The sequence below is a fragment of the Myotis myotis genome, unplaced genomic scaffold (assembly GCF_014108235.1).
Source record: "Myotis myotis isolate mMyoMyo1 unplaced genomic scaffold, mMyoMyo1.p scaffold_m19_p_11, whole genome shotgun sequence".
Taxonomy (NCBI): Eukaryota; Metazoa; Chordata; class Mammalia; order Chiroptera; family Vespertilionidae; genus Myotis; species Myotis myotis.
In genome coordinates, this window is record NW_023416315.1 from 12,697,135 (window position 1) to 12,769,223 (window position 72,089).

At 39.6% G+C, this 72,089-nt stretch overlaps 1 protein-coding gene and 1 long non-coding RNA gene across 2 annotated transcripts; both read left to right on the plus strand.

The window, feature by feature from the left end:
- Nucleotides 1-13,385: 13,385 nt before the first annotated feature.
- On the plus strand, nucleotides 13,386-17,726 carry CCDC71L (coiled-coil domain containing 71 like). Its single transcript, XM_036327543.1, has one exon. The coding sequence runs from the start codon at nucleotides 13,686-13,688 to the stop codon at nucleotides 14,379-14,381; it is 696 nt and encodes a 231-aa protein (XP_036183436.1). The 5' UTR covers nucleotides 13,386-13,685; the 3' UTR covers nucleotides 14,382-17,726.
- Nucleotides 17,727-24,675: 6,949 nt separating this feature from the next.
- LOC118665672 lies at nucleotides 24,676-27,827 on the plus strand. Its single transcript, XR_004970731.1, has 3 exons — nucleotides 24,676-24,836; nucleotides 26,196-26,376; nucleotides 27,648-27,827. It is a non-coding gene; the product is annotated as an uncharacterized LOC118665672 (long non-coding RNA).
- Nucleotides 27,828-72,089: the final 44,262 nt, after the last annotated feature.

Below are 72,089 nucleotides of genomic sequence, written 5' to 3' on the forward strand. Positions count from 1 at the left end.
CTACTCTGCTTTTAATTCTTACATTTCATATATTACAAATGAAGACTGAACTCCTAATGCTATAAAGATTAGACTATCTCTGATTAGAGAATGGGTGTAGCTGCAAAGCAAAGATTTATGGGAAGCCTGCCTGGTATACATTGAACCTAAGATATAATTTTAGCTGACTTACTCTTTTGTCACCTGTAAATTTTCTTGAAGCTTATGCAGAGGAAAAACACTGATCACAAATTTTTAAGCATTTTTCTTAAAGTAAGCACACATTCACAGACATGTATTATAAGGTTGTCAAGCATTCTAATGGCTTTCTGTTTTTCCTTTTCAAGGTTGTGGAAATAGTACATATTTTGTATGTTTCCAAATAAAGCATACATCAAAGGGAAATTTTTCTTTTCCCATGAACAATTTAAAATCCCTTTAAAAAAACATCAGATAATCCTAAATTTTCATGGAACATATCACAAAAACTGCTGGTTTAAAGGAAAGCATATGGGAGACTTATTTAAAAACAAAAGGGTTATAGCTACATGTCTGTGCCTGTATTGCATAGAAACCGGGTTACGACCAAAGAAAGAATCTTAAAAAACATATGGAGATCTGCAAAGTGAGAGGAAAAGATCACCAGTGGATTGCTGCCATTGAAAGGGTGCATAATACAGCATAATTTAGTCTCTAGTGAAATGTTTCTCCAAGTATTATCTGTGGGCTAGTTTCATCAGAATCACTTGAAGTGCTTGTTACAATTGGAGGTTAACCCTGGCCTTACTGAATTAGAACGTCTAGGAGTATGGTACACGAATGTATAGTAAACAAGTTCCTCAGCTGATCCTGATGAACACTGAGAGGAAGAACCACTGCTCTGATGATGGGAGCATGGCCACAGACTGGTCCTTGTTACAAATGCAGCCAGCATAGTTCCCTCCTGATCACTGCTATATAATAGGTAGACAAAGTAGCAGGAAAATGCTGGTGGCACAGCAAGAAATAGTGTCGGCCTGCTAAATAGGAGATCCAGGTGACCTGGCTTGTGAAAAGCAGCTTTCTATTTCTGCAAGCCATTTAAACGGAATTGTGGACAAAGACAATAGGGGGTTGAAGGCTGGGGCTGGGGGCAAGGGTGGGCTAGAAGGGGTCAATGGGGAAAAAAGTGGACATATGTAATACTTTCAACAATAAGTATTTATAAAAAAATAAAAATAAATAAAGGTAATTGTGCTGGAGTTTCAGAGTGACATGATTTCACTTACATGTAGGATATAAAACTGAAAGCAACAAATGAACAAGAAAAACAAACCAAGACTCTTAGTACGGTGGTTACCAGAGGAAAGGTGGGTTGGGAGGAGTAGTTAATGGGGCCAAATATATGGCAATGGAAGATGATTTGGGTGGTGGGCACACAATGCAATGTACAAATGATGTATCATAGAATTGTACACTCAAAACCTATATAATCTTATTAACCAACTAGAGGCCTGGTGCATGAATTCGTGCATGGGTGGGGTCCCTTGGCCTGGCCAGCAGTTGGGGCCAATCTGGCTGTCCTGATTGGGGCCAGCCAGGGGAGGGACCACGGGAGGTTGGCCAGCCACAGGAGGTTGACTGTGAGAATGCACTGACCACCAAAGGGCAGCTCCTGCATTGAGCGTCTGCCCCCTGGTGGTTAGTGCACATCATAGTGACCGGTCGATCGGTTGTTCAGTCGACCAGTCATAACGGTCGCTTAGGCTTTTATATATATAGATGTCACCCAATAAATTTAATACAAAATAAAGCAAGGTAAGAAAATTCATCTTTTACTATAATTCTACTTATTTCAGGCGGATACTAATGCTTAATTTTCTCTTTATCATTTAAAACACATTAAAGAACAACCTCTACCCATTAGTCTTCAGACTGTTCCCTGCAGACATCCAGACTTCAGGGGTGGACAAGAGGCATCAACACACTGTGGAGTTTCAAAGTCAGGCCTGGGTGTCTTTAACATTTTTAAATTTTATTTTAAATATCTTTATTTGGGTATAGTTGACATACAATCAACTGCAAATATATGAAGTGTACAATTTCATAAGTTTTAGTATATGTATACATATATGCAACCATCACCACAGTTAAGAGAATGTGTAAAAATATATTTATTACCCTCAAAAAGATTCTGAGTGTTCCTTTGTAATCATTCCCACTTCTTTCTCCTTCCCACCCGACCCCATGGCCCCCAAGCATACTGATCTGCTTCCTATCACTAGAGATCAATTTGCTTTGTCTACAGCTTTATAAAAATGAAATCATACAGTATGAACATTTTTACAACATGCTGAATAGTACAATATAGTTATGAAGTGATCACCCTGATCAATCTAGTACCCATCTGACACTACCCATAGTTATTACAATTTTATCAACTCTATTCCCCATGCTGTACTTTACATGCCTGTGACTATTTTTAACTACAATTTGTACTTCTTAATCCCTTCACTATTTTTATGTATTCTCCCCAATACCCCTCCCATCTGGCAGTTGTAAAAAATGTTCTCTGTATCTATGAGTTTGTTTCCATTGTGTGTGTGTGTGTGTTTGTGTGTGTGTGTGTGTTTAGAGTCCACATTTAAGTGAAATCATATGGCATTTGTCTTTCTCTGTCTAACTTATTTCACTTTGGGTGGTGGGCACACAATGTACAGATGATGTTTTTTCACCGAGCCCAATACCCTCCAGGTCCATCCATGTTGTTGCAGATGGCACGATTTCATTCCTTTTTATGGCTGCATCCTATTTCATTGTATGTATGCACCTCTTCTTTATCCAATCATCTTCTGTTGACAGGCACTTACGTCACTTCTATATCTTGGCTATTGCAAATAATGTTGCAATAAACATATGGATGCATATGTCCCTTTGAATTCATGTTTTGGGTTTCTTTGGATAAATATGCAAAAGTGGGGTTGCTGGGTCCTTCTCATTATAGCTTTTATTTTAAAGTCTGTTTTTTCTGATGTAATATTGCTACCTCATCTATTCTTTGTTTGTCTTCATTTTCATGAAATATCTTTTTTTTCATCTCTTTATTTACAGTCTCTTTGTGTCTTTCTATCTGAAATGAGTCTCCTGTAGGCAGCATATGTAAGGGTATTGTTTTGTTATCCATTTAGCCACTATATGTTTTTTGATTGGAGCATTTAATTAATTGCATTTAAAGTGATTGTTGATACATATGTAGTTATTGTCATTTAATTATTCATATTCTTGAACTTTTTCTCCTCCTCCTCCTTCTTTTCCTTCTCCTCCTTCTCCTCCTCCTTCCTCTTCATTTTCAAGAAGTCCCTGTAACATTTCTTATAATACTGGTTTGGTCGTGATGAACTGCTTTAGCTTTTCCTTGTCTGGGAAACTCTATATCTCTCCTTTGATTGAAAATGATAGCTTTGCTAGGTAGAGGTCTTTGCCTTTCATCACATTGAATATTTGGTGCCAATCCCTTTTGGCCTGCAAAGTTTCTATTGACAAATTAGCTGACAGTCCCTTGTAAGTAATTGCTTTTCTCTTGCTGCTTTTAAAATTCTCTCTATGAACTAGAGCAGGGGTGGGCAACCCCTGGCACATGTGCCAAACATGGCACGCCAGTAACTTTTGCTGGCACGCAAAACCCTCTCTTATAATCTTCCATTTAAAATTTTTGTGAACATTTGAATGACTTAAATGTTAAATTATAAGGAACTGGCAAGACACTTGATGTTATGTTTGGTTACATAAAGGCTTTTGAAAAGAAACTGGAAGTCCTGCCCTGGCCCGTTTGACTCAGTGGATAGAGTGTTGGCCTGCGGACTCAAGGGTCCCGGGTTCGATTCCTGTCAAGGGCATGTACCTTGATTGCGGGCACATACCCAGTAGGGAGTGTGCAGGAGGCAGCTGATCAATATTTCTCTCTCTTCGATGTTTCTAACTCTCTATCCCTCTCCCTTCCCTCTGCAAAAATCAATAAAATATATTTTTTAAAAAAGAAAGAAACTGGAAGTCTTTAAGAGAGATGTGGATGGTGAGAGATTTAGATATTTCCCAAATCTCAAGAGGCGCATCAAAGACCTCCCAAAAGATGACAGAACAGACTGTCAAAGCCTTCAAAAGCTGTTTTTAAACATCATCGAGTCAACTATTGAGCAGTTCTTCTCAAGATTTGCAAAATTCAGAGAACTGGAAGAGATAGCAAAATTCATGAGGTTTCCAGACAGCATGAAACTGGAGGAACTAAACTTACAAATGTTTTCATGGATAGACATGGCTGACTTTGAAATGCAGTTGATTGAATTTCAGAGTAGCTTAATTTGGAAGCAGAAATTTATTGACCTTAGAGTTGACTTGGAAAACATTGAAAAAAAGCGATTAGAGACAGGAGTACCAGAGAGAAGTGTCGAAAACGAACTATTGAGGACTTGGAATGCCATTCCAGAAAATTTTTTCTGTTTAAAAAACTTTGCAACAGCATTACTCTCCAAGTTTTCATCCACATACGCTTGTGAATCTTTGTTCTCTGTGATGAATTTTGTTAAGTCTCGTAATAGGAGTAGCCTGACGGATGAAAGTAGTAGCTCGTGCATATCTCTGAAGGTCACGAAATATAAACCTGATGTAAAATCTCTGTCATCAGTGATGCAGCAGCAAAAGTCCCACTGATATTATCAAACAGAGTCATAAAGTTTTCTGTCAGACTATCAGTGTACATGTATACATTAAAACATAAATGTATTTTTTTATCATCATATACTGTGTTTTTGTCGCTCGAATGAATTTTATTTCTTTAAGGTTCTTCACATATGTACACCTTAAGAGATATCAAGTAGGCGTAACGTGTTCTCAAAAAATTAGGGTTGGCACGCAGAAGGATTTTGAGTCAGAGATTTTGCTGGTTTTGGCACGCACTCACAAAAAAAGGTTGCCCACCCTTGACCTAGAGATTAGGTATTTTTGTAGTCCCTTTTTTCTTTGGAATATAAGGACACCAGGGATGAGCAACCGAGGTACTATGTCTAGTACAGAACAGAATAACTCAAGTAACTTTGAACATAATCCTTAGTGAGATATATTCTAAGGTCAAAAGGAACTGCAAAGAAATCTTGATATTAACTTGATACAGAGATTCATTTTCTTCTTTTTACATTCAATTTAAGGGTCTGCTTTTTTTAAAAAAAAAATCCTCACCTGAGGATATTTTTGCATTGATTTTTAGAGAGAGTGAAAGGGAGGGGGAGAGACAGAGAGAGAGAAACATCGATGTGGGAGAGACACATTGATTGATTGCCTCTCACATGTGCCCCAACCAGGACCAGAGCCCACAACCGAGGTATGTGCCCTTGACCGGTATCAAACCCGCGACTTAGTCCAAGGGCCAATGCTCTGTCTACTGAGCCAAACCTGCTACAGCATAAGGGTCTGCTTTTAAAAATCTTTTTATTTTATTTTGAATGAATTACTTTTACTTGGTTCAAAACTCAGAACAATATAAAAAGATATATTGAAGGAAGTACCACTCCCATTCCTTCTACTCTTTCCCACCACCTCCATAAGCAGGTATTTTTGTTAGTGTCTGTTTTATCATTCCTGTTACTTTGTTGTTGTTTTTTAAAAATAAGCAAACATATTCTTATTTTACCTTTTTTACGTGGTATTGTGCTAAATGCATGTTACTTTTTCACTTAATAATGCATCCTGGAAGTCACTCCATGTCAGTCTATAAAATTTTTCGTATATTTTTAAAATTATGACTCCATCACGTAGCTGTACTACAGTTTGATTTATTAGTGGCTATTTGGATTATTCCATTATGTTATTATTATAAATCATATGGTAATGAACCACTGGCTGGTGTAGCTCAGTTGGTTGGGACATGTCCAGTGCATCAAAAGGTTGCTGGTTAGAATCCCAGTCAAGGCACATGCCCTAGTTGTGGCTGGACCCCCAGTAGGGGCATGCAGGAGGCAGCCCATTGATGTTTCTCTCCCTCTCCCTTCCTCTCTGTAAAGTCAATAAAAAACATATTAAAATCTATTGTAATAAAGATCATCGTACATGAATTCTTTTATATTTGTGGCAGTTTACTTTCAAGGTAATTTCCTAGAAGTGGTTTTCCTGGGAAAGTACGTAATTGTTATTGTTAGATATTACCTAGTTTCCTTCACCAGGGGCTGCAGCATCCTGCACTCCCATGGACATCGCGTGATAGTGCTTATTTCTTCACAATCTTGCAATAAAGTGTGCAAGCCAAGCTTTTAAATGATTGTAGATCTGCTAGGTGAGAAATGATATCTCTGTATCATTTTAATGTGCATTTATCTTATTTTGAGTAAATTTTAGCATCTTTTTACATTAAAAAGATATAGTTTTTTAAATATACTTCTACAGTTTAATTGTTGGGCCCCAGGTTTAGGCTTTATACTTATTTCTATGAAATTATATTTTTAAAGAATTGGTTCATTGTTTTAGGAAGTTCAAAAGGTGGTATTAGGTGTCTCTTATTACTCCATAGGATTCATGAGTTTGATAAGCCTAACACTGGTTATCTTAACTAAATCATAGATCAAAATGTTGAAAATGATAAAAGCCAGAGCATAGGAAATTGCTTGTTCACAACCTAAACAGAAACCTATAATTTAAAGAAGGTATGTGCCTATATAAGTGCAATAATAAGAAACTAACCTTTAAAGAAAATATCACCTCTGTAGATCTAAATTCTGAATTTCAGTAGAAATTTTATTAACTTTTATAATATATATATACACAGTGATATGTAATAAAAAGTTAATATTTCAATAGCATACTAAACCAATATATTTTCTTTTAAATGTTTATCACAAAAATAATCAATTGTGAGAGATCATGAAGGGACAACTCAAATAACAAAAATAGAAGTTAAGAAATATAAAATAAAATGTTTTTTCTCACTAGTAATAGAAGAAAATAACAATATTTGAATATCCTGATGAAAGAAATACTATAATGAAGAACTGGAAGTATTAAGATTATATAAAAATATGGAGAAATGTTTATATGTTAAGTGGCAAAAAACTACATGACAATATAAATTTGGACAGAACTAAGGAAACATAATAAATATTTGAATATTGATACATAAAGTGAATATTTTATTCAAAAAATTTAAATCAATGTTACTGTAATATTGTTTTCACAACAAATATATTTTATATTAAAATTTCCTAACATATAAAATACATCCTACTGTCTCATTAGTTAGAAGAATCATTGGTGGGAGCAATGCAATAAAAGCTGGTAAATGGCTTGGGAGAGGGGATCCTTGATCTTTTTCAGTACAGAAAGGAAGAGTCAAGTGGAAAAGGGTTGAGGTAGTGGAAATGTTTTCCTGGCCACAATTTGGGGAAAACATTTCTAGTTAGTCTAGCCACAAATCTTCAAAAATAAGAGTTAAGAATTTTATTTTTTATTTTTTTTAATTATATTTTATTGATTTCTTACAGAGAGGAAGGGAGAGAGATAGAGAATTAGAAACATCAATGAGAGAGAAACATCGATCAGCTGCCTCCTGCACACCCCCTAGGGATGTGCCCGCAACCCAGGTACATGCCCTTGACCAGAATCGAACCTGGGACCTTTCAGTCTGCAGGCCGACGCTCTATCCACTGAGCCAAACTGGTTTCGGCAAGAATTTTAAATTGACATATTTTTAAAATGATATACCTTGTGGTCTTTTTTGGCCTTTTCTTCTCCAACATATTTTCTAAATTAATCATGTATTTATTGAGACAGCGACTATTTTGAGTTTCTACCTGAATGTGGAGGGATTTCTAAAGAGGGTAATTGTCTTAATGGGTTATCTAGCTCACATTACTCAAGGCTAAAATTAGAACAAAATGAGAATGGAAAGGGTGAAGTTATATAGATTCTATAATATTTAACATTAAAAGATGCTTCAAAGTAATTGTTGAGTGTTCTTCCTATGAGCAAGGAGAAACACTACCAAAAGGAATACTGGTATTCACATCAGAAAACTGGTTCAGGGTTGAGCTTTATCATTTTAACCTTGAACACATCACTTAACCTTATTGGGCTTCAGTTTCCTTATCCATAAACTGAGTATAATATTTTTTCTTGTTTTCCTTACCTGTTTTTTTGAGGATCCAATCTCTTATTTTTAAACTATAAAGTACTATATTCAGAGAAACATATTAAAACACTATTTCTATATACCTGACAAGTAAATGATGAATTGGAAGCTGCGTAAGACATCTTTTCCTGTTTCTCTCTTTTAATGTGTCTCACTGTGAAGTTTATAATTTAGATAGTTCATATTCGTTCTTCTGTCCCAACACAACTGAGATATAATGACACATCCTGTCAGTAACTGTGCATAAGGATAAGATGACGTATGGATAGAGGTGGGGAAGCATGTTACTAGGGAGATAAAAGAAAAATGATACACTTTTTACAGGAGGAAGAAAGCACATAGGGGATCAAAAGGCTTTGGTGAGGAGCCTACAAGGATGGATAAGATTCGGAAAGAGGAAGATGGAGGAAATGAGCAAGGAAACATAACTAGTACAGTCTGTTGATCTGTATAATGGGGTGTGTAGAATAATATTTGCCTCATGGGACTGTTGTAAAGATTAAATGAAGTGATCCATGTGAACTGGTTAGCATGGAGTCTGGCACAGAATGTGAATATTCAGTATGTTAAATCTGCATTATTAATGGTTAAACCTATAACTCTGTAGACAGAATAATGGTCCCCCAAAGATGTTCACGTCCTAACATCTGGAACATGCAAGAATGTTAGGTAAAATGGAAAAGAGAAATTATGTTTGCAGATGGAATTAAGGTTGCTAATCAGTTGACTTTAAAAGAGGATAAACGGGCATAAATGGTGATGGAAGGAGGCTTGAGTTAGGATGGCAAACACAATACAAAAGAGAGATGATGTATTGTAGAATTGTATACCAGAAATTTACATAATTTTATTAACCAATGGCACCCCCAATAAATTCAATTAAAATTAATAGGGAGATTATTCTTGTGGGCCCAATGTAATCACAAGTTTCCTTTAAGATTCAAGAAAGAAGCAGAAGAGTCAGAGGGAGATGGGATATTGAAGAATGGTCAGAGGGATTTAACATTCTGCCTTTGAAGATGGAGGATGAGTTCGTAAGATAAGGAGAGTCAGTGGCTTCTAGAAGATAAAAGGCAAGGAAATGGATTCACCCCCAGAGCCTTCAGGAAAGAACATAGTCCTGCTGACAACTCGATTTTAGCCTAGTAAGTCCAGTGTCAAACTGCAGACCTCCAGAACTATAGGGTACTACATTTATGTTGCTTTAAGCGACCAAGTTTGTGATGATTTGTGACAGCAGAAGTAAGAAACTAATAATACAAGCCTATGAGGATCATGTAGCAGATTCCTGTTACAGTTCTGCACACTGTTTATTCCCCCTCACTCAGTTTGGTATATAGTAGACTCTCAATAAATTATTTGAATGACTGAGTGAATAGACATTTTAGGAATACATTGTGGTGAAGTTTGGCAGGAAATTTTGCTTCAGACTAGGCATATATATTAATATTCTTATTTGATACAATTGGTCTCAAACTGCTTATTTTTATATGTAACTGCACTTGAGCTCCAAATTATTAAGGAGGATAGGATGAGTGGGGTCTACAATTGAGATCAAACAGTGTAAACTTATTTAAAAAATTATGTGATGGCTTCATTTCTTTTTTGATAAGGATACCAGGTTCAGTAGGTTAGGGAAAGGCCTACAGACAGTATATATATTTTTAATCTTCACCTGAGGTTATGTTTAGAGGGAGAGAGAGAAACATTGATCATTTGCTTCCCATACGTGCCCCAACGTGGAATCAAATCAGCAACCTAGGTATGTGCTCTGATAGGGAATTGAACCTGCAACATTTTGGTGTATGGGATGACACTCCAACCAAGCCACCCAGCCAGGTCAACAGTATATTTTGATAGCAACAAAAATGTGACAAAGTTTTTTATAATATCTTCCTGAATAAGAAAGTGTGAGTTTGATGATAATATAAGCCAGGCTTGAGGCTAATGGATGAACCATACCCCAAAAGTGGATGTGTATCAGCATGTACAAGTATTCAGTAGAATGACATAGGTCTTTGTCATTAAGTCTGTGCTAACTGGTTGTGGCGCTGATGACTTGGTTTAAGGTGGAAGGATGCTTGCTTAATTTACTGAAAGGATTAAAATCAGACATGACAGAATCCAGATTCAAAAGTATCACAATAGATAGGAATGTTGGACTGAAACTAAAATGATGAAGTTTAATAAAGATAAATGTAAAATCTCCCATGTACAGTAAGTGCAAGGCATACATAATTTGGGAAAAGTTCCTGTGGGAAAAAATTTAGGGTTTTTATTAGGCTTTAAATTTGAGTTAACAGGATGAAGTTGCTTACTTTGAAGATCTGACTATCTAAAACAGTTTTTACAATGGTTTTATGAAGTTCTAGAAGACGGACAATGGATAAAAGACAAAATGGAAATAGATTTTGATTAAACGTAAGGGAAATCTTTTAAGTAGACCAGAAGAACAAAGAATTTTGGTTAATTCAGATCTTGCTAATTTCAAGTCTGGTCAATTGCTTCGTTCACTTACCATCTGGGAAATTTCTGATCTGATCAATAAGCATTAGTATGCAGTGTTATGTTGATAGATTTATTCTCTCATTTTGTTTTCTGTCTGTTCTGTATTTTTCGTTTATTTTTTTCCTGCCTTCTGTTCTGTTACTTAAACATTTTCATTTTCTCCTTATCAATTTATTACTATTTTTTAAATCTTGCACTGTACTATAGAAATATGTTGGCTAAACTAAATAAAATCCTCATAATTAGATAAGACAAATAAGAATAGTCATTATTTATTGGATGCTTACTGTGATCAAAATACTGTAGCAAATATTTTACTGATGCTATCTCATACAATCCTCAAAACAATCTTTTGAAGTAGAAGTTATATGCCCATTTCATAGTTGAGAAAACTGAGGCTCAGAAAGATTTTAAAAAGTGCTCAAGGATATTTGCTGTAAAGATCTATTTGATTCCAGAGTTGATACTCACAATCACTCACATATACTTTTTATTTTTATTTTTGGCCACTTTCCAAGAAGTAAATTATTTTCATAGAAGTGGGATCTTAAAGGTTCTGGATAGCTAAGAGATATATTTTATTTTTAATTTCTCCAATCACTTATTCTGCTTGGATTCATTTTTACACAAATTCAGAAATATACATAGCTAGATTTTTTAATTTTTATTACCCATCATTTATCAGAAAAAGGAAGCATCATTTCCCTTGAGAAGTAAAGGAATAAACTGAGGATTTAAACTATTATTCTTCAAGAACAAAAATTTAATTTGTCAACTTCCATAAACTTTATAGTGTCTCAGGAAAGTCCCAGAAACAAGAAGAAACATGTCATTATTCTGTGTAAATTTTACTTACTTCGGAGAATAGGTGAGGAGCCATTTTTTAAGACTGAGGCAAGCAAAGTAGAAGTTAAAGAAAAAATGTAGAAATTAAGAAATTAAAAAAAAATAGAGAAATAGAGAGGTCAAATACCAAATTTAAAAGTATATAATAATTTAAGCACTTTAACATGATACTAAAAATATTTCATAAAAATATTGTTTGGTTTTAAGTAAATTAAATGAGTATGTATTATAAAAATGAACTATTAAATACTCAGCCATTTGTTGAGATCTTGTTTTATGAAAATAAAAATTATGTTGAAAAAGATTCATCCTCTTAATTGAAATCAATTCTGTAAGTTTGTGAGGATTCCTGGTATATATTTATGAGGCAAAAGACCCTAAGTACTTATAATATTATTAACATGAGAGGAGGAAAACAATATGAGAAACCAGGAGTACATAAATCCTTCTTTTACCCCTTTCTTCCATTATGAAGTCCCCTAAAAGTTCCACTGGCTTAATATGTGAGATTTTTCTATGTCAATATGTAGGGGCATTCCAATGGGAGTTATTCAAATTTTATATTACTCTGTGTTCCCAGACTCACCAAGAACTATGATGACAACAGTTACGATCTCATTTTTACATGAGGATTTAGGAAGCTGGTAATTGCTCTCTAACCTTGTTCTGAGAACAGGGTGTGCTTTTCTAGGAAAATGATTTTCTCTTCATAAGGTTACCATGATTTTGGTAGGTAGAGAACTGTTTTCTTGTAGGAAGTTTTGCTATTATTATTGAAACTAACCAACAAAGTGTTATCTGGTTCAAATAACATGTTATCAGTAAGTCCAATATAAGACACATAAAAACAGTTTAATTCTGGGTAATGTGGAAGTAGAAATAAGGGTACAGCTCTGTCCCTTGGTTATTCCATGTATGCATAATTTTCTGTTGAACCTTTTAGAGTCCGGACAGCACAACTAGAAAAAATCCTCTAAAATCTATATAGGTCATTAGATTAGGAATCTAAAGACCTACAGTCCCAGGCCTATCAGCAAGGTGTATTAACGAACCTCTAAGGGTCCCAATTTCCTCATCTGTGACATAAAGAGATTGAACTAGGCATCTTTCAGCTAAAATATTTGAAGGAACCATTAGCAACGAGATGCAAATCACAAAATCTGTGCTTTCTCAGCTCTCTACTGCAAATTAAGATGCTCACGAAAGGTGAAATTTTCATGCCTACCTCAAAATTCTGGGTATTGGATTTTTTTTTAACCTTAAAAATTTAAGGGCATTCAAGAGAAAATCACAATATAAATGTAAATTATAACATTATCCTGTTCCAAACAATTTCATTGTCATTGATCTTGGATCAACTTGAGCAACTATTTAGTATGACAGGAGTATCTTCACTATGAAGATGGTCCACCGTCTAGAAGGGGGTCGGTCATCTCACGGACGCCCCCGCTCTTCCCTGAGTGGCTCTGGATGCCCAGGGGTCGCTTGGAAGGGATTGGGGCGCAAAGAGGGAAGAGTTGGATGAAGTTGCCCGAAGAGGCCGTTGAGGGTTCAGGGGGTATTGGGAAAGGCCTATTCCTTCTTGATTTCGACCTAAAGCTCCCTGTGATGCGAGCCACAGCCGACCAGTAGAGCCCCCAGCTCCAACTCCACATGGAGGGAGACCCACGCACCCTGAGATGCCCCCCCACCCCAAGGGGGAGCTGACGGCCACCCTCCCCCCGCCCATGGCTCCCCGCCCAGTCCCCACCCAACAGTGGCCTCGGGCTCCAGGGCCACCACCGCCAGCCACCCCGGCACCATCTTCCCGGAACTGGCCTCTACCCCACTGGCCCCGCCCCTCTTCGGAGAGCACCCAATGGGCGGAGCCGAGGCCGCGGTGGGCGGGGCCGGCGGCGGGCGCCTTTAAAGAAAGGCAGAGGGTGAAAGGAAGCGGGAGAGGAGAAGAAAGAGAAGCCGGGCGGCGAGGCGCCGTCCAATGACAAAGCCCAGGGGTGGGCGCCGGCCGCCATCTTGCACCGGCGGCGGGATCGCCCGCGTCCTCCGCCCTCGGAGGGGGAGGGGCGGCGGCCGAGGCGAGAAAAGTAGCGACAGGCGCGCCGGGCGGTAGGCGCCTTCAGCGGCCGCCGCCGCGGAGCCGGCCGGGCGCGGGGGGAGGCGGCGGCGGGGCCCGGCGGGCGCAGGCGGCCCCGAGCGGCCTCCGATGCGGCGCTCCGGGAAGAGGCGGCGGCCCCCGGCGGCCCCGGCCTCGGCCTTCCGGGGCGGCGGCGGGAGGGCCGGGGCCGGGCTGGCGGCGCAGGAGGAGAAGGTGGTGCACTCGCGCTCGCAGCTGTCGCTGGCCGACACCACCAAGGCGCTGGGCGAAGCCTTCAAGCTGTTCATGCCCCGCAGCACGGAGTTCATGAGCTCGGACGCGGAGCTCTGGGGCTTCCTGTGCAGCCTCAAGCACCAGTTCTCCCCGCACATCCTGCGCAGCAAGGACGTCTACGGCTACGCCTCCTGCCGGGCCCTGGTGCCCGACCCCCCAGCGCCCCGGGCGCGCAGGCCGGCGCGGGGCCGCGCGGCCCGGAGGGCGGCCCGGAGGAGGCGCCGCGGAGTCCGGGCGGCCGCCGCCCGCAGGAGGAAGAAGCCGCCGCCGCCCCCGCCGCCCCCGCCGGCGCCCGGGGAGACCCGCGCCGCGGAGCCCGGGCCCCTCGGCGCCTGCTTCGGCGGCCGCACCCTGGAGGAGATCTGGAGGGCGGCCACCCCGACGCTGACCAGCTTCCCCACCATCCGCGTCGGCGGCGACGTGTGGGGCGAGCGCAGCCTGGCGGCCGTGCGGCGCCGGGCGCGCCAGGTCCTGCGCGTGAACCTGGAGCCCGTGGTGAGGCTCCGCCGCTTCCCGGTGCCTCGGGCGTGAGCGGCAGCCGCCCGCCCCCGGACGGAGCCCCGCCGGGAGGGACGAACAGGTGTCAGTCGAGTGTTTACAGATGCGGCCGGACTCGGGCCCCTTGTGCACTTTACGGGCGAAGCAGCCGCCGGAGGTGCGCCCTGGACGCGGCGCCGCCGTCTGGGACCCCGGGCTGTGCGCCCTCCGCTGCCCCTCGGCGCCCGGTCTGCGGGGGGAGGAGGCCGCTGGACCCTCCGAAGGGCCCCCCTTCCTTCTCCCCCCGACGGGGACGTCCCCGGGACCGCGGGGCAGGCCCCTCCTCTCCCCTTCGGACTCTACCTCACCGGTCTGGAAGCCCTCCGAAGAGTCATTCTTTTTCCAAAGGAATTTGGTTCCGCGCTCGTGTCATAAGTCAGAACCCACTTGCTTTGGACACCCCTCCTCCTCCTCCTCGATACCTCCCCCCCTTTCCGTTTTGCCTGCCACCCCTCTCTCCGGACGACCGGTCGGCCGTGTTTCGTGGTGGTGCACTCGCTCGTGCTCAGGGTATTCCGACTCCCGCTCGGTTCCCGGTGTGGACTGGATTCCAGCGCTCTGACCAAGGATGTTTTCCAAGCGACACCAGCTTGTGACGGACTCTTCCTCGTGCAAGGATTTGTACGGCTTTGATGGCACGCAAAGAGATGCAAAATGCAACTGTGTTGGTTATTTTAAGGTGTTTCTAAAGATTTTTCTATTGACAAAGTTTATATTTACTGAGCTTCTAAAGAAAATGGTAGAAACTCAAAAGTTTTGTTTAGGGAAAGTTGACTTGTTAAAAATTGAATAAAAATTAAAGTGCACTGAAACCATATGGCTTGTGATTTAAAAAAAAAAAGAATGCATTATAAAAAAAACAACAACACACGTGTTGGTTAAAGAAATGGATGGAATCCAATTAGAAATGATTTGGCCTTGTACTGGTCCAACATACAAGTCCAGGAATATTTCGAGGGCAATATATTTTGAAATGGGAGTCCAATCGGAGAAATGAATGATACCTTTTGTGGCTAAAATGATAAACAGAATACTCATTAGAATCCTCAGAATTATACATGGTCTAGAAGAGGGGGGCATCTCTTGGTCTAAGTAACTGGTTGAAGTTACTTGGGGCAAAATAGCTCATGGTCTTTCTTTTTGTTGTTGTTGGATAATAAGACGTGTCCAGACTAATGTCACCACTTTCATAAACGTGTTAGTTGACGTTTTTGCTCCACCAGTTTCCTTTTTTATCTTGTTTCCCTTTAAGTTCATGTTTGCAGTTACGGGTCTTTGATAGCTGAAGACCACAAGCAAGCCGCAGAGTGCTGACCCTGCTTTTACACTTTAATAATACGTAGTGTTTATACCACATGGCCCAGTGTTACTTTAGATTATTCAAGTGCCTTTGGTCATTGGTGGCAGCAAGACTTAATGGTTTTTAGCCAGTGGTGCCACAGCCAGATTTTACTGTAATGTCTAAAGGGTCAAGTAGAGTTTTTGTACCACTATCATTTCAAATTTGGGTGTTCTGCGGTGGAGCGATCTGTCCTGGGCTGGAACTTGACATATGTAATACTCAATATTAAGGTCTATCTCTGCTTGGTAGCTTCTTAGGAGAATAATGAGCTGCAGTTTTGACTCTTGTGTTCTTAGAATTTAAATGGCATAGCTTTCTGAAATGATTTTTTTTTCCCCAAGCTTAATAGTCCATTGTAGGAGCTTTGTGACTTTAATTTCAGTGTTTTTGTTAAAAAGAATATTTTATATATACACATATATATATGACTTTATACCACTTTCCCAGTAAAGCATCATATTCTTTTAGTCACTAGTCAACGGTAATGCATTGTTACAAACACTCACATGAATAAATAAAAGTGAATAATTGGAAGATGGAGAGTGTTCACTTATATTTGTGTGATAGGAAGCTTATCTATATTCTTCTGGTTATTAGCTTCCACTGCCAATTATATTTCACTTATATAGGGTTTCTCCTCATCCGTTTCCCCTCTCCCCCCTCTATTAACTTAGGCTAACTAGCACCTGAGGGGAAAAATTTTGTATTTGTACCACTTCACTTTGTATATAGTTTTATAATAATTAAGAAATCTAATGGCCATATTAGAATGTAATTTCAGCATACAGCTTATCTAGATAGTTTCCCAGAGGATTTTGAAATCAGACTTAGCTGGGAGGATAACTTTCCTCGGCACAAAACTGAAAACATATTCACGGACACCATGCATTTATTGTAACTGAGATGCTTAATATTTTTTCTCTCATGCCTTGTTGCTTTAGTACACTTGAACTCACATAAATGCTTCTTTGGATTACCTGGGCAGTCTGACTTCAGTTTGGATCTAATTGCCCTTCCTGAATACAATGTTTTTTATCGGATTGACTGAAAAATTCATGCCATTTCTAGTTTGTAAAAATGATGTAAATCATTATTTTTGCCAAGTTTAGCATATGTTACAACTTCTAAAATGTGAAGAAACAACTAATATAGTTGATTAGCATATTAATAGGAAAGTGGAAGTATTTTATGGGTACTTTGGGGCAGAATGTGAAAATGAACTTGGCATGGTGGCCTTTATGGTGAGGCAACCGTTTACTGTCCTCTAAAGTGAGTCTGTAGCTTAGCTTGTAGATAGTTTTTGTAAGAAATCCTGTGATCGTTATTCATTCTTTTACCTTCTCATATCTCAAATGGCACAAGTAGAGAGGGGAAGCCAGAAGGAAGTGTATCACCTTGCTATGCTTCCAATGAATTTTTAACTCTTGAGTGCCTAAACGTGGTGACTGGCACCTCAAATAACCTTTTGAAATTCCCGATGTCATTTTTTATCCTTCCTGTCAACCAGCAACTTATTTTTATGTTATGATTGTTGAGGGCAAGCTTCATTGTTGATAGTGCAAAGTGTCGTTGGGGTGTGTATTTATTTTGTCCAAGTTTGAGTACCCTATTGGGCAAGTGTAACTTAAGCCAGTGGCTGACACCTATTGATTTGCTATGTGCAAATCTGAAAACTCTTTAATAAAAAAATAAAAAAAAAATTAAAAATATTTGAATACAAAAAACTGAGCAATTTTGAACTCAAAGTTTTTTGTTGTTTTAAGGGTTGCCACAGCACCCTTTAAATTGTGTTTTTTAATGGACATATATTCATAATATTTTATCTGTGTGTAAAATATTTCTTGATGGACTGTTATGTCTTAAGTGCATTATAAGGCAATTATTTGTAATGGAAGTGAATTCTTTTGGACAGTTTGATGTGCATATGAGTAAGATTTACAATCTGGTTGTACTTTGCTTTTTAATTTATTAACTGTAAATAAATTTTAGAGAATACAGTGTCTGTGTTTTCTAACGATGTTAAAAGTTTTTGAAATGGGATTTTACGTTTACATGTGAATTGGAAAGCATTTTAATATGCTATGGGATAAACTTTGACTTTTTTGTGAACTTCAAACTCCTGGAGGTTTTGAGATACGTGTTTTGTGCTATCTTGGGAATCTATGTTACATCAGTTCTCTACTGATCTAGTGAGTCTCCAGGACAGTGCCTCATGCTGAAGCCCAAGCCATTACCCAGTTTGTCAGCAATAAAGACTTAAAAAATGCATCACAATTTAGTTTTGAGTCCTGACTCCAAGTCCCCCTTGGTAGTGGTGGAAATTCTAAAGCTCACATTCTTCCAAATTCTGAAAGAAAAGAATGTTCCATATAAGGAGCATCAGTAAGGGTTTTTCACAGAATAAGAACAGAGCTAGACTTTTCATTGCAGTCTAGAAGGTAGAAGTGGAATATTAGCAGGGGCAGGATTCACAGCTCTGTGTGGCCTGATTTTGTCTTTGTACCTGAGTTGCATCAAAAATGGAGTCGGCATAATGTAACAGCTGTGAATCACAGTGCCTGGGATAGAATAAAGTCTTTTTCGTTTGCATTAGAACTCTTAGATAAGTTACATAGACTTTCTGTGCCGTTGCTTCCTGGAGACCAATGTGGTGAGTAAAAGAATGGATTACTGAAAGGATAAAAGTGCATATTAATGGTGGCCACATAGGAACTAATAAATGCTATTAATTGGAGTCATGGGTGCTGAGAATAAGTTTAGATGCTGAGAGTGGTCCTTTGGGAGTTTAGCATCCTGAGAACAGAGTGTGGTCTGTCTGGGATAGCTAAAAGACAAGAGAAGCTAATTTGTGGTTGAATTAAAGATAAATCTTTTTTTTTTTTTTTTTTAGCCTGCTGACAAACTATACAGCAGGAGGTTGGATTAAGTTGACTTATTAGACAGTTTTCATTATTGGGAGGTTTTTAGGCAGTCTTAAAAATTTGGGGTCTTCTTTTATCACCCTGATACCTTTAAAAGATGTTTAAAATGAGCTGCTTATGTGTTTTAAACTATCTGAGAATTTATAAAAGTAATTGATTAAAGTTACTGACCTAAGAACTTGCTAAATTTCCACACTAAGTTTTCACTTGGAGTAAATTCATACGGATTGCTTAAGTACCATGTTACTCTACATGTACAGAACTAAATCGGAATTAAATGTGTGTGAGGTTTGTACGTCCTATGTTAAAGGAAACAAATGAGTACAATAATTATGTTTGAAGCAACAAAAATTATTACTAAAAGCAAAAAAGATCATAGTTGAAGCACTGATACTGATTTTTAGATTTAGGCTCTAAAGCTTTTAATTCAGCTCTAGTTCCTCATGACACAAAGAATAACAGAGCATAGTCTGCCTAGATGAGCAAGCCAAAGTTCTGTGGTGTCTGAAGGTGACACAAAGGAATTTTCTTAGATGGAAGTTACCCAGTAGTAGGAAGCTGAAAACTGCCTGATTTCAGATTTCACAAGAACAATGACTTCTCATTGTCCGCATTCATTTGTTTTGGTACATGTCACCCCAAACCTTCACCTATAACATTATAAACATATCCAGAGCCCACATGGAAGGTAACAATCACAACTTCAAACACAATTGTTTGAATAAATATTCTACTGAACACAAAACTAGACTTCTTTTGCTTCTGAAACTATTCATAGAAATGTTGCATTGAGATTCTTCCAAGTATTGAAATTAACTGTAAAGTGTATGTATGTGTGTGTGTGTGTGTGTGTAAATATATACACACACACACACACACATATATATATATATATATATACATATATACACACACCCACACACACACACACACACATATATATATATACACACACTTTAGGATTTTTTAAGTACATGTTCTTTAAATGTTTATTAGAACATAGAAAAAAGGGTGTGACTTAGGGTTCTAAAGTCTAGGTTAAAATATTATTGAAGCATATTAAAAATTAATATATTAAAAGAATTATTAACACAGCTGCATAAAATTTCCTAAGTTCAATATTCTCATGGAACCAACACGCAGGTTAAAAAACAACGTCAGAGCATTACCAGTGCCCTAAGGACGCCTTGTACCCCTTCCAGTCACCATCTCCCCTCCAAGATAACAGTTATCCTGACTTCTTACAGCGTGGGTAACTTTTGCCTGTTTTGGGATTTTATATACATAGAATTATGTATCGTGTGCCTAATTTATTCACTCAAAATTATGTTTGTGAGATTTATGTAAGTGCATGTAGTTGTAAATTGTTTATTCTCACTGGTGTATAGAATTCCATTGTGTAAATATTCTACAGTGTTTCTGCCACTCATGATGGGTATTTAGGTATATTCCAATGTAGAGCAACTGTGATTAAAATGTTAATAAACATTAGAATACATGCCCTTTGGTGAAATTTTGGTGGGAGGGATGGGGTAGCATTTACCTAGGAGTGAATTTGCTTGGTCACATGTTATTCAAATGATCAGCTTTGGTAGATACTGACAGTTTTCCCCAGTGGTTATACCAATTTACATGAGCTTTTAGGGCAGTGTATGAGAGTTCTGGATATTTTACATCCTTGCCAAAAGGTGGTATCTTTGGTCTTTTTTATTTTAGCCATCCTGATATGTAAACAGACTTTTATAAAAATTAAAGACATTTAAACCAAGTAATGTATACACATGGTGTAACCTCCCCCCACCCACACACATCTTAAATAGCATATAAGAACTTACTGTAATAATAATAAAAATATCCCTACCTCAACAACAAACACCCCTTTCCTAGTGGCAACACTTTTTATAAGTAAGATTTTTTGTTTTTATATTTTTAATGAACAATTTTAAGGGCAGTTTTAGGTTTAGAGACAAATTGCACAGAAAGTACAGAATACCCCATGATCCCCCAGCCTCCAATTATTAATATCTTGCATTAATATGGATACATTTATTATAACTGATAGGTTATATGTTATTCAAATGATCAGCTTTGGTAGATACTGTCAGTTTTCCTAAGTGGTTATACCAGTTTACATGAACTTTTAGGAGTGTATGAGAGTTCTGGACATTATTGACATATTATTAACTAATATTAGAGTTTGTTCTTTATATTGTACAGTGTCATAAGTTTTGTTTGTGTTTTTTTTGTTAATCCTCATCGAGTATATTTTTTCCCATTGATTTTTACAGAAAGTGGAAGGGAGGGAGGGAGGGAGGGAAGCAGAGAGAGATGGGGTGGAGAGAGAGAGAGAGAGAGAGAGAGAGAGAGAAGAGAGAGAGAGGTGAGAGAGACACATCTATTCATTGCCTGCCACACGAGTCCTGACCGGGGCCAAAGGTTGAGCCTGCAACCTAGGTATGTGCCCTTGACCAGAAATCGAACCCATGACCCTTCAGTGCATGGGCCGACACTCTAACTGCTCAGCAACACTGGTCAGTTTCACAGATTTTGACAAATGCATTATGTCAAGTATCCACCATTACAGTATCACACTGAGTAGTTTCACTACCCTAACAATGCCCTGTGCTCCACTTAGTCATCACTTCCTCTCTTCCTCTGAACCCCCGGCAACCAGTGGTCTTTTTACTGACTATAGTTTTGTCTTCTTCAGAATGTCATATAGTTGGAATCATAAAGTACACAGCTTTTTCAGAGTGGCTTCTTCTACTTAGCAATACGTATTTAAGTTTCCTCCATGTCTTTTACCTCCCTCACTCCCTCCCTTCCTTCATTTCTTTCTCTTGTTAATGAAGTTTATTTTTTAAAACAGTTTTAGGTTTACAGAAAAATTGACCAGAAAGTGTAAAGAATTCTTTACTAATATGCTTCTTGTTTTGCTGGAGTACATCCTCAGATAACTCCCTAATAAAGAGTGAATATAGTCAAATGTTCTGAGGCTTTGCATGTCTCAGAATATTTTTATTCTGTTCTCACATTTAATTGACAGTTTTGATAAGTTTGGAATTCTAGGTTGTGATGACTCATTGCCCCTTCCCTAAGTGGACCCAGACTATACCACTGTTGGAATTATCATGTCTACTTTTTATAGTGTTTCTGACTCATACTGTCATTTTTATCTTATTCTATTCTTTTGAAATGATTCACAAAGTCCAGCCCACACTCAAGGCAAAGGGAATGAGGCGCTACCTTTTGAATGGCCTTAAAAAGAATCTTTGAACATATTTTCAACTACCACTCTGCCCTCTGGGCTTAATTATTTACATTCATCTCACATGCAAAACAACCTTACCCTGTCCGCTCAAAGTCCAGTACCCTAAAGGACTCCTTATACCCCTTCCAGTCACTATCTATCTTCTCTCCAAGATAATAATTATGCTGACTTTTTTTTACAGCATAGGTAACTTTTGCCTGTTTTGGATTTTATATACATAGAATTATGTATCATGTGTCTAACTTATTTCACGCAAATGTTTGTGAGATTCATTCATATAATTGCATATAGTTGTAATACAGGTCCTTAAGTACACTTTCTCTCAATCTGAAGACCTGTGAATTAAAGATATAACTAACAGTCCATGGTTGCACAGGCATAGGATAACCAGAATAGACACTACTGTTCAAAAAGAGGGGAAAAAGGAGATTCACAAAAATCACTGGTCCATAGTAATTCTAAAATTCAGCTGGGCACAGGTGACAATTCCTTTTAGGACTCAAAGCCTGGAAATAAGTTTCTATGGCTCCAGCTTTACCCTCTGGGTTTCTTATTTTTTTTCTTTCTTTTTTTTTTTTATTAAATCTTTATTGTTCAGATTATTACATTTTTTCCTCTTTTTTCCCCCCATAACTCCCCTCCTCCCAGTTCCCGCCCCACCCTCTGCCCTCACTCCCCACCCACTGTCCTCATCCATAGGTGCACGATTTTTGTCCAGTCTCTTCCCGCATCTCCCACACCCCTTTTCTCCCCAAGAATAGTCAGTCCATTCCCTTTCTATGTCCCTGATCCTATTACAATCACCAGTTCATTCTGTTCATCAGATTATTTATTCACTTGATTCTTAGATTCACTTGTTGATAGATGCATATTTGTTGTTCATAAATTGTATCTTTACCTTTTTCTTCTTCCTCTTCTTAAAGGATACCTTTCAGCATTTCATATAATCCTGGTTTGGTGGTGATGAACTCCTTTAGCTTTTCCTTATCTGTGAAGCTCTTTATCTGACCTTCAATTCTGAATGATAGCTTTGCTGGATAAAGTAATCTTGGTTGTAGGTTCTTGGTATGCATCACTTTGAATATTTCTTGCCACTCCCTTCTGGCCTGCAAAGTTTCTGTTGAGAAATCAGCTGACAGTCGTATGGGTATTCCCTTGTAGGTAACTGAGTTTCTTTCTCTTGCTGCTTTTAAAATTCTCTCTTTGTCTTTTGCTCTTGGCATTTTAATTATGATGTGTCTTGGTGTGGTCCTCTTTGGATTCCTTTTGTTTGGGGTTCTCTGGGCTTCTTGGACCTGTAAGTCTATTTCTTTCACCAGGTGGGGGAAGTTTTCTGTCATTATTTCTTCAAATAGGTTTTCAATATCTTGCTCTCTCTCATCTTCTGGCACCCCTATAATTCTGATGTTGGTACGCTTGAAGCTGTCCCAGAGGCTCCTTACACTATCTTCGTATTTTCGGATTCTTTTTTCATTTTGCTTTTCCGGTTGGGTGTTTTTTGCTTCTTTGCATTTCAAATCTTTGACTTGATTCTTGCACTCCTCTGGTCTGCTGTTGGGAGTCTGTATAATATTCTTTATTTCAGTCAGTGTATGCTTAATTTCTAGTTGGTTCTTTATCACAACATCGAGGGTCTCATTAGATTTCTTGAGGATCTCATTAATTTTATCAGCGGCTTCTAGACAGTTCTTGAGAGACCTTAAAAGTGTGGTTTTCAGCTCTATATCCTCCATTTCTGTCATTTCTGTCCTGTTTCTTTGTCTCGGCATTTTTTATGCTTTCTTGGTGCACCCCCTTGTGGTCTTTGTGCGCAGTCTTGTTGTAGTTAAGCCTTGATTGTTGTAGGTATTACTGGGGGGGATTTGACCTCCAGGCCAACTGGCTGTGAGATTCAGCTGTGTCTGCAGTGAGAGAACTTCTATCCTCTGGGGAGGTGATAATCTAGCCTTTGCCTGAGGCTATCCAGCAAATGCCTCTGTGCAGGGCTGGGGCGGGGCGGGTCGCACGGGATCAACAGGGCGGGCGGAGCGAGCAGTTATGGCTGCTCTCAGTCCCATCGCCAGAGGCTCTGCCTCTCAGAGTCCCAGCAACCACAGCAAACCTCGAAGAGAAAGCTGCCCTCGAGTTCCGACCGATGCCAGACAGTCCCACTTCTCCCGTTTGAGTCTGGGTTCCTAGAGACTCGCCCAGAACTGGAGCTCAGAGCCTGAGGCTCCCTCCTGATTGAAAACTACAACTGCACCCTCAGCCACCAGCCTGCTCCGCGCGCACCTCCGCACCTTTGTATTTTCCGCACTGCGCCTTCTCTGAGTCTCGGTATGCTGTTCTCTTTCCTTCTAGTTGAAGAATTTCCCCTCAGCCAGCCTTCCTGTGGTTCTGGGTGATGTCCGTTCCGTCTTTTAGTTGTATTTTTGAAGTGGTTGTGCGCGGCAGCAAACTCGGGTGTTTACCTATGCTGCCATCTTGGTTCCCCTCCTGGGTTTCTTATTTCATCCTTTGAGTCATTCCTCCTTTTTCATAAAAGGTAGCCTGTGTTTGCAGCTGCATATTTTTCATAACCTACATATTGATTCTAGAAGTTTGTGGGTTCAAAGCTGTCTTTCATTGCACTGCCTCCATTCTTTTAAGCAAACCTCAAAAGAACAGAGATAGTTAATAGGCAATTTTTAAGGGCAGTTTTAGGTTTAGAGACAAACTGCTACTTTGGGCTTGTGCTGAGGAACAACATTTTCTTTCAAGATCTAATTGGCAGCATCCCTTCTAGAAGCTTCCAGTTATGGAAACAGCCCAAGACCCATCAGTAGATGAGTGGATAAAAAAAATGTGGCACATTTACCCAATGGAATAATTTTACACAATGGAAAAATTTTCTGGCATCGTTTCTCAAATATCATCTGTTCAGCTTCATTTTTAAGGTAATAATTTAACCTTTGATAAGGGCTGCATCATTAATGTTATTTGTGTCAATAAAATGTGAAACTATATTTAAACATATGACTAAATGTAAGTAGTATCTATCAGGAATGCATTCAGCTGCAAGTAACAGAAAACCTGCCACCAGTAGCTTAAACAGAGACTTACAAAACAGGGTTCAAGCTATACTACCTTAAGGCAGTCATGTCAGCCAAAACACCTACTTCAAAATATTGGAAGACATGTTAGCAATAATTAATACTAATAATGCCAATATTCATTCATTACTTACCGCTTGCCCTTTTCAAAGTGCATTACATGTAACAGCATTTCAGGCGCACAACAAACCTGTGAGGTGGAATGGTGATGTCTTTTGAAAGTCATTCCTTTTCTTCTCCAGGTCACAGACTAGCTGCAGTATTTCTAGGGCACGTGGCATCATCCAATGGCTCCAAGGTTTGTTTTGCTAATCAATGCATAAGCAAGCATAAGAATTCTAGACTCTAATGCTTTTGACTTATGCAGAAACCAGCCCGACCTTTTCAAATCACGTTAAAGTCCCATGATGTTTAATAGCCTTTTGGGATGAACCTTTCAGAAGGTGCTCCTGTGGGTGAATTGGCTTTGTGCTTCTGTTTACAAGAACCTTGTCTCCCAGAAGGCACTGCAACTTTTATATCCATTATAAATTATCAATTAAAATGAAAACCAATACTTTCACTTCGTCTTTTTGCTGACATTTTCTAGCATATGCTAAGTTAACAAGTTTCATTTTATTTAATTCTTGTCATCATATAACTACATTCATATCATCACAGAGCAGTGGTGTCCGCAGGTGTAGTATCAGCTCTGGAAACTTCAGATGTGGCAGTGATGGGAGCTAGGGTGGGAATAATGGATGATTCCAGTGAATGAACCTTTGAATGTATCTGTTATCTTGGTGAATCCTACATATCTTTTCAAAAACTAGTTTACTCTTGAGCTATATATTTTAAACAAAGCAAAAACAAAAAAACAAAACAAAACAAAACAAAAAACAGAAGGGGCTCATTAAAATTGTATGTCCTAAAAGTGTGACAAACATCCAGTGGCTTTTTGCAGAAGCATTTGGCCAAGGGGCAAAGTTCTTGGGTAAGTCTCCAAACCTGGAACCATTGCAGACTTGGTTGTATGAGTATGGAGCTGAGTATGGAGCGTGATCCATGAAAGAGTGTCCTTCCAGGAGTGGGGAACCGTTTTTCTGCCAAGGGCCATTTGGATATTTATAACATCATTTGTGGGCTACACAAAATTATCCACTTAAAAATTAGCTGCTGTGTTTGGTCAAACGTTTAATGAATTCACCCCTAATGCTTTGGCAGGGCTAGACCCAGTGATTTGGCTGGCCTGATATGGCCCACTTGGCCGGAAGCAGGAGGTGCCACGGGTGTACCTGTTGACGTGCAGCAACCACTGCACCTGAAGTGACTTCGTCGCTCCTGGACTCTGATGCTTGAGGACTCTTTATGCTGATGAAAATGCAACCATCCTGGACCTTGAAAGGTATGGCGCCACTTCTAGAAACAGCCCATCCCAGTCCCCTCAATTTATTGTTTCAGCCCAGAGAGCCATAGGGCCCTGCCTGGCTTGTCAGCTAGTGAGTGGTAGGGCTGGAATGAGAATCCTTATCATCCAATTCTGTTCAGAGTTTTTTCTGCCCATCCATTTCCCCAGGATGGCTTAGCCCTTCTTGGACTTTTATTGTAGGAATCAAACAAAAGGTAGGTTTCTCAGGTAGCTGAGTTGGGGAAAGGGACTGTGACAGCAGGGTGGGTCAGAGGCAGGGAGACCTGGAAGGAGAGAGGACACTGAAATGCTAGGAGAGGGGGCTTGGGGGACTCTCTGCCTTCTTTCATTTTCAAAAAATATTTTTTTATTGATACCTGAGAGGAAGGAAGAGGGAGAGAAATAGAAACATCAATGAAGGGAGAGAATCATTGATTGGCTGCCTCCTGCACGCCCCCCACCACGGATTGAGCATGCAACCTGGGCATGTCCCCTGACAGAATCAAACCATGACCTCCTCCTGTTCATAGCAGCCGGGTGCCTTCTTACATTTTGATCAGCTCTGGCCTTAATAAAGAAGACTGGGCAGTCTAGTTCTGAACACTGGTGGAGTTTCAAGCATTGACGAGGCCTGGGGTAAGGGGCACATTGGGTAGGTTTTGGGAAGTCTGTGGGAAATAGGTATATGGATAGGGGTGTGTGTGTGTGTGTGTGTGTGTGTGTGTGTGTGTGTGTGTGTGTGAGAGAGAGAGAGAGAGAGAGAGAGAGAGAGAATGAGAGTGGAGGAATGTGATATTTATTTTGATTGCCTATTCACATTATTTGCAAATGATTCAAATCATGGGGTATTTTTCTTAAAAAAGCAAGTTCTAAAGAATAATAACAATAATAATAAATAAGGTTAGTTCTAGAAATTGATGTGCATTATTAAAAATGTTTTCTCCTGGACCTAGATGGTTTGGCTCAGTGGATAGAGCTTCAGCCTGCGGACCAAAGGGTCCCAGATTCGATTCCAGTCAAGAGCACATGCCCAGGTTGCAGGTTCGATCCCCAGTAGGGGGTGTGTGGGAGGCAACCGATCAACGATTCTCTCTCATCATTGATGTTTCTCTCTCTCTCTCTCTCTCTCTCTCTCTCTCTCTCTCTCTCTCTCTCTCTCTCTCTCTCTCCCTCTCTCCCTCTCTCCCTCTCTCCCTCTCCCTTCCTCTCTGAAATCAATAAAAATATATTTTAAAAAATGTTTTTTCTTGAAATCTTTTTTATTTTAGAAGTTGGCTTTGGTTTCCTCTGAATCCTAAAAGATACAATGGGATATTAAAAATGATTGGAACAGAACCTTCATTGGAGTGATTTTTAATTCATATCACAGATCAAGCATTCTGGCAGGAGCAACCGAAAATGTACAGAGAAATGAGTTTCCCAGCCAGTGTGGAGCAGAGGGCAAGGTGAAATGGGTGAGTACAAAGATCACAAGGTTTGAAAGCTGAGCTCACAATCAGCACAGCTACCAACCTGCTGTGAGGATTTGGGCAAATCAGGGTTCTTTCTATTTCAAAGTTTCATGATGCAGGTTAAAGTTCTACATGAATTCTGAACAATCAAAATTCATGCCTGCATTAATGATTCAGAAAAGAGGGCATTAGATGGAGATATTTTGACAGACATTGTAAATCTTTCAAGTTAGTGATAGAAAATGATGATCAGAACTCCAGGATCATATGGCTGAGGTTCAGGAATTTTATTCAATCACCAACGAAGACATTTTAAAACTGAATTTAACCTTGTCCAGGTTTTGTTCTTCTATTATGGTCACTTTTTAGTTAAAATGTTAGAGCAGCGATATGTTTATCTTAGTTACAACAGAGCTAATGTCTGAATAGGGACATTATTAGAAAATTAACGAATAAGGCGTTCCTGTTTCTATTGTAAAGGAAAGTAATCGATTAGCATAAAGTATGTCTCAAATATAGTGACCAGCATATGAAAAACTATTACAGGATTTGTTATGTTGAAAGACTATTATGAAATTTCCAACATACTTACTCATTGACACTGATGCTTAAAAAGAGAGGAATATCGGCCTGGCTAGGTAGCTTAGTTGATTAGAACATCATCCTGATACCGAAAGGTTGTGGGTTTGCTCCTGGTCAGGGCCATACAAAAATCAACCAATGTGATGGAAGGAGACTCAGGCTGAAGTGGTAAACAGACAATACAATATACAGGTGATGTATTATAGAATGGTATACCTGAATCCTATATAATTTTATTAACAAATGTCGTTCAATTCAATCAAATGTCAATAAATTGAATGAATTAAAACAAGAATCAATCAATGAATACATAAATAAGTGGAGCAACAAATCAATTTCTCTCTCTTTCCCTTCTCTCTCTAAAATTAATCAATAAAAAAATTAGTTGAAATGATTGCTCTTGAAAATAGAAGTATAAATAGAATTCTGATGAATTATTTTCCTAGTTCTTCATTATTCAAAATAATGCATTATGAATTGCAAAACTAATCTCTCCTCTTAAGGAAGATATTATTTGAGAAAACTTTGATCATAAAGGGCCCCTGTAAATGTCACAGAAAATCATCTTTCCTGTAAATTTTTTGTTCATTTTCTCTATCCTTTTTATATTCTCACCATTTCGTAGATCCTTTTCTGATGTTGAGTTTGGTGTGCTTGTAAGCTTTTCTTGTGTGATTACTTCATGTTATTAAATATAAGATTTCTATTATACACCCACTCATATAATGAGAGGTATGTAAGCTGTTTCCACCTTTTCTGGAGAGTTGATTTGCAATAAATATCCAGAACCTTGAACTGCTGTCCATACCCTTTGGCTCTGTAATTTCACATCTAGAATTTTATTCTAATGATGATCAGAGATGAAAAACTAAATTGGTAGACATAGCTGTTCATATGTATGTAAGAATATATGTAAAAAAACAGAAATAAACAATGTCCAGTAAGGAACAATAATTATGTGACAATATATTAACACACTGAAATTTTATGTAGTTATTAAAGTATGTTTTTATAGTACAATTAGTGCTCTGAAGAGAAATGAAAAAGAGAAGCAGTATATAATGTAGAAGATAGATTTCCAATTAAATTTTTTAAATCAAATAGCTCAAAATATTTTTAGGTATAATTTATATGGAGTAGAATTTTTCCTTTTAATATGTATACTTCAATTAGTTTTTTAAAATGTGTACTGTCATGTGATCACCACCACAGTCAAGGTTTTACCACCCCCAAAAGTTTCCTTTTACCCCTTTGTAGTCAATATTCACCCTCTACTCCATTCCTTGGCAAACTATAGTTTTTCATATTCCAGAATGTCAGGTAAATGGAATCATACAGTATTTTACCTTTTGCATCTGGCTTCTTTCACTGCTGAGATTCATTTTATGTTGTGTGTATCAGCACTTCACTCCTCTTCTTGCCAAGCACCATTACTCTGTATGAACATATCACACTTTCTTCATTCACCAGTCCATAGAAATTTTGGGTTGTTTCCAGTTTCTGCTAATTATGAACCATTTGTATATAGGACATAATATTTTTATTTATCTTGGTAAACACCTTAGAAGAAGGATTACTGGGCCATGTGGTAAGTGCATGTTCAAGAAATTGCCAAGCTCGTTTTTGAAGCATCCCTACCAACAATGTCATTTTGCATCCCTTCCAACAATGAGAGTTCTAATTACTTTGCACCCTCCAAGCTCATGGTGTGGTCTATTAAAACATTTCAGCCATTCTAATAGGAGTGTAGTGATAGCTCGTTTTTCTAGCGACTAATGACAAGCATCTTTTCATGTGCTTATAAGCCATCCAGATATCTTCTCTAGTAAAATGTCTACATCTTTTAAAATTGGAGTTGTTTTCTTATTATTGTTTTGAGAATTCTTTACATATGCTGTATATAATTCCTTTGTCAGATACATGATTTGCAAATATTTTTCCCAGTTTATGCCTTGTCTTTTCATTTTATAATGATGTCTTTTAAAGGGAAAAAAGTTTAGTTTTATCAACTTAACCATGTTTAATTTTATTCATGCTTTTTTTAATAATAAAATATTTAGTTTAGAATAATTTTAGATGTATAAAATATTGCAAAAATAGCACAGAGAATTCCCATACCCCCACACTCAACTCTTTCTCTCATGAATGTTAGTTGATTCATTTGTCACAACCATTGAATATGGTTTGTTTTTTGTACCCTAAGAAACATTTGCCTGCCCCAAAGTCACAATGTTTTTTCTGTGTGTTTTTTTTGTTTGTTCTTTAGAAATTTTATATTTTTAGCTTTATTAGGTCTATGATACATTTTTAGTTAATTTATGTGTATAACCTGAGGTAATGTGAAGGTGTTTTTTTTTTTCCTTTATGGACATTCAGTTGTTCCAGTGCTATTTGCTGAATAGATATTTTAATTTATATATAATTATTATATTTATATATAATATATAATAATTATGTCTCTACAGTTAGCACAAGTAAGCAAAAATTTTGAGTGAGCAGACACAACATAGTGAATATATATATATTTTAATAGTGAAGGAGGGATGAGCAGATTATGTCACTGAGGGTGATGGATACCTTAGCCACCCATGTGTCAATTTCTGACCTACATTGCAGAGCCTGGGAGGCCTGGCTCTGTGGTGGGTCCTCTTTTTCTATGTGGTCTTATCCAGCAGTTAAGGATCCTTTAATTTTTTTTTAAAATATATTTTATTGATTTTTTACAGAGAGGAAGGGAGAGAGATAGAGAGTTAGAAACATCGATGAGAGAGAAACATTGATCAGCTGCCTCCTGCACATCTCCTACTGGAGATGTGCCCGCAACCCAGGTACATGCCCTTGACCGGAATCGAACCTGGCACCTTTCAGTCCGCAAGCCGACGCTCTATCCACTGGGCCAAACCGGTTTCGGCGGATCCTTTAATTTTTACTTCCACATCAACCTTTACAATAAACCCCCGTTATTTAAGTTGAGTGGCTGATTATTGCCACTCCTGCAACCCCAGCAAAAACTACGTGTGCACAAAGCAGGCTCCTCTTTATGGGTGAGGATGAATGACTAAAGAAAAACACCTGCTGGTCCCAATACCTCTCCAGAGTTTGTCCTTCATGTGCAAAATTAGAGCTACACATTTTATTATGAAATTATGTTTCTGATAGCTATAAATATATTGCTAAGATCAAGGGGTAATATATTTACCATTTACTTACTTTAAAATTTATTTTTCATATTATTCCAACTCAGAGACCAAAGTTCTGAAATCAAGTAAGTTCTGATTTAGGGTGGAGAGAGAATGTTAAAAGTAGACAATTTCTACTTGGACATTATCCAAGACTTGTGCTGATGACATTGGTATCAAAGATGGCCAAAGTGTCACAAAGCTCTATTTTGCATACTTGAGACATAGTTAAGATCCTGGGCTGGGTTTACAGGCCATTTCCATGACTTTCTTAGCTGCATGACTTTGAGCAGATTACAAAGTCTCCGCCAGCCTCAGTTCCTTCTTCTGCAAACAGGGGTGATTGGGAGGCTTTGATGAAGTCATGTGACTGGCACAGAGGAAGTGCTCACTAACTGTCAGCTCTTCACACTGCGCCCTAATATTCCCCCCGCACTCACGCCAGGGGGTCTGGAGGCCTTGTGTGCATGCCCGAATTTTCAGGCTAATTGTTCACTTTGAGATGAAGGCCTCCCGTTGCACTGAGCCCTTGATCCACCCCATCTGTTCAGCTGTCTCTGTCTCCCGATGTGGGTTCCCTCCTCATATTTAAGACTCTTAATTAGTTTGGGGTAATAACATGATCAGCACCACCTGAGCATCAGTTATTAGCAATAAATGTGGCTCCTCTGAGCAGCTATGGCATACTAATTATTTCCACATAAATGTAGCTTTTTGTAGCTCTGATTACCTGCTAAGTGATACCAGTGCATATTTTACACAATTTTTACTGTTTATTTTGGAATCACTTGCCTCAGGTTCATCTCATCAATCCAGAAACATCTGCAATAACATTGGGATAAAATTCGTTTTATTTTTTTTTTCAATTTTTAACTCCAGGGCAATTTTTTTTTTTTTTTTTTTTTTTTTTTTTTTTAGCATCCCAGTGGGAAGTTCTCCTTCTTTTATTTTCTGCCTCATGTTTCCTAAATAGCCAATTAATTGTTTAATAGATGCTATCTCTGGGAGGGTGTTGCTCTTTGCCAGGCATTAATACTAGTATTGTCATGCCAGTCCTAGCATGGTAATTCTCTCACTGATTTTCAGGGCCACATGATAAAGGCAACAGGCCAAAGAAGCTACTGAATTGAAACAGCTAGAAATTCATTTCAACTAGGATCAGGTTAGCACCTGCTAGCGGCAGTGAGCATGGTGGTTAGGGTAGGAGATATGGAAATAAGCCACAAATGAGCAGAATGGGCTGGGTATAAGAAAAAAGTTTTCCAACACTGTAATTAAGCTTTGTTTTTGTTAAACTATGGTATACGTGTGTAAAATAATACAAACACATATTCTTTTAAATGCTTATTGTAATGTTCACACTGGTCTTTCTTGCCTTTTTTCTTTTCTTAATCCCTTTACCCTTCTCATGCAGTGCTGGGAGCCGGTCCATCCTTGCTGTTTCAAGGGACCTGGCATATATGGCATACTGTTCTTAATATGTTTGCTCACCTTCTTGGCACTATGTGTTTTAACCAAGGTCATCTCTCTGAGAAAGGTTGTTTCCCCAGGTAGGGATTTTCCCCTGAAGTTAGGGAGGGAATGGAACCCCTTAACTAAGTGCCAGGTGGGTAATTAATCACTTTAACTATGAACAATCATGCTTAAGCTACATAATCTTTACTCCCTGGAATGGAGATAAGAAACGCCCTAACCTTTGGAATAGATATTAATAGGATTGGAATCAACTGGTATAAATACAGATGTAACAAGACAACAGGACACAGAACCTAGACACAGAACCTAGACACAGAACCTAGAGACAGAACATGGCAAAAGATCCTGGACAGAAACTGGCCACAGAACCTAGAGACAGAACCTAGCAAGAGAACCTGGCTGAAGATCCTAGAGACAGAACCTGGCTACAGAACCTGGATAGAACATGGCAAGAGAACCTGACTAGAACCTGGTGACTGAACCTGGCTGGAGAACCTGGACAGAACCTGGCTGGAGAACCTAGCGAGGGAAAATGGCTACAGAACCTGGCTGGAGAACCTGGAGAACCTGGCTGGAGAACCTAGCAAGAGAACATGGACATAGAACCTAGCTGGAGATCCTGACCAGAACTTGGCTAGAGATCCTGGCTAGGCTGCTGATCAACTGAACGCTGTCTCCGTGTCATTCCTTCTTCGCCAACTCCGTCCACACCTTTGGGGACCCCTGGACCTGCTGGGGTTGGACCCCAGCAATGCAGTCACCAGTATGGTGACTGCCAGAGGGAAGGAAGGGTGGGGGGTGAAGGTGTAGTAGCAGATATAGGAGGGATAAATGGTGATGGAAGGAGATTTGACTTGGGATGATAAATACACAATACTATATACTACAGATGATGTATTGTAGAATTGTATACCCTAAACCTGTGTAATTTTATTAACCAATGTCACCCCAACAAATTCAATTTGAAAAAGCATAGAAGGAAATAAATTCACTCTGGGTCTCAGTGTTGGGATCCTGTTGGGATTGATCTGCGTGCTCAATTTAACAGGGGTAGAGCTCTTTAGATCTGATTTTTTTCTTTACAACATTCTGTACAGCAGAAATAGTTCATAATTAATTCATAGCAAATAGACTTAAGGATTTTAATTGGGAGGAAATCTGGTCAGGAGTCATTGCAGTAGTCCAGAAGAAGTGGAAGTACAGGGAGGGATTAGAGTAGGGGCAGCAAAAGGAGAGATGAGGACAGATTTGGGATTTTTTTAAATGCTTTTTTTTGCTTAATTAGCATACTGTAAAAATAATTTTTTGGTGTATATGCTGAATTTTAACAAATGAATAGAGTCATGAAAACACCCCCCATCCTAATATAGAACAGGTCCACCTCCTCAGAATTCTGTCATGTAGTCAACACCTCCCAAGCCCCAAGCCCTGACAACCACCCATAATGCCTTTGAGAAACACCCATATTGCTCAAATATCAATATTCATTTTTTTCTGAGTATCATTCCATTCACCTCCTGAAGGATATTTCTGTTACTCCCAGTTTTTGTCAATTATGAGTAAAACTGCTGTAAATATTTGTATACAGGTTTTGTGTGAACGTAAATTTTCACTTCTCTAGAATAAATTCCTAGGAATGGGATTAATGGGTCATATGATAAGTGGATGTTTAACTTTATAAGAAACTGGCAAGCTATTTTTCCAAAGTGGATGTGCCATTTTGCATTCCTACCAGTGATGCATTCCTACCAGTTGCAGTTGCTCTGCCTCCTTGCAAGTATTTGGTATTGTCTTTAAAAAAATCATTTTAATACGTGTGTAACAGTATCGAATTGTGGTTTGAATTTGCATTTCCCTAAAGCCTATTGTTACTGAACATCCTTTCCTGTATTTAAATATATAACATTCTGGATAGGAGACCATTGCTGGATACATGATTTGCAAATATTTTCTCCTACTATGTAGTTTCTAACAGTGTCGTTGACACAACAAAAGTATTAATTTTATAGACTTTTTTCTTTTTAAATACAATAATTTATGAAGCTAAAACTTCAGAGGTAGGATTTGTGCTCTTAGTGGGCATGCGTTTGTTACTATATGCCGGCATCAGCATGTTTTCAGGTTGTGCACTGCAGAATTCTGGGTGGCATGATTGTATGGACTACCATGTGAATGGCAACCCCAAGAGCTGTGACGTGTACAACTTGTACAACTATACATTACCTCCTCTCTCTGGGGTCTTTTTTACTGCCCGGATTTCTGTTGTTGCTGGGGCTCTGTTTTACTTCCTCTGCCACCTGTTTGTTATTATGTGAAGTCGATATTGAAGCTACAATTAAGAAGCTTGTGTAGATGAACCATCTAAAGCTAACTTGACTCTTCAGCAAGCTGACTGCCTATCCTTGGGATTCCAGCAGCATCATGTTTTACTCTTTCCTTTAACTGGTATTTATGGGAGTTGGAAACTCCGCCAATTTTAGCTGTCTAGACAGGCATGGTTTTGAAACTTGCATTCTAAACAAATGACCAAAAACAAGATTTGTAGCATCATGCATTATGAAACTCTGGACTCGCATAGAAAAACCAACACAGAATATAAAGACAGAAATGCCACTTGCAGACAATATTTTGACTATGAGTAATACGTTATTAACTCTGAGGTGGCTCACAACTTTCCTCTGACAATATGAAAAACTATTCAGTGCTTGAGATTTTTATATTCTGTATACTTGGCTGGTTGTACTTTCTTGCTGGGATCGCAAGCTGTTCATCGGTCAACAGTTGTGTCAGAGCAGAACCAGAAAAGCTTCAACAGAACAGAATTGTTCTTGGTGTGCTGCTATGTCATCGTCTTTATCCATTAGCACGGGCTCTGGAATGGGGCACTGTGAGACAGGGAAGGAGGAACAAGTGTCCTATTTACGAGTTGTTTTTATTAAAGTAAAGACTGACTAATTTTTATGTAGGAAGGCACAGAATCTGATTGTATCTTGGGAATGCCTATAACTTAAATGGGGAAACTGTTAAGGTGGGCATCTTGGGAGGTATGGGCTTTGAAGGCTAAAGGTTTGGGAGGAGTGGGTGTGTAATATCACAGGAACAAAGATCCTTTAAGAAGGAATCACTGCTTGGAAAGTTCAAAGAAATGGTTCGAGGGATGCGGGAAGGAAATGATTCATTTGAGGGGCTACTGATCCCACCCTAAGAAATGATGACAACAGGCCCTGACTAAGTAGCTCAGTTGGTTAGAGCATCATCCTGATACCCCAAAGTTATAGGTTTAATCTCCAGTCAGGATGCATAAAAGAAGCAACCAAAGAATGCATAAATAGGAGAACAAACAAAAATAAATAAATGTTTCTCCCTCTCTAAAATCAATCAGTAAATAAAAAGTTTTTAAAAAGTGATGGCAGCAAAGGGGTAGAACCAAGAGGTGATTTTTGTTTTGTAAGTAAGCCTGTGAAGGTATTATAGGGAAGGTGATCTTCTCTAGTGTCTTCCACCTGCCTAGCTTCTTTCAGAAAGCATGCAGTTTTTCACCATTAAATATGATGTTAGCTGTGGAGGTTTTTAAAAAAATTTTTATAGCTATTCTTTATCAAGTTAAGTCTCCTTTTATTCCCAATTTGCTAAGAGGTTTTTTATATGAATGGAGGTTGGATTTTGCCAAATGCTTTTTTGCATCTATTGTTAAGATCATACGATTTTTTTCCTTTAGCCTATTGATGTGATGGATTATATTAATTGATCTTCAAATGTCGAAACAGTCTTGCATACCTGCAATAAATCCCACGTAGCCATGGTGTATAATTCTTTTTATACATTGTTGGATTTGATTTACTAACATTTTATTGAGAATTTTTTCAACTATATAAATAAAAGATATTAGTCTGTAGTTTCCTTTTCATATAATGTCTTTATTTCACTTTTTATTAGCTGGTTTTGTTAATTCTGACCTCATAGAATGAGTTAGGAAGTGTTCCTTCTGTTTAATTTTCAGGAACAGTGTATAGAGAACTAGCATCTTTTTTTCCTTTAAATGTTCAGTAGAATTCACCAGTGAAACCATTTGGGCCTGTTGCTTTCCTTTTTTGGAAGACTAATAATTCTTTTCTTTTTTTTTTAAATTTGAACTTTTTTTAAAAAAAAAAAAGCACAAAATCCTACATACTAAAATTGTACACATCAAGTATTGATCCAATCTTATATCAATCTATTTACAATTAAACAGCACCATAGTTTTCTCACCTAAGTTAAACATGCCCAGTATTTGTTATTCAAAGTATATGTTTCTTTAAAATAAACTCTTGAGAGCTTAAATCTTCAACAAACAAAAAAGACAATCTACAAACCATAGATTATTAATGATATTACCAAATTTACTTAAGAAAAATAGGTTTGAACACTTTTTTTCCAATTGACAAACTTTGAGAGATGTTGCTAATTCAATGTGGCACACAAATGAATGAAAACTATTTGATGATGGGGCATTCACATACCTCCAACTCCATATATAAAGACTCCTTTGGAATTAATGCTGCTGTATCCTGTTGGATTTAGATTCAATTATCAGCAAACTCAAATTAAATGTAGCCACAATCATTGAAATAATTTCATTAAAAAGGGAAGTAGTTAAAGCTCTCAGAAACACATGTTACAATGATAAATATTATATTAGAGGACCAGTGCACGAATTTGGGCACCAGTGGGGTCCCTCGGGCAGGCCTGCAGGATCGCGCAGAAACCAGCTCTCCGACATCCCGAGGGGTCCCAGATTGTGAGAGGGCACAGGCCAGGTCAAGGGACACCACCGGTGCATGATTGGGGCCGGGGAGGGACGCAGGAGGGCTTCAGGACATGTCCAGCCTGTCTTGCTCAGTCCTGATTGGCTAGACCCCAGCAGCAAGCTAACCTACCAGTTGGAGCGTCTGCCCCCTGGTGGTCAGTGCATGTCATAGCGAGTGGTTGAGTGGCCTTAGCATATCATTAGCATATTATGCTTTGATCGGTTGAACAGCCAACAGGTCAACTGGACACTTAGCATATTAGGCTTTTATTATATAGGATCTAGCAGGCTATAGGAAGTTTAATACCACTTTGAACATTACCTTTAGACTAATTTCAGTTTCATTTTGCCACTGAAATTAATTATGGTGCTTCACATCCAAATAGGTGTGGAGGTTTGATTTTTTCCCTGCTACAAACAGCATAAGTGCCTTCGGAAGGCTATTAATTCTTGATTATATTTGCTTAATAAATATGGGCCTATCCAGAAAATCTGTTTTTCCTTGTATGAGTGTTAGTAGTTTGTATCTTTTAAAGAAATGGTTTATTTTATCTAAGTTACCAAATTTAGGGGCATAGAGTTGTTTATGACATTCTTTTATTATCCTTTTGATGTCCATGGACTCAGTAGTGGTTTCCCCTCTTCCATTTCTGATATTAACAGTGTGTGCCTTCTTTTTTTTTTTCTTGGATAGCCTCGCTAGAGGTTTACCAGTTTTACGGCTCTTTTAAAGAACCAGCTTATGGTCTTTCTATTGGTTTTCTCTATGGATTTTCTATTTTTTATTTCCTTTCTTCTGCTTTAGTTTTCATTTGTACTTCTTCCTCTACTTTCCTGAGGTGAAAGTTTACACTACTAATTTCAGATCTTTTTTCTGTGCGTTCAGTGCTATAGTTTCAGTGCTTTCATTGCAACCCCCCTTCCCCCAAAACAAACACATTTTGATAGGTTGTGTTTTCATTTCGTTCAGTTCAAAATACTTTTAAATTTCTCTTGAGACTTCTTCACTGACCCATGTGTTATTTAAAAGTATGTTGTTTAATCTCCAAATATTTGGGGAATTTCCCCAGCTATCTTTCTGTTATTCATTTCTAGTTTAAATTCTAGTGTGGCCTAAGAGAATACTTTGTATGATTTCTATCCTTTTAAACTTCTATTCTTTTAAATTTTTTACATTGGGAGGGGGAAACATTAAATAGATAAACAAAAAGATAAGTCACTTTTAAATATACATATATATGTTTTATTGATTTCAGAGAGAAGAAGGAAGAGGGAGAGAAAGAGAGGAATATCAATGATGAGAGAGAATTATGGATTGATCAGCTACCTCCTAAGGCCCCCCACTGGGGATGGAGCCTGCAACCCGGGCATGTGCCCTGATGGGAAACTGTGACCTCCTGGGTCATAGGTTGATGCTCAACCACTGAGCAACACCGGCCGGGCTTCTTAGCATTTTTTTCTCCCCTTATATGAGACAGGAGGCTAGAGAGGGCTGAAGTTGTCTAATGGTTCTCCCACTAGCTTGGCTGAGCCTCTGATAAAGTAGTAGTCTCCAGGCCTTTGTACAGGAAAACTCTTAAGTGTAGTTCAAAATAATTACTTTTCCCTTTTCTCTGCCAGGAGCACAAGGGGATTTTATTTTCTAATCTTCACTTAGAGAACCTGTTTCTGGAGGTAAAACCCATGAAGGTGTGGCGACTCCCCTAAAACTGGGGCCTCCAGGGCTTGAATAAAACTAAAAAAAAAAGACCGTACCCTTTTATGTAATGATGTTTACTTTGAATTTATATTAGTTCACACAAACACTCCATCCATGCTTTTGTTCTGGCCCTCAGGTCCAGTTTAAGAACCCACTGTGGCCCTCGAGTCAAAAACTTTGCCCACCCCTGCCCTATGCTGATCTCAGCCTTCACTCCCTGTTTTCTCCAGTCTCTATGAATTTTGGGGTGGCAGTTTGCCATGTGACCTCCATTTTCTGATGGATCTAAAAAAAGTCATTGATTGTCAGTTTGTTCAGTTTTTATCTTGTGAGGATGAGAGTGATGACTTCCAAATTCTTTGCATGTTGGAGCTGAAACCAAAAGTTCTCATTGTATTTTATTTTTGTGACTCACTTTTGAAATGTACATGCAGTATAACTCTCTCTTCTGGTATAAAGCTCTGTTTTGACAAATGTGAAGAAGCACGTAGCCGTCACTACAGTCAACATAGAGAGGGTCCCTTACCAACAAGATTCCCTTATGTTATTGCATGTGATCGGCCTCTCTCCCACTCCCACACCTGACAACTACTGATCTATTTTATAATTTTGTTTTTAAGTCTTCTGTGGGATTGAGAACCCTCTGGGACTATCAGAGGATGTATATTTTGGGCCATTAATAGGTCAAAAAAGAAACCTTGTTTGTGTAGATCCCAGGTAACATAATGCACTATGGTTCCCAATTTTGTGCTTTGTGCCACTTAAAAAAAAAAAGTCAACAACTAGCAAATGGAAATAAGGAATAAATTCAGCAAAAGTTAAAAAATAGACAAAATGGTTTTAAAAAGTTGCTTTAAAATTTTTTCCCAGGCCTTTCTTTGAAATACTCAAGTGAACAGTAGCATACAGGTGCTCTGTGCAAAGGAAGTTGAGATGATGACTCAGTACTTTCAGGGTATTTTATGACATTGAGCTGGGTGAACTACGTATGGAGATGACTTAATCACCTACAGAGGAGTCAAGCTACGACTCAACAGCCATATCTGGCATAGTATTTGTCTTTTACAGCCCACAGGCTGAGAATGATTTTTATATTTATAAATAATTGCCTAAAAAATGTTTCATGACCCGTGGAAGTTGTATGAAATTCACATTTCACTGTCCATAATAATGTTTTATGGGAACCCAGCCATACCCATTTGTTTACGTATTGTCTATGTGCTTTCAAGCTGCAATGGGCAAAATTGAGTAGTTGTGACAGACTCTTTATGACACTCGCATCACTTTGCACTGACGTTTGGCACACTGCAAGTTGTAGCGATGCAGTTGTAATTCAACATCATTTCAGATGTCATATGATGACATCCCTCCCTCTCTCATTTCTTCCTCCCTCCCCTATTTACTGACTTTAATTTACAGTAAGTGCCCATCAAGTCCAAAGAAGAAAGGAAAAGTGGACTTTTAATATCATGCTTTAAAGAGTGTGGATGATTTTGTTATAGAATTTGATGGCAAAGCAATGTTACTGCCTTTTGTGCCGTGCCAGCACAGCCAAGCATTCGGTGAGCCTGAGCGGGATATGGGGTGGGGGTGGGGACGAAGGATGAAAGAAAAGACAAAGAGAATATAGCTGGGGCTCAGTGGATCTCCTGTGCCTGGATGAGGCCACAGAGAAGGATCCAGCCAGCAAGCTGAGGCTTTATTTTATAGCCAGAGAAAAACAAGGCAGTGGTCAACAGAGTTACAATGTTCTTGTTTCACTTGTTTTGGCAGCACTTGCTGCACCTCCCACAGCCCATTAGCTAGCCAGGAAGGATCTAGGGCAGTGATGGTGAACCTTTTGAGCTCGGCGTGTCAGCATCTTGAAAAACCCTAACTTAACTCTGGTGCCGTGTCCCATATAGAAATTTTTTAATATTTGCAACCATAGTAAAACAAAGACTTATATTTTTATATTTATTTTATATATTTAAATGCCATTTAACAAAGAAAAATCAACCAAAAAAAGGAGTTTACGTGTCAGAGGTTCGCCATCACTGACCTAGGCTAGGGAGGGCTATACGGTTAAGCTTAATTATGCTAAGAGGACTCTGCCCTCCAAGCTGGGACTTGTTTGTGGCTCTGCCACAGGTCAATGCAAGGCTTAACTCTAGAGCCACTCCCTACCCCTAGACCATGGCATTACAGCTGTACTAAAAAAATACAATATATGTCAACATCACCAGACTTAAACAATCGTCATAATATTCCCAGCTCACAGGAAAGCAATGGTTAGAAATTAGAAAAACTTAAAACAATTTATTCACAAAAAGAAGGTTCTAGGTGGCTCATTTGTTAGCCAAGCAAGGGAAGTTGTTTACCAATGGTGAAAGAACTAAATTGTGACTGATTGCAGCAGCCAAAAAATATGACCAGAAAAGAAGCTTGTTTGAGACGTTTAATCTTCCAATGAGAAAATTTTCTCAGTGAATTGAAGATAGTGGGAGCGACATCACTAGTCAATTAACAAGTAAGACAACTAATTTGGAGTGGTTTTTTCTTGTTTCTTGATGAGTCCATAGATATTACTGATACTACACAGATGATGTTATTTATTCATAGAGTCACTGCTGAGCTTGAAGTGACTGAAGAATTAAACTTGATAAATTATCTGCAGGTGAGAATATTTTCAATAAATCTAAGAAAACTATTTCAGTACAATTTGAGATAGAATCTGCTAAAATGTGTTGCAGTCGATAGCGGTAAAAGTATACTGGTATGTGGAGCAGTGAAATCTTAGTTGGACAAATTTACAAAGCCTGAGAAAATGTAAACTGTTTATAGGCTGTGGTTATAAGTCGTGTCATTCATTGGCAGGTACTTTGCATAGAATATGTGCATCTATCGTGTGTCACTGATCCAGTAGTTCCATTGGTGAACTCCTTTGTTATTGTGGACATAACCATAGTTAGTTGCATGAATTTTTGTCACAAAAAGAAGCTGAATATCCTGATTTGTGGCACACAGCAGTTCAAGGAAGTGGTAAAGTTTTATTGCAATTTTTTGAGATTGGGTCTACGATTGAAATTTTTTTTAGTGAGAACTGTCTTCAGCCACTACTGTTGAACATTGAATGGCTTTGGAAATAAGTTTTTGCTAATGTTTCTTAATGAATTCAACCTAAAATTAAAGGCCAAATGGTGCTCATATGAGAAGCTTACAGTGCTGTAGAGTCATTTTGACAACTAACATCATTTAAATGTCAAGCTGCCTTATACACTTCCGGTGGTATTAAAAGGTAAAATAAGATGGGAAATCTCTATTTCCCTGGAGGTTTGCAATGGACATATTTTCTGAGTTCAAACTTCAGTTTCAGCAGCATTTTTTAGACCTCAATGCAAATGCAAAGAAGTTTTCCATATTTCAAAATCCACTTAACTGAGCAATTGGGGAGTTTCCACCTCACCTTCAATGGGAAGTGATTAATCTGCAGTGTAATAATATGCTAAAAGACAAATATCAATAGAAAAATGTAACAGAACTATAAATGCCTTGCAAGCAATCAATATGCTCAATTAAAATCATATGCTCATGAGTTGGTATCAATCTTTGGCAGTACTTTTTCAAAGATGTAATATTTGTCTTTGAATTGAAATACTCAGTGAGGTAATATCTTATTACGGACCAGGATTTACAGATGAGCTTTAGCAATCAGTGTTGATGACAAGTTGATTACATTTGAACCCCAGTTAAGTGAAATGTTATCACCCCCAAAAGAATTTTATTATTCTTATTATAGACCTATATTATAAAAAATTATACGAAATTATTATTATAGTTTGAATTTTATCAGTAAAAACTGTGGAAATTTGTTTTCTTTCTCATTATACAAGTGCCTATATAAAACCGCTGACCTAGCCTGCTCTTGTCTTCCTGTGTGCCAGAAGACAGTCTGAGGTCCTCAAATGGGAAGTCCCAGACACAGCCAGCACTCTCAAAGATCCTTGTGCATTACAAATGGAACAAAGAAAGCGTTTAGGGTTTGGTCAGCTGACCTGTCAGCCAAACGGTCTCTGAGTAAAACCTGGCACTCGAACAAGATAGGGTGCCTCTCCTCCATCATGTCAGTGTTAGGTTTTTAGGGCTGCCACAGGGGATCACAAACCGGGGAGGTTAAAAACAACAGGAATTTATTCTCCCACAGTTTTGGAAAGAGAAATCTGAAATCACAGTATCTGCAGGTCCATGCTTCCTCTGAAGCCTCTCGAAAAGAATCCTGTTTTACTTCTTTCTAATTTCTGGTGGTTGCCAGAAATTCTCAGCGTTCCTTGGCCTCTAGCTTCCTCACTCCAGGTTCCACCTCCATCCTTGTACAGCCTTCTTTCCTGTGTGTCTGTGTGTCCACATCTTTCTTTCTTAAAGGGATACCAGGCATGTTGGATTAGGGCCCACTCTAACCCGGTATGACCTCATCTACATGTAATTAATTTCACCTTCAAAGACCCTATTTCCAAAAAAGATCACATTCTGAGGTTCGAGGTAGACATGGATTTGGCAGGAGTGAGGTGGGGGGCACAATTCAACTCAGTGTATTTTAGCAGTGAAAGGAGAAAGTGATCAAAATGGTGGCTGGCTAGAAAGCTTCAGATGGACAGGCTCCCCTCCCCCAAACCCTTCCCATCCGAATCCCTGCAGTATATGAATGTTTTGCGTTATACGTCAAAAAAAAAGCACTTTGTTGATGTAATTAAACTAGGGCTTTTGAGATGGGGAGACTATCCTGGATTATCTAGAGGTGCCCAATGTAATCACAAGGGTCCTTATATCAGGGAGGCAGGAGAGTCAGTGGCAAAGAAGGAGATGTGATTATAGAAGCAGGAGTTGGAATGCTGGGCTTTGGAGATGGAAGACGGGGCAAGGAGCCAAGGAATGCCAGCAGCTCCAAAAGCTGGACGAGAAAAGGAAACAGATTCCTCCGGGGCCTCCAGAAGGAGCACGGTCCTACTGACACTTGGATTTTAGTCTCATAGGAGTCATTTCAGACCTCTGACCCCCAGAAACGTAAGATGATAAACTTGTGTTGTTTTAAGCCCACTAGTTTGTGGTAATTTGTTACAGTAGTCAAAGAAAGCTGATTCAAGGAAGAGAGCTGGTTAAGCTGGTTGCTATAGCTTGGCAGAGTGAGTCCTGACTCTGTGCGCAGGAAAGGAAACAGTAGAGGGATGGAGGGGAACGTCTGAGGGGAATGGGAAACTGGAGACATGGAGGAAAGGGTTGATGCGAGAAAGATCGTGCAGGAACGGCTACGTGTGCATCTGGGGCAAATGGGAAATCAGAGGCGGGCATTCTTTTGGATGTGATTTAAAAAGACAGGCAAATTCCGGTTTTGGCCTGAAGTTTTAAATACAAGTGATTTCAGTTTGTAGAAAAGAGATGTGGGTTGTTGTTGTTTTTCTTCTTCTTTTTAATTAATGACAGAACTTAGAAAGTAAAGGCAGTTTTTCAGATTCAAAACACACTCAAGTGATCTTCATAACCGTTGTTCCTTCCAGCAGGCCTCCCCCTGATGCCCTGGTTCACTTGACAAAACACAAAAATGTTGACAGGACCTCTCAAAGGTTTGTCCTGGGGCTGTGAAAGGCTCCACTTTAGCTTGAGAAGCTAAGAAATATTTGGTGTAGCCAAGCACACATTTCGTACCTGGGATACCCCCTGAAAAGGATAATTTGCCCCCAAGCATAGAAGAGGGTCAGCACAGGACAAAGAAGCCGAGTGTGAGCCACTGGCTGTGGAGCTTGGATCAGAATCTCTCAGCTAAAAATAAACCCTCTGCTAGCTGGCTCCCTCTGTCATGACCCCAAACTTCTTAGGAAACAGTAATGCTGGAATTATTTTTCAAAGACATAGTAAATGAAGAGAACAGCATGCCAAGCAGAGGATAAAAGATCAGATACCCTGAAAAGGAGGTCAAGACTGTTTTTAAAAAATATAAAAACCATCTTTTATTTGAAAAATAAATGATGGCAGATACAGGTTTCTTTTAACACTTGATTTTATCTGCTTATGTTAAAGAGGAACACTATAAGGCAAAAGAGACCCTAGAATCGTGTCCCCAGAGATTCTAAAGAAAGAATAATAAAAACTTAAAAAACCAAGAAGATGTGTATCTTCCTGGGATAGATGTAGGAAGTTGCTGCCTACTCGTAGACAAATAAATGAGATCAGAGCGCGATAAACTTGGCTGACAAAGGCTTTAAAGTCCTTTCCTCCGATTAGAGAGCTTCAAAATATCACTGATGCCCACGCCTCCAATCCTGATGTGCTGATACAGTTGTCTGGAAAAATGGGACTAGATGGGGTCTGCAGTTCCTTGGAAATGTAAAAATTCCTTGATCGACAGAAATTTTATAATTATGGTTCTGTTGATATATAATCCTGGGGTAAACAGATTACATTTCTGATGACTTTAATAAAAATATGATCTAATTTTATAACTATGGTTGAAATCTTATCATCGTGACCCCTTTAGTGGGCTGAATTCTTGAACGGATTTTATTTAGCAAACATTTATCACAGGCTAACCATGCAGCCTTACTCTGAAGAAACTCCAGCTCAGCAGGGAAGTGACACGTACAAAAATTAAGAACTCTCGTGCCCTGTGACATGTGCCAGCGTAGAACGATGTTTAAGTTAAAGAGATAGTAGAAAGGGAGGAGAGGCTAGAGTTATTCAGGATGGGGTGGGGGTGATGTGTAGAGATAAGAGAAGGCTCTGGTCTTAGCTGAGTGGAAAAGCTAACTAGAGTTCGTCAGGTTGTCCGGCAGAGAGGGCCTTTAGAGACCCAAGAAAAGCATGGGAAAAATCCCAGACATGAGACAGCATGCTCAGAGGATGATCATGAATACTGCTCGAGGGTAACATCTGGGAGATGCAGCAGGAGTTAGGAATTGGCAGAAGGCAGGAGGTGAGGCTATCTCCAGGCTACCCACAAGAATAACCTTTCAAGTCTCAGAAGGCACATCCCAGAGTGGTGGACAACCGTCAGAGGATGGTCAGAGCTGGGGCAGGATCAGGCTTGCTTTACTTCAGGATCCTTGGCAGCCCTGGGGAAAGATGAGTCTAGGACAGTGGTTCGAAACCTTCTGGCCCTTTAAATACAGTTCCTCATGTTGTGACCCAACCATAAAATTATGTTCGTTGCTACTTCATAACTGTAATGTTGCTACTGTTGTGAATCGTCATGTAAATATCTGATATGCAGGATGGTCTTAGGGTGAAAGGGTCATTCGACTGCCAAAGGGGTCGTGACCCACAGGTTGAGAACTGCTGGCCTTGGAGGAGTGGGACTGGAGGCAGGGAGATGAGGAAGGAGGCTGCTTGTCAAACCCAAGTGGGAGACTGGAAGCAATAAGAGTCAGAAATAAATGTAAACTAGATCAGGGAAGCAGAATAAACAAGACCTGGCCAGTGGGTGAGAGATACAAACGGAGACCAGGCATCAAATTGACTTCCAGGTTTTTAATTTTACCATCACAGATGGCTTATGACACCCCTCAGGCACTAGACATTGAAGCACAATTTATTCGATAGAATCAGTCATAGAGGAACAGATATCTTCAGGCTTAGCTTGGCAGCACAAAAAGAAAACTGTGAGCCCAGCCAGTGTGGCTCAGTGGTTGATCATCAACCTATGAACCAGTTAGATTCCTGGTCAGGGCACATGCCCGGGTTGCGGGGTTGATCACCAGTGTGGGGCATGGGGGAGGCAGCTGATCAATGATTCTCTTTCATCATTGATGTTTCTATCTTTCTCTCCCTCTCCCTTCCTCTGAAATATATATATATATATATATATATATTTTAGAGGCCTGGTGCATGAAAATTCGTGCACTTGGAGGGTCCCTCAGCCCAGCCTGCACCCTCTCACAATTCAGGACCCCTCGGGTAGGGCACCTAGGCCTGGCCTGATATTAGGGGCTACCGGGGCTTTCCTTGCCCCAGCTGCAGGCAGCTGGCTGCAACCCCGCCACTGCCACTACTTGCCATCCGTGCAGCGCTGCCCCCCACCCCTGCCACCGGTGGCCTCCCTCTGCAGGCAACAGGCTGGGGTGCGATGGCTTGGCTGGCCTGGGCCTCCCTCTTTCTTTGCTGGGGGATGGGGCCAGCCCTGATTGCCCCTAACTGCTCGTCTACCTACCTGATTGCCCCTAACCACTCGGCCTGCCTGCCTGATTGCCCCTATCTGCTTGCTTGGGGTGAAGCCAGCCTAGTGAGGGGCTGTCTACCTACCTGATTGCTCCTAACCACTGGTCTGCCTGCCTGATCACCCCTAACCATTCTGCCTGCCTACCTGATCTCCCCTAACCACTGGCCTGCCTACCTGATTGCCCCTAGCCACTTGCCTGCCTACCTGATCTCCCTTAACCACTGGCCTGCCTACCTGATCTCCCCTAACCACTGGCCTGCCTACCTGATTGCCCCTAGCCACTTGCCTGCCTACCTGATCTCCCCTAACCACTGGCCTGCCTACCTGATCTCCCCTAACCACTGGCCTGCCTACCTGATCGCCCCTAACTACTTGCCTGCCTACCTGATCACCCCTAACCACTGGTCTGCCTACCTGATCATCCATAACCACTCTGCCTACCTGCCTGATTGACCCTAACTGCTTGCTTAGGGGTGGGGCCAGCCCTGTGAGGGGCCCTGGTAGTCTGGTCTCTGGTCGTTTCAGTCGTGACGCCTCTGGCCTTTTATTATATAGGATTTTTAAAAGTGAATTGTTGCCCTGTGGCTAGGGCATTGGCCTCACACGAAGGGTCTCAGGTTTGATTCCCAATCAAGGGCAGGTACCTGGTTGCAGGTTCCATCCCAGGCCCTGGGACCCGGGCTTGTGTGGGAAGCAACCAATATATGTGTCTCTCACATTGATGTCTCTCTGTCTTCTCTCCCTCCCTCGCTCCCTTCCACTATCTCTAAAAAACATTGGAAAAAATACCCTCAGGTGAGGATTAACAACAACAACAACAAAAGTGAACTGTGTTTAACCCCAGCCTCAAAGGTATGAATGTGGGGATAGGGGTATGTAGTGTGTGTGTAGGTCTACAGGGCAGAATATGGGAATGAAGTAACAGCTTTTGCTTTGTTTTGTTTTAATCATGGTAAAATACAACATAAAATTCACATCCTAACCATTTTTAAATATGCAATTCAGTGGTATTAACTTTTCTTACATTGTTGTGCAACTATCACAACATCCATCTCCAGAACCCTTTTCATCTTGCACATCTGTGCTCCTTGAATAAAAATGCCTCATTCCCCTTGTCCCCAAATCCTGGCAAACACCATAATTCTAATTTCTGCCTCTGTAAAGTTGATCATCCATAACCACTCTGCCTACCTGCCTGATTGACCCTAACTGCTTGCTTAGGGGTGGGGCCAGCTTTAGGTACCTCGTATACTAGTAAGTGGAATCATACAGTATTTGTCTTTTTGTAACAAGCTTATTTCACTTAGCACAATGTTCTCATGAGTCATCACGTTCTAGCATATGCCAGAATTTCCTTCCTTTTTATGACTAGGTTATGTTCTGTTGTACTATATTCTACAAAATATATTCTATATTTTGTTTATTTATCCATTCATTCATTGATGGACCTTTGGGTTGCTTCCGCCTTTTGACTATTGTGACTAATGCTGCTATGAACATGGGTGTACCAATATCTCTTTAATGCCTTGCTTTTAATTCTTTTGGATAAATACCTAGAACCATATTGCTGGATCATATGGTAGTTCTACTTTTAATTTTTTTGAAGAACTGCTATAGTGTTTTCTACAGTGCCTGCACCATTTTATATCTCAGCAAGGGGTTCCAATTTCTCCACATCCTCACCAATACTTGTTATTTTCTGTGTGTGTGTGTGTGTGTGTGTGTGTGTGTTTTGTTTTTGTTGTTGTTTTATAGTAGGCATACTAGTGGGTGTGAGTGGGATCTCATTGTTGTTTAGCAATGGCCTTTTGCTCCAGCTTCCATTAGCTGTTAAACCAGCTACAGCCTCAACCCTCAAATCCTCACTTATAATTTTGGGGTCTGTGGCGTTTTCTGATGTGGCTTATACCATTGCTCTTGCCCTTGCTTTTTCCTGGCACTGTTGTGATTCCCTCCTAGACATGGATGTCATGCTGTTGCTGAGGCAATATCCAAAATGGCCTCTCCTGCCAGCCCTCATGAGGTCCCCACATTGGCAGGTGCCTTCTTCTTTTTCTGTTCCAACAGCCATCAAGTGGGCTGGACAACCACCCTCTTCCCACTGCCCATCAGTTCCCAACAGAGCCTGGATTCACAGCCCATTTTCCATGGGTGCTCTGAACTAATCATTTGACTTGCATATTGGTCCATTGCTGCCCCATCTCTAACTATCTGACACAGAAGAAGAGCCAGAAAATAAGGTAGAAGATACAAAACTGGGCTTCACTCCAAATTGCCCCACTTTGCAGGCTAAGCCTGTTCCCTGCCACCCCCTTCTCCTCCCCTGGTGCAAGCCCCTCCCCCAGCTTGGATACTGTCCTAGAGATGAAGAGCATCCCAGTTTCTATCTACTTGGAGCCTTAGCCCGTCAGGATGGCTGCCAGCCCCACAGAACCCATCCACTGTCTACATGAGATTTGTGGGGCTTTCCTGCAAATAAAACCCTTGATGGGCCTACTTGGGAATGCTGACTTCAACAGGGTATGAGCATAGGTCTTCCTGCAGCCCTCTTGCTTTGATATCATGAGACTGTAGGTAAGAGCTCTAGAATTTAAACATACTCTTATGTCTAATACAGAAGTTATTCATGTTTAAGTATTGCAAAGGCTGTTGAATTAGGTCAAAGTAATATTTTCTGGCCCTTCCTCTTGTGTCAGGGTGATCTCATCTCAAGCTCCTTAATTAATTATGTCTTCAAAGGTCACATTCATAGGTATAGGGGATTAGGGCTTGGATAGAGCGTGTTGGGGTCACTAATTAACCTATTTACAGGCCCCAATGTTGTTTCTGCACCGGTTGTTTTACCAAGATGGTAACCTAGAAAAAACTGTATCTGATAATTTGCTGTCCCATCTGCCTTCATGGTTAAGAGGATCTTTTTGGTGCTCTGAAGAGTATTTATTATTAATGGGGGTTTAGAGTCACACACACACACACCTCTCTCTCTCTCTCCCCACCCGCTCCCCTCTCTGAAACCCATTTTATTGTAATTTTCTACTTTAAATAATCCTCCCTTTTTCTGAGATGAATTGTCTGCTCAGTTTCCCACAGGACATTCTGTCCTGTGCCTCCACCCAGAATTGGACACTCATTTTCAAAGAGTGTTTCCTACCTCTGTTCCTTAAGGTGCAGGCAAATCAGACGTAGGGAATGCCTCTTCTCAACATCTTCCTTGAGTTTGGTGGTGGAAGGAGCCCTGACTATTCCTGCTGAGCCCGGCTGTGGCCACTGCTCCCCCTGCTCGGAGCCACAGGAAGCAGCAGGGGGAGGCTGCAGCTGGTGGTGTGTGTAGTTAGTTCTCATGCCGCTTGCCCCACAGGCTTTGTCATTTGATAAATTTATAGCAGTGGTTCAAATATCAGTTTCCACTAAGTAATAACTAAGAAGAAATATTACTTACATACACCATCCCAGATTGATGACTTGGAAGCTTTCTTTAAAAAAAAAATTTTTTTTTATTGATTTCAGAGAGGAAGGGAAGAGAGAGAGAGAGAGAGAGAGAGAGAGAGAGAGAAGAGAAGAGAAGAGAGAGAGAAGAGAAGAGAGAGAGAAACATCAATGATGAGAGAGAACCATTGATTGGCTGCCTCCTGCACATCCCCCACTGGGTATTGAGCCCACAACCCAGGCATGTGCCCTTGACCAGAATCAAACCTGGGACCCTTCAGTCCACAACTGATGCTCTATCCACTGAGCCAAACCAGCTAGGGCGGCTTGGAAGCTTTAAACAAGAAAAAACTCAGAGATGAGATTTATTGCCATCCTCAAGCTCTTCCCAAGCAGAATCAAATACTCACTCCTGGAAAAGACTGAAGTAGGGTGTCCTGGCCAAGAGAGAATAACCTAAAGTCTACAGAGACAGACACAATACCCAGCAAGTGTGCCAGGCCAGCACAGTAAAGGGTTCGGTGAGCCTGAGGGAGGGTGGCAAAGAATGTAGAAAAGACAAAGAGAATAAGCTGGGTCTAGGTAGATCTTCCTGTGCCTGGCTGAGGCCACAGAGAGAGAGAGATCCAGACAGCAAGCTGAGCCTTTATTTTATAGCCAGAGGTAAACAAGGTAGTGGTCACCATAGTTACAATGTTCTTGTGAGTTTCACTCCTTTTGTCAGCACTTGCTGCTGCATCTCCCTCAGCCCATTAGCTGCCCAGATAAGATCTAGGGAGCAGTCATGAGGTCAAGCCTAATTATGCTAAGAGGACTGTGCCCTCTAAGCTGGGACTTGTTTGTGGCTTTGCCAACAGGTCAGTTGGAGGCTTAACCTTACAGCCGCTCCCTACAAGCAAGAAAACAAAGTCTCCTCAGCGAGCCCTGGCTAGTCATTCTCAATGGTTAGAGCATCGGCCCACAGACCCAAAGGTCTCCAGTTTGATTCCTGGTCAAAGGCTCATACCTCAGTTGCAGGTTTGATCCCCGGCCCTGGTTGGAGTGCAAACAAGAGGGCAACCAATTGATGTCGCTATCTATCTATTCTCTCTCTCTCTCTCTCTCTCTCTCTCTCTCTCTCTCTCTCTCTCTCCTCCCTCCCTCCCTCCCTCCCTTACACTCTGCCTAAAAATAAATGGAAAAAATGTCTTTGGTTGACAATTAAAACAAAACAAAACACAACAACAACAAAAAACCCCACAAAGTCTCCTGGGTGAACAAAGGATGACAAGGAGATGTGGAAGCTGATGCCAGTCTGTTCCTAATAACACCGGCCCTGCTTACCACAGGGAGCTGAGGCTAATACAAAGATGGGACTTTTCTAATGATTGCCTTAGTTTCTGTTCCTCTTACCCAGCACTTGTACCCACTCTGTGTTAGACAATGCCAAAGGCACAGACTAGGGAAAAAATAGCATCTGAGTCTCATTGAAGGGTCCCGTGGCCTCAGTTGTGCATATGTGAAGCACTGAGTTTATTCTTGCATTCTTTATTTATTAATTATTGTGTTATTTTCCAGACGAACAGCTGTAAACCTACCTTTGCCACACCCTGTAAATAAAACTCCTTCATACGGTAGTTCTCTTTTTCTTAGTTCTTACAGGGAGCTCTTCCTAACAGAAATGTGGTATTTCTCCCTAAAATAGTCTGTGTTGTTTAAAACTTTGCTTTCAGGGCCACAAAGACAGGAATTTAACTGTATACCCAAGTCAGGATTACCTGGCAGGCCTCCTAGTTTTTTCCACAACATCTCCCTGCCAGGATTTTTACCCTGTCCAAGTCTGAAGAAGTTTGAAAGCTTTCAAGCCCTCTCCTGCTTCATGCCAAGTCAGCTTGGATTTCTCTCCCTAACCATGCTGCATCTTGAACAGTTATGGTTTCAGTGCTTGCTAGTGCTTTGAGAATTTCCAAAGGAAACATCATTGCCCTTACGCGTGCTTAAATATTTGCTCGCCCAGCCTACGGACTCCCTGACGCAGGGAGTCCCATCTTTCCCAAGTATGTGGGTCAAAGGCTATATTTTATCATTTGGGTCACACACATAGTATTTATAAACACCTTCATTTGATTTTAGTTTTCTTTTCAATCCTAAAGTCTCTCCAACCAAACTTTGGGATCAGAAAACATTTATTTCTGAATGATATTGTTTATTATTCAAAGGAAAGAGGCCCTTAAGAACTTTTGGCTCTTAAGAAAAATAAAATGAGCATTGGTAAGTATCCACAATTAGAAAATCCACAATGGTTTACTAATTTCACAGAGATTATATTGTGCAGTTGTGGATTTTTTTTTATCCTCACTCGAGGATATGTTTATTGATTTTAGAGAGGCGGGGAGGGAGAGAGAAACATTGATGTGCGGGAGAGATGTACATGCCCTGACTGGGAATCCAACCTGCAACCTTTTGATGTACAGGGTGACACTCCAACCAACTGAGCCACCTGGCCCAGGCTGACCGTGGATTTTTAAAATAATTTATTCCGTCAGTCCCGCCTGCCAACTAGCTCTGTGACTGTGGGCACATCATCTCTCATTTGGAAATGGGGCTATCATACCCAGGCTCGGGCTAGTTGTAAGATTATAGACAGTGCCTGTGAAAGGTGTGGCAGAAAGCCTGGCACATCACACCCAATAAACACTGCCTTGTTATTATGGTTTCCTCATCCTCCCACCACGTCCATACACACTGTATCTCAAGGGTGGGGCCTTTTGTAGGTCAAAAGGTCATATGAGGCTATCCAAAATGCAACATTTTTCTTCTATGCTTGAGGGATGTGACTTTCCCATTGTATGTATATGAAGAGGGACTAATTACAGTAATCAATCAAATGAGTTGCCAAAGGTGGTGGTAGAGAATATTGAGGATTTGAATCAATATTGGGCGGCACACAGAGGGGTAGTCGAAATTCCCTCCATTTTCTGCTTTGTAGATATATTTATGATTTATTTTTTTAATGTATCCCTATTAAAAGTATTACAGATGTCTCCCTCTTTCCCTATTGACCCCTTCTAGCCCGCACCCACCCCCCACCCCAAGCCTTCACCACACTATTGTCGGTGTCCATGGGTTATGCAGATAAGTATATAAATTCTTTGGTTAATCTCTTCCCACCTCCCCAGCCCCCTCTTCCCTCTGAGATTTGACAGTCTGTCCGTGTTTCTAAGTCTCTGGATCTATTTTGTTCATCAGTTTATTTTGTTCTTTAGATTCCACATAGAGTGAGATTATGCAATACTTGTCTTTTGCTTTGTAGATATATTTATTGCAAACCTTAGATGTCAGGGCGTGAGGCTCAGAGACACAGTGATGAATCAAACACATATGGTCCATATTTTCATGATGCTTCAAGCCTTAAACAAATATAAATTTACATGTACAGGGGTGGGCAACAATAGGTTAATAATAATAATAAATACAATAATAAATAAATAAATAAATAAATAAATAAATAATACAAGAATAATTTCTATTTTGCATACTAATAGCTATAAACCTACTTTTGCCTACCACAGTACAAATACAAATTTTAATAAGTGCCATGAAATAAAAGACTGAAGGTTATGAGAGAGAATGATACAAGGGACAAAATTTAGATTGGAGGACTGGTCAAAGTAGGCCTCTGTGAGGAAATGACCTTTAAGCTTTGACCCATGATAGAAGCTATTCAGGAAAAGAAGAAACACAAAGTGCTTCTAAGTGGAGGCTGGAAAAAGCAGATGTAGTTTGAGGAACCAGGAGAAGAAAGTGTGTTCCAATGAGTTAGCAAAGGGGAGCACGAGGAAAGATGGCATTGGAGTATGGACAGGGTGGGACCCTTCAGGGTTTGGTGGTCATGTTATCCTCGGTATAGTAGGGACCAGAGAAGTGATTTAAGCAAGGGAATGGCCTTTTACTTGTTTTGTTTTGTTTTGTTAATCCTCACCCAAGGATATTTTTCTATTGATTTTAGGGAGCGTGGAAGAGAGAGGTTCAGGGAGGGTCTGAACCATATGACCATAGATATGCCAGGGGAGGAAAGGTTACCCTGGAAGTGAGGTCCTTGTTTTCCCAGTTTTGCCCATTGCTAGCCCCCTGGGGCTTTCTGCCCTGGTGACCTTCTGTACCCGGCCTATAGTCCTTGCTCTACTCATGTCTGTCTAACTGCCTACCACATTACCATCTTGCTTATCTAGTTGATTGTTCCCAACTCTTTGCTTTCAGCAAAGCAATACACAGCAATAGGGAACCGATGGGTTATGTATGTACACCATCTTCTGTTCTGCCTCAGTCACAGTCACCATCTTTAATAACCACTGCTTTCGATCTTCAACTCCAACAGGGCTGTTCTCATTGTTCTCCAAAGATCTGCCCCTTTCTTTCCCTGCACCTTTGCTCTTGTCTGAAATGCCCTCCTCTTTCCTACCTGCCAACTAGCAGTCTGATTCAGTTCATGCCTATTGCCTCACCCCAAAGAGTGTAAGTTCTTTGAAGGCAGGGGTCTTTCTTTGGGGTCTTTCCAGGAATCCTGGCATGCGATCAAAGTTCAAATCATGTTTCTTGGTTGAGTTCATGTCAAGTTATGCCGGTGAGGGTGTTATCCACGGTGGGGTGGGACCTTAAAACAACTCTCACTACAAAGTGAAGGCATTCAACTACCTGACTAAACATAAGCAATATTCCGTTTTAACATATTCCGTGCATATTACAAAATAATTGCATCTATGGCCTCGTTCTGCCAGTGCATATTAGAGATTGAGTCTTGTGATTTTCAACGCTGTCTGTGGCTGTATTTTCTAGAGCCACATGTTCATTTTTGTTGTTCAGTCTCTAAAGTACATTCAAGATAGCTCCCGGGCATGGGTCCAAAAAACAGTTTAAAAAAACAAAACACAACAATCAGGGAGTTAAAAACACCAATCAAATTTTTAGTTGCAACAATAATTATTAAGCAGATTTCATCTAATTCCAGGCTCTGATCTGGACCACTGAAAATTAACTCTTGCCTTTTTGAATATTTATGGAGCCAGAAACTAGTGTCTATCTAAAATTTTGATAATCCAATGCCCCACCCAAAGTGTGCCAAATCATGACACATATATCTTCTCTTTTTTTTTCTTCAGATTTTAAAAAATCCTTGCCTCAGGGTATACATATTGATTTTAGAGAGAGAGGAAGGCAAAGAGAAAGAGAAAAATTGTTGTTAGAAAGAACATGGATCAGTTGCCTCCCATATGCACCCCAACTGGGAATCGAACCTGCAACCTAGGTATGTGCCCTGACCAGGTATCAAACCTTTTTGGTGTACGGGACGATGCTCCAACCAACTGAGCCATCTTTAAAATATGTCCACAGTAACTTTGCTTTGAGAATTTGGGGAATTTTCAAAATAATATGAAGGCCACTACAGTGTTATAAAGCTGGACATGTAGACTTTTGGTTTAGGAGCCTGAAGTAAAACATGGAAAATCATAGTCAGTGTGGACACAACCTAAGCTTTATGTTGCATTTTATTGTTCTCTTTCTGGAAAGAATTCACTCAGAATTATCTGAACTAGTGGAGTCCTCTCTTCCTTTTGTCTGGGGGTTTCAACATCAAGCTCAGTGGTTCTTAACCCCAGCTCAGATTAGAATTACTTGTGAAACTGGCATTCAGGCACCAGGGTGATGCTAATGTGAGGCCAAGGTTGAAGATGCAGGCCTCTAAACATTAACACGCTTAACAGATATGCTTCCATCTAAGCACAAGAGAACTGGAATGTTTATAGCAGCCTTCATTATAACAGCTTCAGTCTGGAAACAACCCAAATGTCTATCAGAAGTAGAATGGAGCCCTGGTAGGTGTGGCTAAGTTGGTTGAGCATCCCGTGCACTGGAAGGTTGCGGGTTTGATTCTAGTAAGGCACATGCCTGGTGGGGGGGCATGCAGGAAGCAGCCCATCTATGTTTCACTCTCACGCCAATGTTTCTCTCTCTTTCTCCCTCTCCCTTCCTCTCTCTCTAAAAACCAATACAAAATATTTCTTAAAAAAGTAGAATGGATAACTAAATCATGGGATACTCATACAAGAGAGTATAATACAGCGAGGAAAATAACAGAGTTACAGCTACACAAAATAGCATCGATGAGCCTCATAATGTTGAATGAAAGAAGCCAGACATAAAAAAAAAATACATAGTGTTTCATTCCATTTTTATAAACTTCAAACAAATCTAACCTATGGTGTTCGGACTCAGGATGTTGGTTAAGTTTGGGGAGGGAGACAGGCAGTGACTGGGAGTGATCACAGGGAAAGAATCCATGGTGCTGGTAACGTCCTATGTTTTGAACTTTGTGGAAGTTAGAGGCCTAAGGTTCCACAACATAAAATATGTTTTTGCTTTATCATTTCAATATGTTCTAAAATCTATACACTGAAATAATCAAAGAGGTTCACCTCTAATATCAAATAGTATAACCTTTGGAAGAAGCTGTTTGGTTAAAAAAAAAATAATAATGAGATTTTACAGTGATATTAGTGGGTCTTGATATTCTACTATTCTTGGTTTTTTAAATATAATCTTTGTGACAGACCTACTTCAGACAATGTTTTGGAAGTTAATATATTAATTGCAATAAAGAGGGGTCCAAAAGAATCTAGTCACTTAATTCTATTCTAAAGCAAATAGCATATGGTATAAAGGCAATGATATGATTTGCAAATAAATGTGAATCTTATATACTCACATGGTATTATAAATCCTATCAGTGTTAACACTGGGAAATGTTATTTATGTATTTATTTATTTATTTATTTATTTATTTATTTATTTAGGTTAATCCTCATCCGAGGATATTTTTTCATTGATATTTAGCGAGAGTGGAAGAGAGAGGGAAAGTCAGAGAGAAACATCGATGTGAGAGAAATATACTGACTGGTTGCCTCCTGTACAAGCCCTGACCAGGGCCTGGGCCTGGGAGGAGCCTGCAACCAAGGTACGTGCCCTTGACCAGAATTGAACCCTTCAGTCCACAGGCTGACACTCTATCCACTGAGCCAATAAAAATAATAAGAAATAAAAGCACTCATAATTCTACCACCTAGAGCAGTGATGGCGAACCTTTTCAGCTCAGCGTGTCAGCATTTTGAAAAACCCTAACTTAACTCTGGTGCTGTGTCACATATAGAAATTTTTTGATATTTGCAACCATAGTAAAACAAAGACTTATATTTTTGATATTTATTTTATATATTCAAATGCCATTTAACAAAGAAAAATCAACCAAAAAAATGAGTTCGCGTGTCACCTCTGACACACATGTCATAGGTTCACCATCACTGGCCTAGAGGTAAGCACTTTTAACATTGTGGTATAATTATCTGGGAAGGGTGTACATATGCAGGCACTTAAGCAAAACAGCTCTGTAGCTTTGAGTCCCATGCTTTTCCTCTAGTGATATAAGCATTTTTGTAACTCATAAATGTTCTGCAGAGCTCTGAATTTTAAAGGTCACATAGCATGCCGTATCTTGTTTAAACTCTGTTGTTGAACATTTAGCGTTTTCCGTATTCTTGCTTCCATTAGATGCTAAAAATGGAATGAACCTTGTATGGTGGAGAAAACAGGTTAAAATACATCAGTTATACCTCAGTTGAAAATAAGGAAAAGAATTACAGCAGGTAATATGAGGGGTAGGAGCTGACAGTCAAATTTGCTATGCCTTATCTGTCGCTGACAGTATTTGCATCATTCTCTTCCTCTTCTTTTTTCTCTCCTCCCCTGGTCCCCACTCCCACCCACCCCTCATCTCCCCACCCCCTCCTTTCTCCAGCAGCCCACATGGGCCTCCCTGCTGTCCATCAATGCACCAGTCACTCTCCTGCCTTCAGGTGTTTGTGGCTCCTTCTGCCTGGATCACTTTTCTCTTCAGTCACCACGTGTTTCCCTGACTTCCTTTAAGTCTTTACTCAAATGTCATTTTTCAGTGAGACCTTCTCTGGTCATCCTATCTAGCATTTCACACATATCACCCATTTCTATGATCTCTCAAGATTTATTTACTTTTGCCTTCTAGCATTTGTTATCTACTATAGTTTCTATTTCAGTTTTCTGTCCTGTTGGTCTCCCCCAATGGACTGCAAGCACCCCTGCTTCTTTTGTTCACTGCTGAATCCACAGTGTCTGCACTGTGCCGGTCTCTCATTCTAAACGCTCAAAAAATACTTGTTGGATGAATCAGTGTCACTGTCATCATCATCGTCGTCAACAGCCTTTCTCCATAACAGCTAGACAACAAAAAGCTGGAAAAACTACTCTAAGTATATCATTAACCAGATTTAAATGATCCAAAGAAGATTGGTGAAGCAAAAAGAAATTCAGGATTAAGAAACCTCTTAATCTTCCCAATTCTTGCAAAATATAAAGAATAATTTATGAAGATGACTGGCTTATCCTCCTTATCTAGAAGAACAAGACAGCCTGACCTAGTCCGCTACAGCATCTCAGCCAAACCCCAGTAGTGGATCAACAACACATTTTCTTTGTTTCTCCTGTTGCTCCAGGACCAATAGTCACTGTTGAAGAAAACTAAGTAACCAGCTCCATTGCAAATATCCATCCCCAACCTCAGGCAGGCCCACAGCTCTGCTTAGTAATACTGGAATGGAGTGGTTCTCAAATTTTTTGGTCTCAGCACCCCTTTTCTACTAAATTACTGAGGACCACAAAGAGCTTTTGTTCATGTACATCATACCTATTAATGTTTATTGTATTAGAAATTAAAACCAGGGCATTTCAAAAATATTTTAATATTTAACTCATTTAAAAATAGCAGTAATAAACAATACATGTTAACACAAATAATGCATTTTAATGAAAAATACAATATTTTCCCCAAAAATCAGTGAAAAGAGCAGCATTGTTTTACATTTTTGCCAATCTTTTTTTTTTTAAGCCTCTCCTGAGGACATGAGAAACATCAATGTGAGAGAGAAACATTGATCAGTTGCCTCTAGTCTGAGCCTTGACTGGGATCAAATCCACAACCTAGGTATGTGCCCTAACTGGGAATTGAACCTGAAACCTTTTGGTATATGAGACAATGCTCCAACCAACTGAGCAACCTGGCTAGGGCACATTTTTGCCAATCTATTTAATAATTGGTTTAATAAAAGGCAGGCAGATTCTCATATCTGCTTCTGCATTCAGGTTGTTGAAATACAGCATTCCATGTAGCCACTGGAAAACTCTACTATTCACTCATGAGAGACTGAGTAAAAAAGTAAATAATGTGTTATTATTAGTATTAATTTACCCTTCACTCTGCTTCAACTTGTCATGTACACTGAATCTGTCTTCCCAAAGGTCCCTGAAGGTTTTTGTTTATGCTCCCTATAACCTCCTAATTATTGACAAATCCAATGATAAGTTTCACTGGTTGGAGGAATTGGGGAAGGCTTCATGGGCACTGAGGTAGCCATTGAAGACTGACTGAATTTGCCAAGTTCAAGTCAAAGAAATGGCAGAGACAGGTGAGATGGCAGGACAAACAGTCCCTGTAACAGGGGTGGGGGGAACTGAGGCTGGAAATGTCCTGATAAGGAGCCTGTACTCTTCCCTGGCCATTAAGAAACCATGGAAGGTGAGAGGGAGTCTAGCTTGGGAAGGAGGAATAATGAGCAACTCGTCATTAGGAAAGGAGGAAGGGTAGTTAGGGATGTAGATACTGATATTGGAGTAGTGAAGTGCAGGAGAATGGAGAATGGTCATTCACCTCTTCAATACATATTTATTGAGCTCCTACTAAGTACCAGATAATTGATAGTTTCTACTTACTTTGTATTATAAGATGAATGTCATTTGTTAAGCATGAAGGGAAGAGGGGTGTGGTTATAGCTTAGATAAGCAGCAAAGGTTTGGAACAACTTCTGGAACTAGGAATTGTTGAGGGCTGTCATGGAACCACCAGGGGTTAGTCCAGCCGTGGGCAAACTACGGCCCGCGGGCCGGATCCGGCCCGTTTGAAATGAATAAAACTATTGAAATAAAAGACCGTACCCTTTTATGTAATGATGTTTACTTTGAATTTATATTAGTTCACACAAACACTCCATCCATGCTTTTGTTCCGGCCCTCCGGTCCAGTTTAAGAACCCATTGTGGCCCTCGAGTCAAAAAGTTTGCCCACCCCTGGTAGTCAGTGGTTAGATAATCTGTAGTTGGGAATTGTCAGAAAGAGTGGAGCAGAAAGCCAAAAGGGTAAGTGAACTCTGGGTGCTCATGAGCATGCTTAAAATGATTGGTCCTGGATTCCAGGCTTTAAAAAATTATTGAGGTAATTATTCACATGACATAAAATTAATCATTAATTATTTTTAAGTTTCTGAATCAGTGGCATTTAATACATTCACAGTGTTGTGCAGCCATCACTTCTGTGTAGATCCAAGAACTAGTTTGATCGGCTAAAAGGAAACCCTGTACCCATTAGGCACTCATTCCCATTTGCCTTTCCTCCCAGCTCTAGGCAACCACTCATCTGCTCTTGTATCTGTGGATTTCTCTATTCTGGATATTTCATATAAACAGAATCATGTAATATGTGACTGACTTCTTTCCTTTACCATCATTATTTCAGGGTTCTTCCCTGTTGTAGCATGTGTCAGTACTTTATTTCTTTTTGCTGTCAAATAATATTTTATTTTATGATATAATGTATTTATCCATTCTTCAGTCATGGATATTTGGATTGTTTCTACTTTTTGACTATTTTGAATAATGCTGCTATGAACATCTGTGTAAAAGTTTTTATGTGGACATATATTTTCATTTCTCTGGGATATATATATATATGGAATTCCTGGGTCATATGGCAACTCTATGTTTAACATTTTGAGGAATTGTTCAACTGTTTTTTAAAGTGACTGCACCATTTTACATTTCCACTGGCGGTGTATGAGGGTTCTAAACTCTCCACAATTTTGCTAACACTGGTTATTATTTGTCTTTTTAAAAAACTGTATTTGTCCTCGTGGGTGTGAACTTGTGGTTTTGATTTGTATTTCCCTGATGATTAATGTTGTGAAGCAACTTTTCATGTGCTTATTTACCATCTGTACATTTTCTTTAGTGAAGTATCTCTTCCAACTCTTGCTCATTTTCTATTCAAATTATTTGTATTTTACTGTTGAGTTTAGAAAGTTCTTAATATATTCTGATTAGAACCTTTGTCAGATAGGTGATTTGTTACTTAACATCTTTGAGTCTTATTTCGCTCATCTATAAAATGAAGATAATAGCAAAGGACTGTGAGGATTAAATGATAATATGTTGAAATCCTTAATGCAGTTCCTGACAACACAGGACAAGTGCTCAATAAACCATAGCTATTATCCTCATTTAATAGCTAAGGAGGATAAAATTACCAAGGGGGTAAATCTCAGGTCTTCTGACTTTGATTCTTCCATTTGCAGGAAGCTCAGGACCAGGATGGCCTGATGAGTAGAAGTGGACCAGGAAGCCAGTCCTCTGTCCAGCCCTATTTGACAGTTTATAGTTGCAGTTTTATCTCTTTGTATTTAAGACATCCTTTCAGTAAAAAGAAAAAATAGCAGATCTCTCTAGAAGAGATAATATACAGATTCTTACCTGTAGTACTAAGTGTCCGGCACTGCGTAAAACTTGACATGCATCAGCTCATTTAACCCTCACAGGGGAGTTCTTATTCCAGTTTCCAGTTGAAGCAACTGAGACCTGGAAAAAGGAAGAGACTTCCTCAAGGTCACCTAGGTCATTCATGATAGTGTTGGACTTCAACCCTAGACTCCTACTTCAAGTCCAGTGTGTTTTCCTCTGTGCTACATCTAGTCTCCCCAAAGTGGATGCTGCTAGATAATCTCACCCAAATATTAGGTGATGTTGAGTTTGTCATTTACTCAATAGTTTTGGTGCTTTCCTCTCTGAGAAACAGAGACGACAAATTCCTAAGCTTTGCCTTTGTTGGTCTGCTGTGAGGACCAGTGAAAATTAGTAAAAGTCACTGACAGATTAAAGTTTCCAAGTTGAAGAGAATACCTTGAGTCCTTCTTCAACCACATAGTATAAGTCTCTTAAAGTGAGGGTTGGGATTTCAAATGGCTTTGGTAATCTCTATTAGTTTATTTCTCCAGAATTTGACTGCTTGTTCTCATTTCATTCCTAATTTTTCTTTTTTTTTCTTATAAACTAAATCCCCATCTGTCAGCTCATTTCCTTTAATTTCTCCCCACGTCTAGCAATTGCCATTTCCCATATGTCCACATTAAATCTACCATCTAAGAAGAAGAAAAAATCAGAAAACAAAACTGGAGAAGTAAGACTCAACATCAAAATGCAATTTGGAGTTAACACTTCCACTTCCAGCCAAACTGCAATAATAAAGACTGAATTTCTATTCCTTCTGGAAACAACTAAAAAAAGAGGACAGAATATATGAAACAACTGTTTTCAAGACAACAGATATCAGTCAGTGAAGGACAATGATCCCTGAGAATGAGAAATAGGTGAGGTGATCCCTACAGTGCCCTAGCTTACTGACGAGACAGAGTTTCAAGGCTGTGGTACAGAGAGAAGGAAACCAGACAGAGCCCAGCGGTGTTCCTGAATTGTGGAGATCGAGTTACTAGTTCAGGGAGGCTTCTAGACCTCACAGGACAGAGGGTCAGGAAGGAGAAAGTTGCACAGAACTCCAGAGATCAACAGTATCTGCCTTCAGTATTCACTTGAATATGAAGAAACTATCTGAGATCAGGGGAAGAAACACTGAAAAGGATTAGATTAGAGGAAACAATATATAGGTTCACACTGAGCCAAGAATAATGCCTGTTCTTAATAGCCAGTGTGGAATGTACATGCCAAAATGTACATGCCATTTAGAAGAATACTTAGAGAATCTTGCATCAGTACTGGGAAAAATTATCCCTCAACTAAATGCTGCTCTTTTTCTGCCTAAAAAATATCTTAAAAGAAAGACCTGAAAGGATAGAATAGTTCCAAGTAGCTTTCTTCCCACAATCAAGACCAAGCATATTTATAGGAATATATATAAAGTTATATATATATATATATATATATATAACTTTATATATATATTCCTATAAATATGCCAGCAAGGTAAAATTCACAATGTTTGGCATCCAGTAAAAATTATTGGACATGCAAAAAGGCAGGAAAATAAAAACCACAATGAGAAGGAAAGTCAATCAATTGAAACTGACACAGAAATTATGTAGATGATACAATTAATAAATAAAGACATTAAAATAATTATAACTATTATGTTCAAGAAATTATAGGACAGATTGAGTATGTTAAATAGAGACATGCAAGTAATAAATAAAACCCAAATCAAACTTCTAGAATTAAAACTATAATGACTAAAATGAAAAATCCAGTTTGTGATTACTGAATGAGAGTAATATCATATAGACATTACAAAAGAAAAAATTAGTGCACTTGAAGATAGCATTGGGAACCGTCTAAAATAAAACACACAGAGAAAGACTTTAAAGAGCCTAATATTCATGCAATTTAATTCTTAATGGGAAGAACAGGAAAGAAAACTAATTGAAAAAAGGACAAAAACTTTACAAGTTGATGAAAACTATAAATGCATAAATAGATCTAAGAAGCTCAATGAACCCCAAGTATAGGAAACAAGAGGAACCGCACCAACACTTTCCATAATGAAATTGCTTCAATCCAGAGATAAAGAGAAAATCTTGAGGACCCAGAGGAAAAAGATATAAATGAAAACAGATTTATCATCAGCACCAATGCAATCTATAGTACACTAGAACAGGAGTTTTAAAGTACCTAAAGGAAAAGTTGTTATGATCTTGGATTAGGAAAAGGTTTCTTAGCTACAACCCCAGAAGCATGATTTATTAAAAGAAAAATATTGTACTTTGTCAATGAGAATTTTTGCTTTTAAAATAACTGTTTTGCTTTTCATAAAACTGTTAAGAGAGACTGGGAGAAAATATTTGCAAATCATGTATGTGGCATAGGACTTGTATCTAGACCATATAAAAACTCTTAAGACTCAGTATTATAAAGGTAAACAATCCAATAAAAAAATGGGCAAAAGATTTAAAAAGACACCTTACCAAAGAAGATATATGATTAGCAAATAAGTACACAAAAAGCTGTTCAACACCATATGGGGAAATGCAAATAAAAACTACAATGAGATAACACTATACACCTGCTAAAATGTCTAAAATTAAAAGACTGGCCTACCAAGTGTTAGCTAGGATATGGAACAACTGGAATTCTCACACATTGCTGATGGAAATGAAAAAAAAAAAGTGGTGCAACCACTTTGGGAAAAATTTGACAGTGTCTTAAAAAGTTAAATATTGACCTAGCATATGACTCAGTCAACCTACTCTCAGATATTTTCCCCGAAGAGATCAAAGTACATGTCCATACAAAGAATTTTACCTGAATATTCATAGACACTTTGTTTATAATAGGCTAAGTGGAACACCCCAGATGTCCACTGACATATTAATGGATAAACAAAAAAGTAATGAACTATTGATACACAATGACATGGATAAAATTTAAAATAATTATGCTGAGTGAAAAAGCTAGACCTCCCTTAAGCTCCCCCAAAGAGAGAATTACCTATATGATTTAATTTGTATAATATTCTAGAAAATGCAAGATTGTCTATGTGTCAGAAAACAGACCAGTGATTGCCTAAGAACAGAGGTTGGGGAGGTGTGGGATAGAGGGATAACTAAGGGACACAAGGAAATTTTTAGAGGTGACAGAGAGGTTCTTTGCATTAATATGGTGATGTATACATGGGTATATACATACATCAGAATGAATCAAATTATATAACACACACTAATAAAGACAAAGATGCTAATTGACCGTACCTTCGCTACACCCAGCAGCCAATTAGAAGAGTGTGCGAATTAACCCAACAAAGATGGCGGTTAATTTGCATACACAGGCGCCCAGCAAAGACTGAAGACAGTCTAGAAGGAAGTCAAGCACTGCAGAAGGGAGCCAAGCGGCGGGGAAGGGAACGGATTGGAGGTAGCAGAGACGGGAGTGGAGCTGAGGCAGCGGACATGAGAGGGAGGGAGCCGAGGGCAAAGCGACGAAGGGAGGGAGCAAGGCAGCGGAGAAGGAAGCTTCACTCCCTCTCTGAAGGGGAAACACCCTGGCAACTAGAATGTGTAGCAATTAGAGATGTGTCACAGATCTTGGAACTATGGTTCACAGATGAGATGGTCAATGTCGTGTGTGTTTGCTTTAGGTACCTTGGGGCTGGCGGTGTGTCCCTGATGCTGAGTCCCAGTATACCATCTTCCTTGATCATTCCTTAATTACTTGTTTACCAGTGAGTTGTCCTCTGCCTCCTCCTACTATATAATAAGCAGGGAGGTGGTCTATTTTGATCACTTCTGTGTTTATAGCAGAGCTATAAATATCACATGGTAGGTGCTCATTAAATCTTTATTGAATGAATAATTGAGTTTTATTATTTCTGTATAGAACATATATCCAGATATTTGACAATCCTAATGGTAAAAGCCCCCAAACCGTTGCAATTTTACTGGTTTCAAGGTTTTCTAGTCTTTAAGCAATATTTAGGTTTTGTTACAAGCATTGCAGGACAGCCTTAAAACCCCACTTCCTGGATGATACAACGCCCATACTTCCATTCACACTCTTGAGCAACTGAACTCAAATATGATCCTTGTTTAAGGATTTAAAATTCCTAACTTTTTTCTCAATCAGACAATTAAATCTTACTGTGTGACATTCTGTCATTGATGTGGCAACAAAGAGAAAGGATCAGTTCAAGTTGAACTCTCTGGGCTGATCCTTATAAGCTTCCTAGGGAATGAATACAGTTAAATGGAAATGCTGCACTCTTTATCCAAGTAACAAAAATTAAGTGAGTCATTTAGCTGGAGAACAGTTTTGCAAGAGAGATTGAGCAGTTCAGAGTGGATGGATTCTTCTTCAGGGTTTTTCCTAGTGCAGAGGCACAGTTCACCATCGCAGGGAGGAAGCTGTGCAACAAAAATGTGAAACTCAAGTAGTTGTCGAAAGGGCATGGTTGTCTGAGTAATAACAGTCTCTAAATTGTGCCTCACACATTGGCACAATAATCCAAGGGAGTCATTAAGTGCTTATGGCATAGAAGTTGACATTTATGACACGAAGCTTATTGGCACAGAAGTTGACCATTTCTACATGCTTCAACACCAATTTATAATATCTAGTCTTGTCTGCACTTTCACATGAATAGCCCTTTGATAGTCATTTTTTTTCCTTGAATAATGGGCCCCATATATTACAAAGTTTTTATCTATATTGTTGTGTATTTCAATAGTTCATTACTTTTTTTGTTTATCTATTAACATGTCCGTGGACATCTGGGTTGTTCCATTTAGCTTATTATAAACGAAGTTTCTATGAACATTCAGGTAAAATTCCTTGTATGGACATGTACAGCCCTGGAAATCCAGAGGCAGGCTATCTAATCATGAGATCTGATTCAGAAGGTGGATTTGCAAATTAAGCCTTTCTCAATGGGAGTGGGGACAGAAAAAGAACATTCCTTGATGTCCATTGTTTGATTTTATTGAATAGTTATGGACCTAACCCTGTAAAAGGATTCAGATTTTTTTTTCAGTCTTTCTTCAGATTTAATTGAAAACCCATTGTCTATATTCAATTCAACTTAACAAACGTGGTATTGCATATCAGACATTGTGAGACATATAACTGAAGAATAATTGCTTCCCAAAGATCACTTGTGATGAATACACTAGATTGACCCTCAAAATCAGTTCACCTTCCTAATGATGCCTTTTTTTGAAGGTCATAAAACCATTTAGTGGATCAATATCAGCATGGTTTAAAATCAAATAGAACCATAAAGAAAATATCAGAGTACCTCACAGTAAAGTTAAGTAATATTTCATGAAATTTTGTTCTCTTTATGTGTGTATGCTTACACTAGATTGTGATGCAATATTTGTTTCTTATAGTAGATTGGGGTGAAAATGTTTAAAAGACGCTGTTCTAATGTACCTTCCTGAACTGCCTGACTCCTCTGCAACTGGGGTTCTAGACAGAACTTATGTTCAGCCAATATGCTGTTCTTGCATGAATTTAAGAAGGTGTCGTGGTTAATTTTATGTGTCAACTTGACTGGGCTATAGGATGCCCAGATATTTGGTTAAATGTTATATTGGATGTTCTGTGAAGGTGTTTTGGATGAGATTAACATTTGAATCAGTAGATTACTTTCCCTGAGGTAGGTGGGCCTCATCCAAGCAGGAGAGAATCCCTCCTCCCTGGCTGCCTTCGAGCTGGGACATAGGTTTCTTTCTGCCTTCAGACTCAGACTGAAGCATCAGCTCTATCTGGGATTCTTGCCTGCGGGCCTTCAGACTAGATCTGCACCATTAGCTCTTCTGGGTCTGCAGCTTGACAGCTCACCCTGCAGGTCTTGGAACTTGTCAGCCTCTCCAATCATGTGAGCCAATTCCTTATATCTTTTTCTGTATGGATATACACCTGTTTCTCTAACCAATTCAGAAGGTAAAAGGTGTATCTATTGGTTATACTGCTTTTTCTGGCAAGCACAATGCGATAGACAGAATTCTAAAAATAGCCCCCAAGGTTACATATTCTAATCCTGGGAACCTGGGAATAAGATGAGGTACCATTCCCCTGATTATGTTATGTTATATGGTTTAGTTGATCTTCAAATAGAGTTGATCTGGATGGGCCTAATCTCATCCAGAGTCCTTAAGTCCACCTACAAGCAGAGTTTTCTCTGGCTGGAGGCAGTAATGGAGGTCAAAGGGAATAGTGTGAAGGGGGTTCCACAGGAGGGATCTTGTACCGGCTATGATGCTGGGAGAGGACCTGCAAGAAGGCCAGTGAAAAGAACTGTAAATAGCCTCCTGAAATTGCGAGTGACTCCCAGCCAAAAGTCAGGTAACTAAGCACTTAGTCCTACAACGGCAAGAAGTTGAATTCTGCCAAACCTGAATGCACTGGAAGTAACTTCTTCCCCAGAGCCTCCAGATAAGAACCCAGCCTGCTGACATCTAGACTTCCACCTGGTGAGACCCTAAGCAGAGAACCCAGTAGAGCCTACCTGGACTTTGGACCTACAGAATTGGGATAAGAAGTGGGTGTTGTTTTAAGAGTTTGTGGTAATTTGTTACACACAAAGAAAACTCACGCACATGATTATGGAGCTATGTTTTCATGTGGCAGCATTAGCAGAGATTCAGGGAGTAGTAATTAGTGTTAAAAGGCAGGTTGTATGGAATGCGTTTGGGCTGGTGCAGACCGAGCAAGTAGAGTGGCTGTGGAGCCAACATTTCTAGTGGTGGCCTTCTTGTTTCCAGCTTTCCCACTGTGGCGAGGGCTGGGGTTACTCTGCAGGACAATCCGGAAGTGTTTTCTTAGGATTCCAGGAGTGCAGCCTATACCCCACTTCTTCAGCCCATTCTAATGATTCTTTGAGCACCAATTCCTCATATTAGATCACTATTTAAATAGAAGATAATTTCTATTTATGCTACCAAACCTTGACCATTTTATCTCCAAATCTCTCCTACTCATTAAATACAATGACATCTATCAACTTACTTAAATCCCTGAATTACCAACCACTTTTTACTTCATGAAAATTCCTCCTTTTTTTGGTTTTGATGACATCTCACTTGCTTGGTTTCTCTTATACATTTCCTCTACTAATTTTAATTCTATTTTGCTGTTTCCTTTTCAGTCAACAAACATGTGTTGAGTATCTGTGTTGAAGACATTGTATGTGCAAAGTACAGGGCCCTCATCAAGAAATGATTATGGGTCCTGTCCTCTTAGGACTTTCCAATCTGTCAATAAATATCTACAGTGATGTGATAATATCTATAATAGAGGTAGGTAAAATTTACTCTGGAAGCCCAAAGAAGAAAACACTTAACACTCTGAGGCAGTCAGGGAGTGCTTCACAAAGATAATGGCACTTGAGGTGAGTCCGGAAGGATGAGTAGACATGTTTCAGATAGACAAAGTAAGGATGGGCATTCCAGGCAGAACAGAGAGGACAAAGGCATGGAAGTTTAGAAATGTGAAATATTAAGGAAGCAGCAAGGAGTTTGCTGTGGCTGGATTTCTGGATCAAGATGGGGAATTGGTAGATAAATCAAGTTAGGATTTGTATAGAAGGTCACATATGGGTTGAATGCTAGAAATAGAAATTATTGAAAATAGCTATCTTATTAAGATTCTTAACCTTTGATGACCACCCATTATATTAAAATAAAGTCTGAACTCCTTAGCTTGGTTAAAAAGGTTGTTCAGCCCTAACTGGTTTGGCTCAGTGGATAAAGCATCAGCAGCAGACCAAAGGGTCCTGGGTCCAATTCCAGTCAAGGGCAAATGCCTGGATTGCGGGCTCAGCCCCCAGTAGGGAGCATGTAGGAGGCAGCCAATCAGTGATTCTGTCTCATCATTGATGTTTCTATCTCTCTCTCCCTCTCCCTGAAATCAATAAAAATATCTTTTTTAAAAAAGGTTGTTCATCACCTAACTCTTCACACATCCCAGTTTCATCTCCCCTTCAATTCACTCATTCATTATCTCATTAGTTTATGTAGTCAGAGAGGTGTGAAGGGATGTATCATGTAGCATAACTTTGACTTTTATTTTGTTGAGGTAGAAAGTTATTTGAGTGGCATTATGTAACTTACATTTTAAAGGCACCATCCCACCTACTGTCTGAAGGGTAGAATGGGAAAGGAAACAAGAGTAGAAGCAAAGAAACAAATAATGAAGTTATTTTTAATAGTCCAGAAATGACTGTGGCTTGGACAGGATGGAAGTGGTGAAGATGGTAAGCATTATGATTATGTATATATTTTTTTAAAAGTGGAGATGATAATAGGATTTGCTGGTCCATTGAATGTGAGGTATGAGAAAAAAGAAGAATCAATAATAACATCAAGGTTTTTTATGTGAGCTACAGGACAGAGGTAGTTTCAATTTGTGTGTTAGAGATCATGGAAAGGATGGGTTTCCGGGGGAAATCTCTGGAGTCCCTCCCCGCCACACACCAGTTTTTTTGTGTGTTTTTTAACACGGTGATTTTGAGGTGCCTATCAGACATTCACACTGCATTTTGAGTATGCAGTTAGATATAGACATTAGGAGTTAGAGGAGAGATTCAGGTGGGACTCAGGTATGGTTTACTTATATTCAAAGCTATAAGATCGGACGAGATCACCTAGAGAGTGAGATGAATGAAAAAGAGAAGTGTAAGCACTAAGCCCTAATGGCACCAGATCTTAAAGTTCTGGCAGATGTAGAGGAACCAGCAAAGGAAACTGGAGGGCGTGGCCACTGAAGGAAGAGGAGAGATATTAGGAGGCATCAAGTACTGGAAACCGAGTGGAAAACATGTTTTGCAAAGGGAGAGATCAAAGGCATCAAGTGTTGATGGCAGGTTAAGTAGAATGAGGTAAATGAATTGATCACTGGATTTTGAAATGTGGAGGTCATTGACACATGATGAGAGCAGTTTCAGTCGCATTGGGGAGAAGCCTGTTGGAGTGGGTTCAACAGGTAATCAGAGGAGAAGAACTGTAGACAGTGGGTAAGGTAATTTTTCAAGTTTTGTTACAAAATGAAGAAGAAAAATGAGGCAGTGGTGGGGAGGGAAGGAAGTGGGATCAAGAAAGGGCTTTCGTAAGATTTGAGAAATAATATCAGTTTTGTATTTTCCATTTGCCAACAGAAATGATGTTATGGGAGACTCAGAGAAAATTATTTGCAGCAATGTCCTTGAGAAGGCAAGATTGCCTCAAGTCTAGTGTCCAATGAAGAGTTGGTTCAGGGAGGGA

What these genes read in the sequence shown, in the direction of transcription:
- CCDC71L (XM_036327543.1), top strand. Translation starts at nt 13,686, where the DNA reads ATGCGGCGCTCCGGGAAGAGGCGGCGGCCCCCGGCGGCCCCGGCCTCG.